The sequence below is a fragment of the Sceloporus occidentalis genome, unplaced genomic scaffold, assembly GCF_023333645.1.
Source record: "Sceloporus occidentalis isolate IW3139 unplaced genomic scaffold, rSceOcc1.0.p SCAF_45, whole genome shotgun sequence".
NCBI classification, from domain to species: Eukaryota; Metazoa; Chordata; class Lepidosauria; order Squamata; family Phrynosomatidae; genus Sceloporus; species Sceloporus occidentalis.
The window spans coordinates 918,331-990,419 of NW_028317025.1; positions in this window are offsets into that span (position 1 = coordinate 918,331).

Consider the following 72,089-nt stretch of genomic DNA (forward strand, 5'->3'; position numbering starts at 1 on the left):
AACTGAGGTAGTATATGAATACTGTCTTGTATGTGTTGGAGTTTCCATCTTATCAGGTAAGTTATAGACGCATTTATGAAAACACTGGGATTTATGCAATAAAGCTGGAAATCACTTTGCAGTATTAAGGGGCAAACTGCACTGCCCCCCTATAATGCATAGTTAAATCACTGGGATGCATTAAATGCTGCCTTATCGATTTAACCATATATAATGCAGGATCGGCTCAGCCATTTTTAATACATAAGTCAGTAACAGTAACTTTTGTCCAAACTGCCTCCTAGCTGAATAAACCCAACAGAACAGGACAACAGGGAAGTTTAAAATAAAAAAAAAATAAAAAAAGTTCAATTATTGTGTTTTATAACTTCCAAAATGCAAATACAACATTCACACCAACGAATTAGACATCACCTCCCATTCAAAAAACATGTAATTCCGAGGTGTGGCAAAAGTTATAAGTGTTACAAAATGAAAATTAAATTTGTGTCAAGTCTCCTCGCACAGTTGACTATTTGCCAGGTGGTTACACCGATGAATTCCAAAACTACAATAAATTATGGAACTTTAAAGGTGGTATACCTTGGGTGCTAAACGTTTCAATTATGGTGTAAATGCCTTTTCTCCAGATCCCTATTTCTGGAAGTTTGACATATTGTCCTGAGGAGTTTAAGTTAAAAAAATAAATAAAAAAGTTATGCGATAATATTAAACCACTTTTACATTATCTATTTTTTTTTCTGGGAAACCACAGATAATGTGTACTATCTGGGGTTTCCATTGGTTGAGTGGCTTCCTACATAGGGGAAGCCATTTTTTTTTGTTTTTTTTGCAGAAAACACTCCATGCCCCTCTAAGAGGTAGAACACAATAATAAAATAATTTGTTTATAGATGCGACAAGATAATGTAAAAAAAAAAAAAAGTTAACGTGTCATGGAGGCAGTACAAAGCATAGAAGGTGCTGATAGGTAGTCTGGAAGAGCCCTGTCTACCTTGGAGAAAGTGGTCAGTGGAAGATCTGGGCCCATTAATCCAGACAAGAGTGGCAGACCTTGTGTGGAGAAATCAAAGGTGTTGAGGTCACCAGTCAGTGAAGAGGTTTCCTGGTTGTTCTCAAAGGATGAACCAGAAAGAGTACCAACTTTGCAGGGGCATTGATCTTTCATGCAGGAACTGTCACAGTGGGGTTTGTTGTTCCGGCCATCAGCTGTAACCACCAAACACAGAGAGAAAAAAGGCTCAGTGGACACATGTGAACAATCAAATGTTCATGGAGGCAAACAGGTGAATGTGCTGCACAAAGAGTGCAGAAAGGAAATGTAACAATATAACAAAACATGCCAGGATGGAGGTATATGAAAAACTGTTTGAAAAAGCAAGTTAATAGTGAGTGAACATTCAATAAGTTAGTAAGTTGTGAAACATTTAGGCAGTCTGGTACAATAAAGATGAGCAAAAATTAACAGGGCACTAAAGTAGTCTGTATAAAACAATAGGAGAATGTTGACATATAACATAACATGGGTGAAATGCAATACTCTGCTATACAAAAGGAATGGCAAGGTTCAAGAAGGAAATGAAAGAGCAGTGATCAGATAAATGACCCCCAGGATGGCTAAGCAAAATTAAAAACCCCACAAACAGAAGAAAATGTGCATTATATGTCCCTACCTGAAGCCTCAATGTACTGGTTACTGCTAATAGCAGATTCCTGTAATCCGAACAGAGAGTTTGACTCTAGAGTATCAGATTCACACTCCCTAGGAAAGAATAGAACATGACATATGGTTTCACCACCCATTAAGATACACTACAGAAATTACATCCAGCTGGTGTGTGATAGGTAAGCATGTATCTTGTGTGATATATATATCTATCTCAAAAACTCACACAGACACTGTGTTCCCCAGTTTTCTCCTTCCCAGACGCGACTGTGTGAACAATTTGTAACGCTTAGACTTCTTCCACGAGTAATAGCACTGTACACATTCTCCTACAGATCGTGTTTGAACCTAAAAAATATTGAGAAAAGATTGAGGGTGGCAGCAGACCATGGTCATATGGATACTATTGGTTTTACCCTACATGTCGGATTGTTTCCCACTTTTTGTTGCACATGAATGCTGGACAACACACGAGTTTTGCAAAAGGAATCCTCTGTTACTGACTTCTTGAAGCAGAAAACCCCTAAACCGACCCTTCACAGGCCAAAATGTAATCAGTGACAAATTATTTCTAACTGTATCACACCTGACCTCATAGTTTTTTTTTTCCCCTTTTTTTATTTTTTTTTATTTTTTTCTCAGTAGTTAATTTAGGAGTCTGTTTATTAATTTTATTTAACTGAAATAAAGTTATGTAGAAATCAGACAATTTGGATTCTGCGTTTTTTTTCTGATGTGCCACTAGTTTAACAAAGTGTCCCCTTATTACTGCTTTATATGTGCACCATAAATTAGATGCGGGCATGTTCTCTACATCATTTTCTTTAAAGAAAAATTGAGTTATTTCTTTTATATATTCAATATCTATATTTTTCCTTATTTAGATCCCCTAAATTGTAGAAAAGTTTTGCCATCTCTCATATGGCAATTAGGGGCCCTGGGCTGAGAAGAAAGAGGAAAAAAATCCTTGATGATCCTCTTTTTTTTTTCCCCTCCTTTTCTCCCTTAATCTTATATCCACAATCTATACTCAACATAATAATAAGGTTACTTAATTTATATCTAGATCTATATTCAGTATAATAATTCCCTTGTGCAAACTCATTAATATTTAGCAGTATTACATAAAACCACTAAACTGTGTATTCTTATTCTAGTGAACTGTGGATTCCTTAATTTTATTATTACTTAATTTATATCTAGATCTATATTCAATATAATAATTCCCTGTTACATAACAGTGACCCTATTGTGTTAGTGAAAAACCAAAAAAAACCCCAAAAAAACCTCATACAATTAAATATTAAATATACCTATAGTAATTTAGTACTTTGTGCAGATATCTCAAAGATATCTTTAGATATCTAATTCAATGATTCTTAACTATCAGTGTATTATCTTTACTTATCTCTAAAATCTACAATAAGTATAATATTTTATTTATATAATTTATCCAAATATTAAAATATTAAGTGATGTCCATATCTTCTAGCAATAATATTTTAAGTGTTTATTGCCTAAATTTACTAAACTGTGTACTCCTGTTCCAGTGAACTTTAAATTCCTTATTTTTTATATATAACTTAATTTATCTCTAGATATATAAATAGTATAGTGGTACTAAAATTATATATATATTACGTGGTGATCATTATATTATCTCTAATAACGATATGTTAAGTGTTTATTACCTAATACTACCGAACTGTGTACTCCTATTCCAATGGAATTTAAATTCCTTATTTTTATATATTACTTAATTTGTCTCTCGATATATAATTAATATAGTAGTGCCACAATTATGTATATATTACGTGGTGATTATTATATTATCTCATTTTATTGACCAAAAAGAAAAAAATCCCCCTCCGACATTAAAGATTTACTGTTATTAATTTTTGCTCTAATAGCCACTTTTTCAAACTCTCAGACGAATCCAGCGTCCACGTTTTAAACTCATAAGTTAGAATAATTTTCACTGGAAACGCCCATCGATAGCGAATTTGTTTTTGCCTTGAGATTTCGGTTAAGTGTGCAAATTGCCGTCTCTTCATGCGCGTATGATAAGATAAGTCCGGAAAGATCTTAATGCTTCTAAATGGTTCTTGTGGAGTTACTTCTCTGTGTGCTCTCAGTATTTTTTCTTTTATGCGCAAATCGGTGCAGCAAATCAAGACATCTCACGGAGTCTCTAGTGGTAAGTTCGCTGGTTTCACTGTCCTATAACAACGTTCCCATAATAACGTCTGGTCTTCTTGGTGTACTCCAATTTTAGTTAGATATTCTTTAAGATGTTTTTCCAGATGCTCTTTTGAAATGGCTTCAGCTATCCCTCTAATCCTCAGATTTAATCGTCGTGATTGATCTTCTAGATCTGCCAATTTTTGTACCATAATATCAATTTTCATATTATACTGTTTAATGCTATCCTGATGTATTAAGTCCGTCATTATTAAATTTTCTATTTTCTCTTCATTTGCTTTAACTCTAGTAGCAAGCGCTAAAAAAATCACTTCTCAGATCTTGAATCTGTAAATGCATTTCTTGTTTTATCCTTTCAAACTGTTTATCAAGTGCAGTATTCGGGTACTCCTGAATTTGTAATGTTGGGTCTAGGAGGGGTAGGTTCAAACTGTGTTGTTCATCTTCACCCGAACTCGATCTATTCATTGCAACCTCTGCATCTGGTCTTTCTTTTTCGGGTTTAGATGTTTGGGGGGAGAAGAAGGACAGTCTTTTATCCGGTCTCTCTTTCCTATCCTCTCTTATCTCTTCTTGTAGGTTTTTCAGACACTTTTTTTGAGGCCATCATGACATAGTTTTTTTCTCCTTCCTTTCTTCTTTCCTTCTCCTTCCTTCTTTTCTTCTCTTTTCCTTTTCTTTTCCCCTTTTCTCCCCTTCACTCCTTTTCCCTCCCTCTTCTTTTAAGTGTATTCAAAGGGGTATCTTGATTCTTATAACTGTTTTTACTCGCTTAGTACTCTCTACCTAGACCACAAGCACTTCTTAAAGACTTTTGGAATTAAGTAATATAAGGTGTTCTTTCATTTGCCTGTATAGTATCTTAATAGGCTCTTCTCTTTTGTAGTGAGCAAGTCTTCTTGATATACTTCTATATAGAGTGTATAGAGTCTATGGTTTGTTCTTTCAAATTGATAGCAGTACGTTTTACAAAATTTATAACCATTTAGTTGGTCAAGCACACAACAGCAAAGAAGAAAAAATAGATTCATAAAGTTATCTGTAGTGATGTAAGACTTCCAGAATCTGTAGTTCATTTAGTTGATCAGGCACACAGATTATCAAAAAGTATAGGATAAATAGATGGATTTATCTGTAATGATATAAGACTTCCAAAATCTGCAGTTTGTAATATTCATAGAGATAATTCTCCAAGATATAATTTTCAATCGGGTCAGCAGAAAATTAAAAAGAAAGAAGCTTTCAAGAGTTGATAGCAGTACGTTTTACAAAGTTTATAACCATTTAGTTAGCTAAGCACACACAGCAAAGATGAAAAAATAGATTCATAAAGTTATCTGTAGTGATGTAAGACTTCCATAATCTGCAGTTCATTTAGTTGATCAAGCACATAAATTATCAAAAAAAATATAGCATTATCTATAATGATGTAAGACTTCCAAAAACTGCAGTTTGTAATATTTATAGAGATGATTCACCAAAGTATAGTTTTCAATTAGGTCAGCGAGAAATAAAAAAAAAAAAAGAGCTTTCAAGAGTTGATAGCAGTACATTTTACAAAATTTATAACCATTTAGTTGGTCGAGCACACACAGCAAAGATGAAAAAATTAGTTCATATAATTATCTGTAGTGATATAAGACTTCCAAAATCTGCAGTTCATTTAGTTGATCAGGCACATAGATTACCAAAAAAAAAAATATAGGATAAATAGATGGATTTATCTGTAATGATGTAAGACTTCCAAAATCTGCAATTTGTAAAATTGAGAAAGATGATTCTCCGAAATATATTTTTCCATCAGGTCAGCAAGAAATTGGAAAGAAAGAGGCTTTTGCACTTGGTAACATCAACCACATATATCTTTTCCCTCTATGTGCCGGCATCTGATTTAATTTGAATTGATCCTCCTCTCTGATCTCAAACAATATACACCACGTGCGCTGCCAGTTCGTGGTTCGTAGCCAGTTCGTAGCCGATACAAAGCCTTGAGTGAACCGGTATAAGGCAAATCTTGAACCGGTTGCAAGCCGGTAACAATCCGGTAACGAGCCGGTGCCGAGCCAATAACGAGCCGGTGCCGAACTGGTGACGAGCCGGTGCAGAACCGGTGACGAGCCGGTGCTGAACACGGTGCCGGAAAGAAGATGCGGCAATCCACGGCTGGCAGCAAGCCACTATCAATCAGGGAGCCGCGCGCGAGCTAAAGACTACTCACGCCGGTATGGTATCTGTATAAGGTCGATATATGACCAGCATCTTGCCAGGAGCAGCAAACCGACGGAGGGAGAATCCTGACCTCATAGTTTAGTAAACTAACACCTAAGTCTATTTTGCTACACAATTTTGAGAAGGACTCTGTATATACATTAAGTTAATTTTTATTACAATAAATATTTACACACATTACACATACACACACAATATATATTTGGCGTCCACTTTATCCTACCTTGTTGGCTTGGATTAGATGGAAGTTTTTTCCATATATACGAAAGCCTTGCTCAAATTTTCTGAGCTCATCCTCATCCCAGGCACAGAGACCACCTGTGAATTCAAGGTGAGAGAATTGTGAAAGACATAACTGAGAAATCAAAATTAGTTAAAATAATAAAGTTAAAATACTTGAGAAAGTATATGTCTTCACAATTGGTAGTTCTTCAAGATTTATACACATCAGCAATGTTATGTCAACAATCTCCTTACCTTTCACAACCTTGACATTAAAGTACAACCTCCGCAAAGCCTCTTCCGTGTGAAATCCACATCTTTGTAGCTCATATAAAGCCTGGAGGAAAGATGACAGCTTTTTAGGCGATTCTTTAGAATTGAAAACCTAAGCAAACGTTGGCTCGCAATACACAGTACTCACTCTTTCACCAACAGTAAAACCCAACTAGCACATTAATTTACCTGCTCGTCATCTTTCACAATCCCCCTGTCCCTGGTGAGTTCACGGGCATTCCTGTGTTGATACTTTGCAGCTCCTCTCAGAAAGTTCTCCACCTCTGCCTCTGGGAGTACATTTGGATCCCAAAGAAGCTGGTCTTGTTCTTTAAAGTCTAAAAAGAATAACTATAGATTAACAAACAACTTGCATAATATATATTATACACTGTTCAAAAGTTTTAGGCAGGTATGCTTTCAAAAAAGACAGACATATTTCTAGTTTAATTTTTTTCATTTAGCAAAATGAGTGGCACGCTTTGCCACCAAAACAGCATCAATTCTTCTAGGTACACTTGCACAGTTTTTAACCCCTTCAAGACCGGGACGTACCTGTTACTTCCTGGTCATATGTCACCGCCAGACTGGGACGTACCAGGTACGTCATCAATGACGCTGGGTGTCCCCAGCGATCCGTAGCAGCCACTCCCCCTCATATTTAAAAAAACTGCAGTCTTCGAGGGAAGACGCAGTACGCGAACGCCGGTCCTGAAGGGGTTAAAGGAACTTGGCGGGTAGGTTGTTCCAAACATCTTTAAGAACTAACCACAGCTGTTAAATGTAAAAATAAATTAACATGTCTATGAAACACATACATGTTTCTAGAGAACTATTAATAAATTAAGACTTTATTATGTATAATAGTGTGTACAAAAATACACGTACACATACTTATATCAGATACTGGTACTATACAGGGTTGTGATGCATACAGTATCAATACTGTATGCACATTTTTCTCATACTGGGTAAAATATCATCCAGTACATCATCTTACTTTGTCCGCTCGCTGGAGTGCACTGTAGATGTGGGATCTGTGCCTGAGATCCATGCATCACGTCCTGCAAAATTAAACAACATACTAGAGTGTGAAATGCAGTAAGAGCATAACAGGCCCATTGGAAATCAAAATTACTGAGAATAAGATAACAGGAGGTGGGTGAACAGACCGTGAGTGCTTCAGCGTTGATAAGGTAGGGTCAGGGCAAATGCGTCAAATTTATCAATTTGCAACAGTCCAATCCATTTTAATTATAGATAACCAAATACACCACACCACATTGTATACATGTTCCTAAAAAAAACTAAAAAAAACCAAAACACAACAGATAATGAAAACGATAACTAAACATGTTTCCAAGACTTCAACTAAGTAATTTCCAGCAGGAAAACTTTTCCCCTCCTAAAATCATACAAATGTTTTGGGAGAAAGTATCTTTAGACATTGTACAATATCATTCACCCGTGAACCTTTTCAGATTCTGTCTTAGTATGTTTCGTATGTAAGGGTACAAACCACCAACATGTTAATGTATTCCCACAAAAAGTTGTGAAATAAAGAAAAAAAAAACCTGCTAAATTGAAACAAGGTCAACATACGTTTCTAAATAATATTACTCAGACTAGAGTTTTTTGGCCCAAAATAAATTCTTTTCAGTAAACCAATTATCGTAAGTGCAGAATGACCGTGCTCTTTTTTGTTAGATACACTTCTTGCAAGTTAACTATACCTCTCAATTCATCTCTAGGTGCAATTCATTATAGTACAGTCTAATTATTTAAATGCAAACATCCCCTTTCCTCTCACAGCTCAATTAAAACTAGACAAACCGATGTCCTATATTGCTCCAAAATCAACATACAAAAAAAAATTGAATGGGGGCGCACATCCTTGTAGCATAACTCTTTGCGCTAAAGGAACACATAAAGGGATGAACTTTGAGGCCCTTTTACAAACAAATTCTGAAATTACCATGATGTTTCATAGTAGTACTACAATGGTAAAAGAAAATGTGAAATAATTCTACAAATTATCCGGTTCATGACCTGTTAACTTGGAATGGACAGTCAAGTTCAAGCCAGACAGCTATTACAAGAGGACCAGGAATTGACTCTGCTACAAAAATAACTGGAGTTATGGAAAAAATATAACTATAATTTTCTTTGATACATGGGACAATTGATAGAAAATATGTACACATTACAATTGTGGTGTGGTATCATGGCTCTATGTCAGGGGTGTACACTTCATCCGAAATGTATGTGTGCGTGGGCCGTACTCATTTTTCACAGAGAAAATATGACCTTTTAGCTTTATAATGCATATTAATACAGGGTTAACTTGGCGATAATGAAAAAAAAGCAGTGGAAAAGTTATTTTTGATCAACTTTTATATGTCATTCTATCAATAGTAAATTACTTAAAACTGTAAAACAAACCATGTAAAACAAGTTTAGCCAAATAAAACTGCACAAGGCTGGAGCACACTGTGGGTACAAGCTGGATTTAAGCTGGCGCAGACTGGAGGCAGGGCCGGTTTAAGACATCCAAACACACCAGGACAGCCTCTGCCACACCGACACCCAAACACACCAGGACAGGCTCTGCCACACCGACACCCAGACACAAACACACCAGGACAGGCTCTGCCACACTGACACCCAGACACCCACAACAGGACAGGCTCTGTCCCACCAACACCCAAACACACCAGGACAGGCTCTGCCACACCGACACCCAGACACAAACACACCAGGACACGCTCTGCCACACTGACACCCAGACACACACACCAGGACAGGCTCTGTCCCACCAACACCCAAACACATCAGCACAGGCTCTGCCACACTGACACACCAAAGACACACACACCAGGACAGGCTCTGCTGCACTGAAGCATAATTTTTGCCCCTTGTGTATTGATGCCCCAGCCCGGCCCCCTTTAGTTTTAATTAATGTGTCCCCCCCACAACCTTGTGTATTGCCCCCCTTTGTGCATTTATGACCCCAAACCCTTGTATATTGATTTATGTGGTGCCCCAGCCAATCCACTCCCTTGTGTATTGATGCCCCCACCCTTTTTGTATTGACACCCAACCAACGTCTTGTCTATTGATGCCCCCACTGCCATGTGTATTACCCCCAGCCACCCCCCTATTGATTTTGTAATGCCACAACCCAGCCACCCCCTTTTGTATTTCATTTTTGTCCCAAGGGAATTTCTCCCCCACCGCTTGAATACGGGTCCACTTTCCTATAACCCCTAACTATTTTTTGGTAATATTAACATTTTTGTGGGTTTTTGTGGCTCACGCGGGCCGCACCTCGAAGTCTGGCAGGCCGCATTTGGCCCACACGTTGGACGCCCCTGCTCTATGTCATTCATATAAATTGCTGGAATCGACACATTTGGATGTAAAGATCTTGTCTCAATGTTGTGCAATCCAATGTCCACAGCATTTATGAATATGGCTGACATTTTGACAGTCCAGTGGACAGAGATGAGCAGGAATCGCTTTTTTAATGGGTCTAATAGGATTGTCAGTGGATTACATTGAAAGTGAACAAAGTTGTTTTTCTAATTGGCCACCAGAATGTCTCTATTGTATGGCTTTGTAGCAAATCATACAGGTAATAACTATATGTTCTTCTGTGTGATCACACAGACCAGGTTGTCATGAATAGCCCACTTGCTTAAAGGGGAACTCCCACCACATTTTCACAATTTTATTTAGCGTTATGTATGGAATGCTTTCACTAGAAGTCCTATACATACCATCACCTACCTTTATGTTTCATGTGAGTACTTACCTATTCATAATCCTCTTCTACTAGTTCTCATGACCCGGGAGCCTCCAGGAGATTGGAACACTGCATTGTCCACATCACACGCAACGTAATTGTGGATGACGCAAATGACGTACAGTGAAAAATGCTTCAATATGTGGCTTCATGCATGAGGCATCTGATGTCAAGCTTGGATAGGTAAAGCTGAGGTGTAACTAACACTAGATTCACGGCAGATTATTCAGGCAATACCTACATTACTTGCACATGTTGGTATGGTGAAAATAAATATGTCAAACAGAAGAAAGAAAAAAAAAATGGTGGGAGTCCCCTTTAAGTCTGTCAATGCACTGACAGCCCTGTTCACATATACAATTGGGGGAAGGCCAGACAAGATATACATAGACATTAACCTCCGGGTTTTCCTTTATTCTGCTGAAGAGATGATGGAGGCACTAGAGTGGTAAATCTGTGAGCAAAGGCTGCACAAAATAGAATATTTAATCAAATCTATGCAATAAAACAACTACCCTTTGTTCACCCACATCCCCCTTCTCATTACACCATTAAGATTTTGCATTATCTCAGTTCTTGGTTTTACAGGACTTTACCAAATTCTAAAAACATTCAATTAGTTTGCAACTCTCAAACGCTTGAAAAACGTTATAGAAATATCTGTTCTGTAATGTCATTATTACCTTTCCAACCCATCTACAAAATAACTTTAATCGAGCAAAATAAAGCGGCCCCTTCGTTCACAAATTTATCACACCACGTTTACTAAAAAGGAAGAAACCAGAATAAGAGATACCATTATATGTAAAACACTGCTAATCCAACATCTTAACCGGAGTAGATGAACCTATAAAACACACTACAGCTTTATCCGTGGCTCCTGGAAGAAACAGATCATTTCTATGTGAACATTTTGGCCCAACTTGAAACTGACATCATTACAAGGGACTAATACTAGTCTTACCTCCTCTTCCACTGCAGGTTCTGATGTCCAGTCAGTGGAACCTAAAGCATATAGAAAAATAATAAGGGACCATCAGAACCAGGAGTCAGGTTGTAATACCACCCATATATACATCAAATTATATGTACAAAATTAAATATTTTATGTATACTGCTAATTAGCCCATATCAACACCCTTTGCAAACACAATTTTATGAAATAAAAATGCTAGACACAGGAAGTCTGCTATTAACCATCATTTAAAAAAAAGAAAGTAACAGGGTTTTATATTCAAGAGTTAGTTTCATGTTTATTTCATACGTTTACATCTGAGTGTCAGTAGCGTACCTAGCGGGGGGCGGTCCGCACCGGGTACCGCTCATCAGGGGGGTGCCAACTTGCCGGCACCCGGCACCCCTCCAGAGACGGACAGTAATGTCCGCCGCAGGAGGAGCAGGCTCGCAAGGGAGCGGTATCGGAGGTCTTTAGCAGACCTCCGGCTCCCTTGAGTGATTTTAAGCCGGGTTCAACCCTTGAACCCGGCTTAAAACCACTCAAGGGAGCCGGAGGTCTATTAAAGACCACCAATACCGCTCCCTTGCGATCCGCGCTGCAACAGCGTGTGGATTAGTATATGTGTGGATTGGTATGCGTGTGGATTGGTATGCGTGTGGATTGGTATGCGTGTGGATTGGTATGCGTGTGGATTGGTGTATGTGTGGATTGGTGTATGTCTGGATTGGTATATGTCTTGATTGGTGTATGTGTGGATTGGTATATGTGTGGATTGGTATATGTGTGGATTGGTATATGTGTGGATTGGTATATATGTGGATTGGTATATGTGTGGATTGGTGTGTGTGTGTGGATTGGTGTGTGTGTGTGGATTGGTAAGTGTGCGGATTGGTAAGTGTGCGGATTGGTAAGTGTGCGGATTGGTAACTGTGCGGATTGGTAAGTGTGCGGATTGGTGTGTGAGAGTGATGGGTGTTATGATGTACCATTTCCAATTTATTTTTCATTATATAATTATGCTCTAGTACATCATAACTCCCATCACTCTATACTGTTCCATACAGTGGCAGAGCTGGGAGACAGAGGCCTTGCACCCCCACCGCAGGACTCCTGAAAGGTAAGTGAACTTCAAAGTGGGAGAGGGTAGATAGTTAGGAGGGGGTAGATAGGGAGAAGGGAGTGAGACGGGGGGATAGGGGGGTAGATAGGGAGAAGGGAGTGAGAAGGGGTAAGTAGGACAAAAGGGAGTGAGAAGGGGTAGATAGGGCAATCATACTCCTATCATGCCAAGTCTGCGAGTACATCCTGGAATCTGGGTATGCCTGGGCATGATAGAAATGTGATTGCTGTTAACAATCATTATATATATATATATATATATATATATATATATATATATATATATATATATATAAATTGTTATTTAATTGTTTTGTCCTATTTTGGTGTGTTACTTACTTGAAATAAAAGTGTTAGATTTTTTTTTTATGGTGGGGGGGGGGGTCATATTCGGTTTCGGCCAGGTAAATGCTGCATTTTCGTTTTCAGTCCAGAATTCGTTTCGGTGCATCCCTACTACTAATGAAGTGGTAGGCCTACACCACATCAATGTTTGGCTTAGTATATAGTGATAGGAGTTATGCTGCACTATTGTCAATGTCTGACTCAATGTATAGTGATAGGGATTACGCTGTACCACCGTCAATGTGTGCCTCAGTATATAGTGATAGGTGTTATGTTGTACCACCGTCATTGTCTGCCTCAGTATATAGTGGTAGGTGTTATGCTGTACAACCGTCAATGTCTGCCTCAGTATATAGTGATAGGTGTTATGCTGTACCACCATCAATTTCTGCCTCAGTATATAGTGATAAGTGTTACGCTGTACCACCGTCAATGTCTGCCTCAGTATATAATGATAACAGTAAGTGTTATGCTGTACCACCTTCAGTGTCTGCGCCGGTATATAACGGTAGAAGCTATGCAGTTTTAAAGTGTGTGTGTGTGTGGGGGGGTGCCACATACAGGATCCGCCCCAGGTGCCAAATACTCAAGGTACGCCCCTGCTGAGTGTACAATTGTTTGTGGACAGCAGTTCATGTTAAGCATTAATTTCACAAATCAGCCTTAACAGGGCCTTTTCCCCACATGTATGAATAGTGGTGTATTTTGTTAAAACGTTATATCCCCTTTCCATGCACTTACAACCAGTAGAATGAGGTGAAAGATTTGGTCGACTGGAAGTCAAAGAATGAGGCATCTGCTCAGATTCAGAGGCTACTTCCTCTTCTTGTTCCTGAAAAATAAAGTTACATACAGGGTATGTGCATATGTATATATATATTTTTTAGAGACAACAATTTACGCAGTGGATATAGTTTGTCTTTAATACATCAGGTTTTTCTACTTCCATGAAGCTTTAGAATGTATCTTGTTTTTAGAAACCCTACCAAATCAATGATTTCACATGGATGTCCGGTGTCAGATGCTTGGCTCTCCCTCTCACAATCTGATATGGGGTCAGATGTTTGGTACCCATAAAATGATAGCAGCTCTTGGAATTCGAGCTCATCTTCCTAAAATTCACAAAGAGAGAGAGAGAGAAGGCTATCCATCAAACAGCTAATACCTCTTTACAACCACACACCAGGACTTTATGTATTACCTCAATCGTGCCCCCATTATCCCAGGACGGTTTTTCCAACTGCTTCTGCTCCAGGTTTCCAGCTGTGGTTGACTCCTCGTCAGCAGTAAACCTGTGCAGATATAGGTGTGTTACAATGGTGGACTGCTGGTTCTACTTCTACCAGTCAGTGGACCTCATCGCACAGAACCTATTTGGAGGTAGGCTATTCATTAGTGGTAGATCAATATTTGTCAGCATTCTCTGACAAAGTACCACTTAGTAACTAATTCTTCCAGCTACCCCTAAACCATTAAAGTTTCCATTCATCAAAAAAAGAAGAGAACAGAATGGTTGCTATAAAAACTCTGCTTATCTTCATACTATCAGATACCAGTACAGACATAACAGAGACAATACTATATTTGGCCACTAGACTTGCTAACTCTTCCAGTGTGATATATTCTTTTAAACATATACATCAGCTACATTAGTAGAAAGCAGCTATGTGTAACTATGTGGCCTGTGCAATTCCACACTGGTAAGGCTAATGTAGCAGGAATATGCAAACATCCTTTAAGTCCATGTAAGAGTGGGATAGGAATAACAATGCATACATTTGTCATGATCTGTATGTTTATGACTTAAGTCTGTAGATTGGAAACTAAACTTGTTGGTGTCATGGCATATTTCTTTAAAGATATTGATATAAGTTTTTTATTTGGCTAAAAAAGATGTGTATGTAATAGGTCATACTTTTCCGGTAATGGACACTGTCATATCACAGCTGTAGATGACATATCCAGCTATGAAATTGTGAAGTTACCCCCGTATTCAGTGGCGTACGTGTTAAGATACCAGTGCACTCTCGGCATATATTTAAAGCACACACAGAACACGTTTCTTGTTGTTAAGAAGCGAGATTATACATATATATATATATTGCAGTTATATATAGTTTTACACCAGACCAGAGTCCTACTTTAGTTGAGTATACCAGTGCAGCAGTGTTTACGATGCCTATACAAGCGCTGCACCGTTATGTTAAGTTACTCTGCGCACAACGCCCGCGAGCGCCCAATATGAGGGCGCTTCATTCATTTGGCATGAGAGAGTCGACTCGCGGCGCTCCCAAACTGCTACCGCTTACCTCCAACCGCCGAGCACCGGGGCAGCGCGGCCGGAACGCGAACGAGCAAAGCCGTTGGCTACGGAGCGGAAGAGAGGGCGTGGCCCAGGTAAGGAAGTCACGTGATGAGCGAGGGTGGTGGCGTCTAGTTGGGAAGGTGGTAGCGGCGTGATAATGGATGTAGGGAAGAGTCAGATTGTTCATTGTTATCCCGAGGGAGTATTCGTAGTCACCGAAGACTAATTTTATAGGGAGACGCCGTGTCCTATTTGTGTGCAACTCAGTGGGGATTAGTGACACTAATTCAGTGAAGCAGCCTCACATACTAGAAAACACCTTCTAATTATAGAAGGTTCGATAATAAAGCGTTGTTGATGTTGTGTTCATCAACGTATAGAGTCACGCTGTGAAATGGAACTGCAGCTACAACTAAGTAACTTTAAAGCCTGAGACGTGAGGCTTTGGGGTTTCCTGTATTGAAGAGCCTTCAAGCAAAGTGCCTGATTATAACATGTGCTATACCGCCTATAAAGGGCCACTTTTGTGTTGGGGGATGGGATAGGCATGTAAATATATGTAAGGTATTTAGAAGAAGAATACACTTTATTTAGATAATTTAATAACAAAAAAACAAATTTTCTGTAAACGATGTACTTATTTTTGTACTTACATTGTAACGTTCTGAGCCCCTAAAACATAGACACCTCAGGAAGGAAAAATAGTAAGTGGTCACATAAGGTACTGTCCTAATTAAAAGGACCCCGTGTGAGGTTTGGGTGCTCTAGGTTGCTCAATAAAATCCTGGGAAAATTCCTGAAAATTGTCGAGACCCCCAAAAACTTAATTTGGGCAGCTCTTTGTTACCCATTGGACATGATGCTGGAACTGGATGGTGACTTCTGTAATTATTTTGCCTCATCAATATACAAAATGTTTGTCAATATAGTACTTGGTTATTTTCTCTGATAGATAATATAGCTTCATATAACAAAAAGCCAAATTAATGCATGTATAGTTTATTATTAATGTCTTTGTTTAAGAACTAGAGCAAGGCATTAAGGTGCTAGTGAAGTCTGTCGCAACAGAGGAAAAGCATATTACAGGCTTCTGAAGGGGGAATAGACTCCACCAACCTCAGCCGTCATCCTAGCAAGATAAAGCTGGCTGTACCAAACAGTGGTAATGCATCTGTAACCAGACAGCAATATAAAAAGCTGGACTGGCACTATAAAGCCCGGGCCACCATATGGCATAAGTACGACCGACAGATGGTACGTTTTTAATCTCGCATACCATGCAGCTGATCTGCCGCTGAAGTCCGGGTCTGTTTCTGCATTGTTGTATATTTTGCCCCAGGTATAGCACATCTCTCAGCACTGAGAATAGCTGGGGGGCAAGTGAAGGGGCAAATGCATATGCAGCAATTCTGCAGAATCCCCCTTATGCATTTTCGAGGGGGACATCATGAAGATTTTAAGGGATTATGCAGCTATTTTATGTGTTAAAGTGCATATGAAGGCTGGATTGTGTCTTTTAAGAACAACTTAAAATACCATTACATAAGTTATGGTGGGTAAAGGTGATGGGGAAAACCCTGGGATCCATGTATAAAATGGATATAGAGGCCAAAGGTGATTATTGTTGACCTTATTTGCATGCGCCTACCCTTGCAGTTGTGGCAGCACCATGAGATTTCTGAGGGAAAAACAAGCCTGCTGGCTTGTCTGGTGTCTGTAGATGAGTGTTTAATAATGCTTATACTACCCCACTAAGAACAACTTAGAAAGCCACTGAGAAAGACCATATAACTGCCTTCGAAGAGGCTCTGTAAGCCTGCAATGAAAGTCTAAACACACCCATCCATGCTATAGATAACCTTATTTAGATATTGGACAAAAGGTCATAACTTTGCCAATGAATTTGGATGATTCATTAATATATGAATCCACAGCTGGGAATGAGTATAAGATAGGGTGTTAGGCTAGTGCAATTTGATTCGTCTGAATTTCAATTTTAACAAAATTTGCAGATTTCAGCAATTCGTATGAATCTGAAAATGAGGAGGGACCCGAAATGAAACAAAACTAAACAAAGCAAATAACAGATTTTGTTCTTTCACTCTCTCACTCCGCTTCTGTATTCCATAGCTCCACTTCTTCTTTCTTTGTTTGCTTCTCCTTGGACATGGCCTCCTGGGGAACTTCTGCAAAAGGGCGGTGCTTCCAGGCACACCCTCTCCCATATTGGCACAGCAGGGGAGAGGATACGAACCCCAACCAAAAGCATCTCTGTATATTCATTACTTTATTTAAAAGTTGGTTTTTTAAAAAGAATGTCTGGTATTGTATCTGATGTGGAGACTATTATGATCTGGGTATTTTAGACATGTGACATTAGCTTCCTGTACCTGATATAAACCAGTTTCCCAATTACTTAAAGTGTGCAAACTTAACAAGGCAATCAGGAAGAACAGCTCCCATGAAGGTGTAATACATATTGCTCTAAACAGGAGACTGGTCAGGAAACTACAAATTAGGCATTGGGAAACCCTATGCAGAATCTGAAATGTTGGAATTGCAATATATGGGCTGCTACACAATAGAACGCTATCTGAACACTGGCCTATGAAACCAGTCGGAAGGATTGCATGGTATTTCGCAAAGACGTTCTTAATTGCTTTTGTTTGAAATTAGGTTCTATTATCCTAGAGCGGGAACTCAACTAGAAAGGAGGAAGAAGACACCTTTACTGAAACTTACTCTTTTAGGCAGTTCCCAAAATTTATTTGAATATTGAAATATGACACAAAAGGAGTCCTAGGTTTTTTAGCTCTAATGTGGTCTGCCGGACAAATCCAAGGAAAGAGGTCGGTCCAAGGCCTGAGAAGACAAAGAGGGAAAAGGATGGGGGTTAATCATCCTCCTCAAGCCTGTTAATAATGGGGTGGTCTTTTGAGGAGGCTAAGAATCAGCCAGTGGCAGTGATATGTTCCCTCTTCAGGATCATGTAGTTGTATACTAATCACAAATTGTTCTTAACAAAAGACATTAGGTGCCAAGTCAGTGCAAAGTAGATTGTTGGAGAGGAACTATCTCTTCAAAGAGTCTTTGCGCTTGTTTTTTGTCACAATGCACTGTGGGAAATGAGTACAACTCCTAGAATGGATAAATGTAGTGGTGCCCCCTCCCCGATGGCCATCCAAGTCAAGTCCATACGCTGCTCCTCCGGTTCTCTGGGTCAAGACTCGAATCCTCCGGGTCGCGGGAGCAGGGTCTTGACACGCCCCCGCTCATTTCCCCTTTAAATGGGGGTGTTTCTCCGCTGCCGTCAGCAGGACCGCCCACCAACATCGGCGGGACCGCCTGTCAGTGTGCAGTCCTGGCCGCATCCCGCAAGGGAAGGCTCCGGGTAGCCGGAGCCCAGAAGTTCCCAGGTATGGTCATGTCCTGTGTCCATTGGTCAACCAGCTTCATCCTTCGTTAGTCCCAACAGTCTCTGTGTGGCATCAAAGAGTCCAGGAATATGTTCCATCATGTCTTTGACAAGCTTATCAATCAACCTTGGTGTCAGCGGCAAGGCTGAGAGAATAACCCAGAGGCTTAGGTCCACGAGTGCCGGGCAGGCAAAAAGCAGTAACAACAAGAGGATAGAGCACACTTGTAGTCAGACAGTCCAATGGTCAAAGCAGGCAGCAATAACAAGTCAAAGTTGTGGGACAGGACCATATGTGTGCATGGGAGAAGGAACTCAATAAGACCTTCCCCTTAGAATCTTGGCTCGATTCTGAAGAATCCATGAGAGGGGTCACACATTGTGCAAGTCACATTGAATTGCAGAAAAAGCTAACCTGTAGGTATTATTTCTAGACTTGGGCACCAGGGGGCTCTTCGTGTTCGTCTTCGTGCTCGTCTTCGGGGGGGGGGGGGAAACCTTCGTATTCCGCGAATATTCGCCCGTTCCTGTCTTCTCTTCGGGCGAATATTTGCGGACATTCTTCGTGCTCGTTTAATCTTCGTTTCCTTCCCGGTTGCCTAGCAGGGGTTAATACGGGGTTAACAACACATCGGAGCAGCAGCAGCTGCCGTGAAGGAACGTGTGTGCAACTCTATTGGTCGTTCCGGCAGGGGGCTGGTCTGGCATCAACGAGTGAATTGCAGAACGCACTTCATTCGTTGATGGCAGGCCAGCCCCCTGCCGAAACGACCAATAGAGTTGCACACACGTACTGAGGTGTACTGTACACAAAATGACCTAGAGACAAATGCTCCAAGGAACTTGGCCTCCGTTTATCATACACAATCACACATCCATAGATGTTTAATAAAATAATAGGGATTATTTTACATTTTTAAATTGATTTTGGACCACTTGTAATACATGCCTAACGTTTGCTACCTATTCACAATGGCATACTTTGCAACAACCCAACTTTTACTGGACAGGACTGGAAAAAAGCAGGACTGTCCACCAAAATCTTGGGTGTGTTGGCAGGTATGCGAATGGAAAAATGTTGGACAAGAACTAAAAAATAGCTTAGGGTTAATGTACGGTTATGTTTAAGATTAGTAGCAGTGCACTGGTTTGGTTAAAGATGTATTATGTCTACATAATAATTTAATTTTAATGGGTTTTAAAAAAAAAAATTAGGGGTTTATTTAAATGTATTTTAAAGTTAGATTTATTATTTAGTACTTTATTATATTTATTTAATGTTTATACTAGTGCTACCTACCGAGCTATAACTACCAACGTGTATTTGCATACCTAGATAGCTAAATTAGATGGGACAGGACTGGAAAAAAGCAGGACTGTCCCTGAAAAAGTTGGGTCTGTTGGCAGGTATGTGGATGGAAAAATGTTATAGTATGAAGTGTGAGTTATAGCGTTAATGCTAGTGAGTGTAGAAGTGAAGGCCAGGACAAATAAGAGGAAAGGTCCTTGTGATTTGTGCATTGTACGTGTATGTGTTATGTGTGTTGTCACTGTGTGTTATATGTGTTGTGTGTTATGTGTTATGTCACTGTGTTATTTGTGTTATTGTGTGTGTTATGTTTGGTTGGTTGGTTGTGCATCAGAAGGAAAATAATGAAATGGAAATGGAAAAGGAGAATGAGTGGGCAATTGGCGACCCAATCACCTGTTTCACCCCAGGGCAAAGCACCCAAACACTGTCAGTCTTAGACGTTTGGCAGCAGACTTCCAGAGCTCAGACACTAGGCCCTAGCGTAAGCTGGCCACTCCGGCGGAGGTAGCAGGCGTTGCCACACCGCAGACAGAGGCAGCCAGGGGGGAGAAACTGCCCTTACCATTAGGGACATTTTGGGCATGACTCTAGCCAGGAAGCGAACTGGCACAGAAGAGATGCTGGCACCACCACCACAACCACCACCACCAGCAGCAGCATTGAAAAATGGGAAAGGCGAATGAGTGGGCAATTGGCGACCCACTCACCTGTTTCACCCCAGGGCAAAGCACCCAAACACTGTCAGTCTTAGACGTTTGGCAACAGACTTCCAGAGCTCAGACACAAGGCCCTAGCGTAAGCTGGCTACATTGGCGGAGGTAGCAGGCGTTGCCACACTGCAGCAAGTGCAACCAGGGGGGAGAAACTGCCCTTACCATTAGGGACATTTGAGGCATGACACTAGCCAGGAAGCGAACTGGCATTGAAGAGACGCTGGCAGCAGCAGAATTGGGAAAGGCGAATGAGTGGGCAACTGGTGACCCACTCACCTGTTTCACCCCAGGGCAAAGCACCCAAACACTGTCAGTCTTAGACGTTTGGCAGCAGACTTCCAGAGCTCAGACACAAGGCCCTAGCGTAAGCTGGCTACACCGGCGGAGGTAGCAGGCGTTGCCACACCGCAGCAAGTGCAACCAGGGGGGAGAAACTGCCCTTACCATTAGGGACATTTGAGGCATGACACTAGCCAGGAAGCGAACTGGCAGAGAAGAGACGCTGGCACCACCACCACCAGCAGCAGCAGCAGCATTGGAAAAGGTGAATGAGTGGGCAATTGACGACCCGCTCACCTGTTTCACCCCAGGGCAAAGCATCCAAACACTGTCAGTCCTTGGCGTTTGGGAGCAGACTTCCAGAACTCAGACACTAGGCCCTAGCGTAAATTGGCTACACCGGCGGAGGTAGCAGGCATTGCCACACCGCAGCAAGTGCAACCAGGGGGAGAAACTACCCTCTCCATTAGGGACATTTGAGGCATGATTTCAGCCAGGAAGCAAACTGGCAAAAGATACTGGCACCACCACCAGCAGCAGCGTTAGAAACGGAAAAAGGTGAATGAGTGGGCAATTGACGACCCGCTCACCTGTTTCACCCCAGGGCAAAGCATGAAAGTCTGTCAGTCCATGGCGTTTGGGAGGGGACTTCCAGAACTCAGACACTAGGTCCTAGCGTAAATTGGCTACACCGGCGGAGGTAGCAGACGTTGCCACACCACAAACACGTGCAACCAGGGAGAGAAACTACCTTAAACATTACAGAGAAAAAAAATTAACTTTCCAAGCTAAGAGCTGGGTAACCCAACTTGGGCAGATTGAATTTAAGAAAGCCAATCTGCTCCATCAGATGAGGTGCCATGCGTGAGCGCTATGGACTCAGTATGTTTCCAGTCATAGAAAACACGCGCTCACTTTGAACAGTGGTTGGCGGACATGATAGTAGCTGCTGCGCAACCCATGAGAGTGCAGGCCACACACTCTTCTTTTCATCCCAGTAGCTAAGAGGATCAACATTAGGCGCAGAAGGAACTTCACAGAGATAAAGTTTGACCATTTCAGCAGCACTACTCTCCTTTCTGCTGCTAGCTCTGTCAGATGGTCCAACTATACTCCCAAGTGCCTTTTCCCAAAATGCAGCTGCTCCACTCAGCTGTGTTGTGCTGCTTGTGGCACTGCTGCTGATGCTGCTGCTAGGAGTAGCAGACCACATCATCTCTTCCTCCTCCTGCACCTCTCCCTCCTCGGACAGCATTCCCATTTTACGCTGCCAGTCACGCACCTTGTTGACCAATTGCTCCCGGTAGCTACTGAGAACATTGAATTTCATTGCTAGCTTTCCCTTAATTCTTGGATCGCAAAGGCACGCTAGCATCATTTCGGGACTCTCTTCCATTCGTTTGCGAAGGTGTACTTTTAGCAGATCCTTCAGCTTCCTGACTATGGCTGCTACGTCAGGATGTAGAGTGCCACCTTGAACAGCCTCACGGTTTCCAAGGAACACATCCATCTTGCTGCCTAGATGGGAGAACACTGGGATTACCTGGGCCAGACTGGCAGTGTTTGAGCTTAAATTTTCTGTGGCATCCCTGAACGGTTTAAGGACTGCCACTAGCTGGGCGATCACTGTCCAATCCTCCCTATTCAATGGAGAGGTAATCCCAATATTGTGCTCTGAGGCAAGATTATGGATTGCCCTCTGCTGCTCCAAAATCCTCTCCAGCATGTCTAACGTGGAGTTCCACCGTGTACTGACATCCTGACGTAGGCAGTGTATGGGACGACCTGACCTCTCTTGCTCTTCCCTCAAAAGTTGGCTAGCCTTAACACTATGGTGAAAGTGCCCAGCGATCTTTCTGCAGCGGGACAGAACTACTGCTGCCACATTAGTTCCTTCTGACATTGCTGCCTTCACTACAAGATGGATGATGTGGGCTGCACAGCGCACACCAACAATATGACCATCTCGCAGCGCTTTCACCATATTGGCACCTCCGTCAGTTACCACAAAACCAACTTCAACATTGGTGCCTGCCTCTGCTCCCACCCAAAGGCTAAACATTTTCCTCATTGCATGCAGAATATTTTGGGAAGTGTGCTTTTCATCCATCACTTCTGCATGGAGAAGGAAAGATCGGTAGCCTGCTGCAGCAGCTTCCTTAGACACACCGGGCTGCCACCAGTGTGCTGTCAAAGAAAGAAAGGCATGCTGGCCGCTAGGTGCACTCCACAAATCTGTAGTGAAATGAACAGACTGACCAGCAGCCTTGGAAAGCTCCTCTTTCACTGCTGCAACACAGGACCGGTACAATGAGGGGACAATGTTCCTGCTGAAAGTGGAACGTGACGGAACTGTATATTGTGGAGCCACAGCCGCCATCAATTGTTTGAAAGGCTCCCCTTCGATCATAGAGACGGATGCCCCTCCAACAGCAATGAACTGACCAATCAGTCGCGTTACTTTATTGGCCTGCTGTTTGGGCATTGACCTTTTGGATTGGAATGCCACAAATTGTTCCAGGGTGGGCTGGACATGCAGTGCTCCAACCTGCCTTGGTCTCTGGCTGCCAGCACTAGCTGCTGCTGCTGCTGCTGCTATTGGCTCAGAAGAAGAAGCTGTTGGGGTTTTTCCACCGCCACCAGCTATGCTGCCTGCACTAAGTTTTACTTCTGCATCTTTCCCCAATAGCACAGCGTTGTGTTGAGTGCTGAGGTGATGCTTCATGCTAGCACTGGTAAAATCGCCAGACACTTTCCCTCTGCTTATTAGCTTCCCACAATGTTTGCACTTTCCATAGCGCCCTTCTTCAACATTTTCAAAGTGCTCCCAAATTGGGGCGCGCATAGCCTTGGAGTGTGCCTTGGGTGCTGCTCCTACTGCTCGGGGTGGATGAACAGAGGCAGAACTAGTGGTGGTGGGACTGGTGGTAACAGTACTGGCCATAGTGGGACTGCTAATTGCTTTAGATTTGCTAGGTTTTGCTGCTGCTGCTGGTGGTGGTGGTGGTGATGGTGATGATCGTAGCGGAGAAGGTGGAGGCTCAGGGGAAAATTGTGCACTAGTCATTTGGACACTGCTCCCTGAGGAATCTGATTCCTGACCACTCATCTCCTCTACTTCCTCTGGCTCATAGTCTAGCTCTTCATTAGCCAGATCGAATGGAATTCCTGCTAGGCTGGAGCTAAGACTGATATCGTCGTGAGACTCGTGACTAGTGGTAGTGCGAGCAGGAAGAATAGACTCTGCACTTGGCCTCTCAGTCTCAGGCTCCTCTGCTACCTCGCTAGGTGGAATTCCACTATGTGTAGCCCTCTCTCTAACTGTCTTTACAAAAATTTTGTAAGGACTTGGTGGCTTGCTAGAGGTACTAGGAGGACATGGCGTGGCGGGTACCAGTGGGAACAGTAGGCGCAGCACTAGTGGTGGTAGAGGCGGTGGGGGTGGTGGTGGTGGTGGTTTTCCCTACAAAGGAATGAGATCGCTTTGGTTTGGGACCCCTCTGAGTCTTGCTGCTAATTTGGCTCTGCTTGGTACCTTGCATGCTGCTTGTGGATGGGGAAGATGCTGCTTGGGGCAAAAGGCACTTCTTTTTAGTCACTGGGCTGGTACTACTTGTGCTACCCTTTAACTTTGAACGTGCTTCTGGTGCTTTAGGCTTTCCGTAAAAAACCATAGAGCTTGTGGGTCTAGCAGCACTACTACTGCCTGCTTTTGGTGCCTTTCCTTTACTTGATGATCCTTCAAGCAATGCTTCCCCAAATGATAAGCGAGAGCTTGGCCTACTTGGCCGACTAGACTGACGCAAAGGCTGCATCTTAGAATTGGTGGTGGTGCTGGTGGTGGTAGATGGAGCTTGTCCCTCCTTAGTCCCAAAAGGAGGATCCATTTCAAATTTTGTGTTGTGTGTATAGTGTAGTGTAGTGTTTAAAAAAACTATAAAAAAAATAAAAATAAAAAAAAGGAAAAACGAATTAAAGACAAAAAAATTAGAGGAAGTTCTCTTCCTTGTTGGTCCGTTGCTACATGATCAGTCATTTTTCTAACGTTTTCACACGAGCGAGCCGCGTCCTTCCTTTATTGTATTACCTGATATATCCGTTACTATATATATTGATTTTTTGTACCGATACATTGCTACCAATAATTTGCTGTGCGAAAGCCCCCTCACCAGCTAAGTCTAATGCCTTGAAATTTATTCTTCTGCCAGGACTCGTTCTGGATTACATGGTTAATGTTTCGTTTTGATTTTATTTAATTTTCATACATTGTGTTCCTGGCAACACGCTCCGTGATTGTCTTTACCCTTACTTGTACTTCTCTGCGGGTGTGCAATGTTGTAAATATAAAAAATTTTGAATTTCAAAAAAAAGTTGTGGGACAGGAGATAGACAGGATAATCCGAAGTCAAGCTGAGGACAAAAGCTGGAATTTTACACAGGGTCAAGCGGGGTCTGGAAGCTGAAGCACAAGTGTATGGAGAAATGGTGCTCAAGACAGCTACCACACCTTGCAACACACACTGACAACACTGACTGTGCTGTGAACACTGGTTATATAGTGTCATAGGCTCAAGCTCCTCCCATTCCTGACCAGTTATCTGCTCTTATCCATAGCATCCATAACTGAACCACCAATCAGGAATCCTTTGCCCAGGTTGCCTTGGAGTCTAACCGCCCTGTGATCAGAGAAAATGCAGGGGACCACAAAACACCTCCTATGCTTCACTATGTAGGAAGTAAACACAACATCTATCCCAGAGTGCACCAAGCCATTAGGGTTCCCCAAAATCAGTCAATGGAGCTGGCCCTGATTACGTCCATAGCATCCCTCAGGTATATTCTGTCATTATCTTCCTTAGAAGTCTGGGTAGACTAACTTAACTATACTTTCACGGGAGCTGGAGGACTAAAGAGATGGTATCCTGTGTCTACAGAGGGAACTATGAGGCCAGGACACCCATAGAAAACTTCAGGTAAGTTTTCCAACGCAGTGAGTCGCCTAACAGTAGCTAGTTCCCTCCAATTACTAGTTATCAGGTGGATGTCAACTGGGCTCTTAGGGTTTGGAGCCTTACAGCTGTTACCTGTTACCAAAATGATAGGCCGTGCAAAAACTCCCTGCTAAGATGATGGTGCGAGAATGAGATGCAAGAACAGTAAGAGTACTCTGCCTTGGGACCAGGGGGCTTCAGTTGGGGTGGGAGGGGTTAGTGCCACTGCAGGGGTTTGGGTGGGTGGAGCTTAGAGAAAGGGGAAGGGGCCCTTGGTTTTCCAGCAAGCCAGTGTAGCCTTGGCAAGATGAGAGTTCTTGTCTTTAGGGGCAGCGACACTTCTAGTGCAGAGATGGGGTTCCTGTCAATCCTTGTTTGTTTACAGTCCCTGAAGGCTTGCTCCTTGCATTCCTTTCCTTGGTGTTCAAGCTTAGGGCACTTATGGCAGGTTTGTGGCTCGTCCTTGTAGAAAACAACAAAACAGAGTTACCTAGAGAGAATGTGTGATATGTGTTGTAGACCATCGAAAAAAGGATACAAGGAACCATTTGCCTGTTAAAAACATATTTTTTTAAGCTGTCTAGGCTCATTTATTATTTCAGAAAATGTTCCAAGGGAGGTGACAGCATCTTTACTGGGAGCATATGGGTTTCTCTTGAAGCCATTACTTGCTTTTCCTCTCTTGACCACAAAATGAGATTAAGATTTTGAATTGCTTTGAATGATTCAGTATCTTCTACAGAATGGAAAAGCAGTAGAGGTAATATAGAAGACCCCCCCCCCAAAAAAAAATAAAAATGCCCTGCATACTTGGTAGACTCAAGGCCCAAACTCATTTCGGATTAATTTATTGTTTAAGTTTTTTTGGGCTCATTCATTTTCAGACAACCAAGTTTCTTGCCTTTTTGGATCGGATTTGGAGGAGTTTTTTTTTTTTTTTTATTCTGAAATTAAATGTGTTGCTCAAAAGCAACTCTCGCTGTGCCCCCTGCACTCTCGCCCAATCCTGTCTGTGCCTACTCGTTCCCCAGGTCTCTCTGTGCCCTTTTATCCTCCTAGTTCTCTCTGTACCCGTTCCCCATCAGGCTTTTCCCTATGCATGCCCCCAACTGTCGATTTAGGCGGGACAGTCCCGATTTTGGGACCCTGACCTGCCTATTCCTATCTCTGTCCCCCTTTGAAGGGGTAGAGGGATAGTGAGACGAGAGCGGTACTGACCTCGGGTGCAGCTGCGAGGGGGCGCACAGCCGCATCTCCCTCTAGTCAGCTCAACATTAGGGAGCACGAGGTCTGTCACTTTACTGCTCCGTAATCACTATGCGGTGGCAAATAATGCCGAGCGCAGGGATATGATGTCTAACCCCCGCGCCCTGCATCAATAGTCGTCGCCTAGTGATGAGGGAGCAGTATAGCGAGGTCGCGAGGATGGAGGAAGGAGGATGGAGGATGGAGGAAGAGGTAAGAGATGGGATGAAAAGGGTGTAAGGGCAATGTATGTATGTGTGTGTAAGCTTGTGTGTGTGTGTATGGGCAGGTGTGTGTAAGAACAGTATAGGTATCTGTAAGTTAGTGTGTAAGGCCAGTGTGTGTGTGTATATGTGTGTGTAAAGGTAGGTTTGTGTAAGGCCAGTGTATGTGTAAGGGCAGTGTGTGTGTAAAGGTAGGTGTGTGTAAGGGCAGTGTACATGTATATGTGTATGTAAGGGCAGCGTACGTGTATATGTGTGTGTTTATGGGCAGGTGTGTGTAAAGACAGTGTGTAAGGGTCCTGGAAGGGAGGCTATCTGCTGTTGTGGATTACTCTTCCAATGATACTCAACCAGCATTAAGGTGGACACCTGGCTGGCTGAGAATCGTGGGAATTGTAGCTGCAGCTTTACTGTTGACTGCACTTCCCATGATGCTCAGCCAGCATCATGGAAGCAGTATGTCTGGCTGAGCCTCATGTGAAATGTAGTTAACGACAGATGATGTGACAGGTGTTAGTTGTGATTTACAACTCCCACAGAGTCATGGTGGACACCTGCCTGGTTGAGCATCATGGGACTTGTAATTTACAGTTAACATCTGCAGCATTATCTACTGTTAACTACACTTCCCAAGATCCTACTAGTATGGAATCAAGTTAGCTTCTTCCCTTACAATCTTGCAGGTCTGCAGTCATATTTACCTGGTTCTTAGTGCACCAGAAAAACATTAAGTCCTTCAGACCATTTAGTAAACTGTGGATGTCACTGGCTTCTGTGCATGAAGGAGAGCCTAAACGAGAGAACCTTGATCTCTTAATGTGAAGTTTGGCTTCAAGAGAGAGAGAGGTCTGAAGAACTGGATCAAATTTAGAGCCCTGATTTATTGGAATTTGAAGGGAAAAGGGTTATCAGGGGACTAGAACAGAGTACACAAGTTAACAAGTTTTGCAATTATCACAGCTTAACATGCTTCTAATTAACTGCTTCAGAGAATTTGCTGAAGCAGCAAAAAGGTGGAAACACATAGTGGGAAGTTCTACAGAAACTGCAAGATGCTGACGAGGTGGACCAATGGGTCCTGTCATTTCGCCCATGCACGTATATGAGGTACGTATGCATATTTTCTTTAGATAATTTGGGTTTGTTGGTTCCCTCGTGCAGATGAGATTTTGCCTCTCCTTTTCATTCTAAAATGCGTTTGTGGACTGGACAAATCAGATATGCTGATGGAGATTTTTTTCAGGCTCTACTGAGTGAGGATTTGCTATCGGCAAGCCAATTAAATGCTTTTCATTCTTGGGTAAATTTTATATATATATTGTGAGACAGGTTAGGGATCGCCCCTCGCTGAGGTCAAGGGACAAGTCCTGTCTTCATTCAAACCAAGCAAACAGCACTAAATTCGTGCAATCTGACACAGGGTCAGGTTTATTAGAAAGTTTGCAAAGACAAAATAAATAACACAGCAACAAAAGAAAAACCTTGCCTGTCCGGCACTTACTATACAAGGGATGTCCCTCACTACCAGCTGGAGAGCTTCTCTCTGCCAACTTAACACAATACGTCCAGCAACCTTTACTCGCATGTCTCTCCCACAGACAGGCTTTCTGTGTCCTCAGCCAGAGAGCTATCTGCCCTCCTGGCTTCCCTTTTATATCCGCCCTCTCATTCACCTAAATGAATCACCTAGCAGGTGGAAGACTCTGGTGTTACTTCACATAGGAAAGGAATCTAGGAGAAACATACCTCCCTTCCACCACCAATCCTACATGAATGTCACATACCCCCCCCCCTCAACTCAGGCCCCCGGGAATGAGCATCAGTAACCGTAAGACTGCATTTCCCTGCAGCCGACCAGACCTGTGCTCCACTGTAAAATTGTAGGCCTGCAGAGCTAGAAACCATCTAGTCACTCTCCTTATTTAGGTACATCCATTTCAGAGGGGCATGGTCAGTGACTAACCTAAACTTCCTTCCCAACAAATAATATCTGAGGGACTCAAGGGCCCATTTGATAGCCAAACATTCCCTCTCCACAATTGCATACTTTCTCTCATGCTTATTCCTTATTCAGCTGCCTGCTTAAATAAAGCACAGGATGTTCCTCTCCATTCCTGATTTGTGACAAGACAGCCCCTATTCCTGTCTCAGAGGCATCTGTCTGTACCACAAATTCTTTTTTAAAATCAGGTGTGATCAAGACCGGCTGGGAACAAAGGGCCAATTTCAGTGTTTGGAACGCTTTTTCGGCTTCAGGGTTCCACCTTATCATTATTGAGTCTTTTCCCTTGGTGAGATCAGTCAGGGGATCCGCCATGGCCGCAAAATGGGGTATGAACCGTCTATAATAACCGGTAATAACCAGGAATGCCCTCACCTGTTTTTTATTCACAGGTTGGGGCCACTTTTGGATTGGCTCAAGTTTGTCAACCTGAGGCTTGATTATACCTCTTCCTATTATGTAACCCAAATATTTCGCTTCTTCTAACCCAATGCAACATTTTTGGGGTTTGCTGTCAGACCTGCTTCTAGTAAACCGTCAATGACTGCCTGAACTTTCGATAGGTGTGTCTCCCAGTCAGAGCTATGTATCACTATATCATCAAGATAGGCAGAGGCATATTGCCTATGTGGTCTTAACACTCCATCCATCAATCTTTGGAAGGTGGCAGGAGCCCCATGTAGGCCAAAGGGCATATTAACATATTGAAACAAACCGTCAGGTGTGGAAAATGCTGTCTTTTCTTTGGCAATGTCAGTCAGGGGAATCTGCCAATAACCTTTTGTCAAATCTAATGTTGTGATGTAGCGAGCTGTTCCCAGTCAGTCTATGAGCTCATCCACCCGTGGCATAGGATATGCATCAAATTTAGACACCGAGTTTAACTTCCTAAAGTCGTTACAGAATCTTATAGTACCGTCCGGTTTCGGAATTAACACAATTGGGCTGGACCACTCACTATGGGACTCTTCGATTACCCCCAATTCCAGCATCTCCTTTACCTCCTTAGACACTGCCTCTCGTCTAGCCTCAGGGATTCTATAGGGCCTTACATGTACCTTTATTCCAGGATCCGTTATGATGTCATGCTTTATGAGTGGGGTCTGCCCTGGTTGTTCAGAAAATAAATCTTTATTATGAAACACCAATTGTCTAGCCTCTTTCTTCTGTCTGTCAGACAGAGACTCGGCTATATTAACATTTGGTATTATGGAGCCATCACACGCTGAAAAAACACCTGTCATAGCCAGAGCTTGCCTGTCTTTCCAAGCCTTGAGCAGATTCACATGGTATAGCTGCTCAGGTTTTCTTTTACCTGGTTGGTGTACTTTATAATTCACTTCACCTACTCTTTCTATGATAGTGAAGGGACCCTGCCATTTAGCTAGGAACTTGTAATGTACCCTGTAGATGACTGAGGCACTTCCCTTACCGCAAACATTAGATATGGAAGCAAAAAGTCCCAATTTTTCCCGTCTTTGTCCACTACTTTCTTTAACATCTGCTTAAGAGTCTTATTAAATCTCTCCACTAAGCCATCAGTCTGAGGGTGATAGACTGAGGTACGTAGTTGAGACACCTTAAACAATTTACAAAGTTCCTTCAACACGTTAGACATGAAGGGGGTTCCTTGTTCTGTAAGTATTTCTTTTGGAATGCCCACCCTACTGAAAACCTGAACCAACTCCTTTGCAATGGTCTTAGACGACGTATTGCGCTCTGGATAGCGTATTGCCTCTGGATAGCGTGTAGCATAGTCCATTATGACTGAAATATGTTGGTGACCACGGGCTGACCTTATCAGGGGACCAACCAAATCCATCCCAATCCGTTCAAATGGTACTTCAATTATCGGTAAGGGAACTAAGGGGCTACGGAAATGAGGCATAGGTGCATACATCTGACACTCTGGGCATGATTCACAATACTCTTTTATATCACGATGCATGCCAGGCCAGCAGAATTTTAGCAATATTCTCTCTGTAGTTTTCTGGATCCCCAAATGGCCCTCCACAATGTGCTCATGTGCCAGATCTAAAACTGTCCTCCTATAGGCCTTTGGAACCACTAGCTGCTGTACGGTATCCTCCCCTTTTTTATCAACTTGGTATAGTAAATCATTTTCCAGGACCATATATGGAAAAGCAAGCCTAGCTCCAGGCTCCACATGTACCCCATTCACTATTTCTACGTTTTCTCTGGCTTGAACCAGTGTAGGGTCCCTGCTCACTTTGAAAGTCGTCTTTTCTGACCTCTAAATCAGATATACATGGTTGTGAGACCCCTTGAGTTTCTGTCTCTGACAGTGGTTCTTCCAAGTCCCCTGTCATAACAGTAAAGGGAAAGGATAGGGGCCTTTCTGCCGACACCCCAACTACATCCTCCGTTGCAGAACTGGAAAGGACGGGAGCTGAGGCAGAGAGACGGGAGCAGAGGAAGGTACAGGCTCGGGAGCTGAGGCAGAGAGACGGGAGCTGAGGCAGGTACAGGCTCGGGTGCAGGTGCAGGTACAGGTACAGGCTCGGGTGCAGGTACAGGTACAGGCTCGGGTGCAGGTGCAGGTACAGGCTCGGGTGCAGGTGCAGGTACAGGCTCGGGTGCAGGTACAGGTACAGGCTCGGGTGCAGGTACAGGTACAGGCTCGGGGGTGGGCCCACTGGCAGGTAAGCCCACAGGCAGGTTCAGGCACAGGTACAGGCTCGGGTGCGGGCCCACTGGCAGGTAAGCCCACAGGCAGGTTTAAGTACAGGTCCAGGTACAGGTTCAGGCACAGGCGAGGCCCACTGGCAGGGCGGACGGGAACGGAGGCCCACTGGCAGGGCGGACGGGAACGGAGTACTACCGGGCCAGGCACATGTACAGGTTCATGCACGAGTACAGGCTTATGCTCGGGTACTGGATCGTGCACGAGTACCGGCTCGGGCACGGGTTCAGGCTCGGGCACGGGTTCAGGCTCGGGCACAGGCAGGGACGGGCAGGGACAAGCTCAGGTACAGGCAGCGGCTCAGAGCAAGGCAGTCCTACAACTTCAATGTCAAGGCCCTGTCTGAAGGGCAGGGCAGGTCTTTTAAAGGCAGGGCTTCACTAAGTTCATGAGGCGCAGCTGTACCTGATAATCAGGCTCTAGTCACTCCAGTGGTAACTGAAGTATTAGCCTGAAGTATAATTCAGCCATGGTTCAGGCAGCAGAGAGTGGATCCTGACAGGAGGCCTATCAGGGGCACCATGTTTAATCACAAGATTGTTCTCCCATAATTTCCAAAAATAAGGAAAGTCCCTTCCAAGAATAACCTCATGCATTAAGCCGGGGACTATCCCCACCTTGTGACACACGGAACCATAGGGAGTTGAAATAAAAGCTACAGCAGTTTGGTACTCACAAGTATCCCCGTGTACACAAGTTACTGTGAAAGTGTCTGGTTGCCTGTTAGAAGAACCTATGAGGTTGGCCTTTATCAGACTTACTACACTCCTGGAGTCTAACAAAGCCACCACCTTTTTATCATCCACTGTCAGCTCGTACAGGTGTCTGTTAGAACCTTCTGAGCTTGTAGCAGTACACACTACTTGAGCAAACATAGACATACGTTTCTTCAAAAAGGCTGCATCACACTGCATAGGTTCAACAGTCACAGGACAGTTCATAGCAATATGACCCAACTCATGGCAACGAAAACATCTTATGATATCTCTGCTTTGTCCATAATCCTGCATTTTAGGCTTTCCTGAGCCCACAGTCTCGTCCTTCTCACGGAAAGTCTTTACATTCTTCCCAGCTCCCATAAACCCCGGAACAGTCTTACCAGGAACTCTTGCCATCCGGACGGTTGAGCGCCGGTGCTGGGTGCTACTCAACAGCTCGCCAGCGGCAGAATACCGTTCCACAAGATCCACAAGCTGGTCTGCTGTTTTAGCATCTCCGTGGCTTACCCACTTTCTTAATGCTGGGGGTAGAGCCCTTAGGTATCGGTCCATGACGACACGTTGCACCACCTCAGGTGCTGATAAAAAATCTGGTTGTAGCCACTTCCTGGTCAGATGGACGAGGTCAAACATCTGGGAACGCGGTGGCTTATCCACATTGTATGCCCACTGGTGTACTCTCTGAGCTCTGACAGCTAAAGTGACACCAAAACGAGCAAGGATCTCTGCTTTGAGTTTATCAAAGTCTTTGGCTGCCTCCGGTTCAAGATCAAAATAAGCCTTTTGTGCTTCCCCTACAAGGAATGGGGCCACCAAGCCTGCCCAACGTGCCCTGGGCCACGCTTCTTGCATAGCTGTCCTTTCAAACGTTGCAAGGAACGCCTCCACATCATCCTCTGGGGTGATCTTTTGCAAATAGTGGCTCACATGGATAACCCTGTGCGGGGACTCTGGTGGCATGTTTGGCAGATTTACCACACCCTGTACCACCTCCTGCAGCGTCTGGCGGTCCTTATTTGTGGCCTCGGTTAATGCAACCAGCTGGGCTGCCAACAGGTGGTTTGCTTCTTGCAAGTGTATATTAGCCTCCTGCTGAGCTGCATTTGTGCGCTGTTGCTCTCTGGTAGCCTCCAGCTGAGCAGCAGCCGATCGCACCAGGCACTCACCACGTCATCCATTTTATGACGCTTAAACGTGTTGCTTCACCCCGGTCGGTTGCTCCTGGCAACGACTCCTCTTTATCGCTCCGCGATCTTTACAGACAACAGTTGCGCCTAGCGACCAATTGTGAGATAGGTCAGGGATCGCCCCTCGCTGAGGTCAAGGGACAAGTGCCCATCTTCATTCAAACCAGGCAAACAGCAGTAAGTTTGTGCAATCTGACACAGGGTCAGGTTTATTAGAAAGGTTGCAAAGACAAAAGAAATACCTTGCCTGTCCGGCACTTACTATACAAGGGATGTCCCTCACTACCAGCTGGAGAGCTTCTCTCTGCCAACTTAACACAATACGTCCAGCAAACTTTACTTGCATGTCTCTCCCACAGACAGGCTTTCTGTGTCCTCAGCCAGAGAGGCTGGCTCTCCTTTTATATCCACCCTCTCATTCACCTAAATTAATCACCGGTGTTACTTCACATAGGAAAGGAATCTAGGAGAAACATACCTCCCTTCCACCACCAATCCTACATGAATGTCACAATATATATATATATATATATATATATATTTGTTTGTTTTTGTTTTGTTTTTTTTTGCATGTTTTCCCCTTTTTAGAAGATCTAACACCTCAGGATGAAGTGCACATTGATCTGGATGTACCTACTGATAGCTTATCAAATCTACACTGGAATAAAATACAATACCAGGAAAATACATTCTAACCATGATATGTAATTTGCCAGAATCTGTAGGACCCTCACCTCTGCTTAATATTGGATACGTTGTCCCTTGTAATTAGACAATGGCAGTCAACCCTGAAATAAATCCTTCTTTTGGATCAACAGCAACAAATTAACAAATATAGGAAAGGCTGAACTTGATGGACGCATGTCTTTTTTCAGCCTATGTAACTATGTAACTATAGATCAAGAAGAAAGAGCTATGAATGTTTCATTTAGTTCAGCAGTTTGATGTATAGTTGACTTTGTAAAATGACCACATCCCCTGACAACTCTATGAGGGAAAGGTCCCTCAACCTGTCAGACTGGTGTCTACATTGAGAGGGCAAAGACGTATGTACTGTGAGCTGCAATATCTTACCACCAACAAGTCTTTGACTGAGGGAAATGGATTGGGACAAATCTCAAGGATTTTGCTTCCAGAAATTGGAGCCTGGGTGTCACAGAAGCCTCCGTGCCATGGTACACCAAAGATGGCGCAGCCGGCCAGTCTCCCCAGCGGCAGCTCACAAGTCCGGCAGCGGAGGAACCTGTCCTCCCTCCCCAGCGGCAGATCCCAATTGAGGGAGCTGAGGATATCGTCTTCCCTCGCCAGCGGCTGTCAGATGGCCTGGGAGACGGCGCAGCAGGAGCACCAGGGAGGGGATGCAGGCGGCATCACTCCCCATCGGCTGAGTGAGTGCATGGGAGATGGCGCAGCCGGCAAGTCTCCCCAGCGGCAGCTCACAAGTCCGGGAGCGGAGGAACCTTTCCACCCTCCCCAGTGGCAACAAGAGCACCAGGGAGGGGACGCAGGCACCGTCACTCTTCAGCAGCTGAGCAAGTGCCTGAGAATATGTGCAGCCGGCCCATCCCTCCAGCAGGATCACCAGGGAGGGGATGCAAGTGGCATCACTCCGCAGCGGTTGAGTACACTCCAGGGAGAAGGGGCAGTCGGCACTTCTCTCCAGCGGCTGGTATGTTTATCGGGAGAGGCAGAGTTTGGCCGGGTGAGCACTGCACTTGTAGGGGCAATTGGGCTAGGGGACCAGTTGGGACAGGATGGACTGACTAACTTCAGAGTCAACCTGTGTGGGGTCTCCTCCTGTGTTAGTCTCTTTGCGAAGGGGGAGAAATGTCACGGAAGCCTCCGTGCCATGGGCTCATGGAGGGGACTGAGTGCCAGCCTACAGACTATGGGCCCTGGTAAGGAGTGCCACATTATCCAAATCATAAGCGACTCTAAAGACTGTGGAGCTCGGAAACAGATTTGGGGTTCCTTCATTTTCGGACTGTGACGGTTTCTAGAGTCACCCTACCCCTCAGTTAATGTTATTATTTTGTGTGTTATTAATAAAAATGTATTTTATTATTGTCTTATTTTCCTAACCGTTTACACACAGCACAAGGTCTGGGAGATAATCTAATTTTAGTGGTGTCTGTGTCCTTTTGTATTGTTAATCCCTTTACTGCCCCTGTTGTTTCTGGGAAGCAGATTAAGGGGGCGGTTTGTATCCCAATATCTTGTTTTATGTTAATGTGTGTTTTGCTGGCTATATCCAGCCGTCTGTATGTAAAATAAATCAGTTCTCCTCTTGTTGTACCTAAAGACTAGTCTTGCCTTTTATTTGGGTACTGGATAGCGATATCCCTTTACTTTGCTTGGGGATATGGCCTACGGATTGTGGGGAATTATTGTCCTGAAGGGAGAAGTCTCTCTTGGCGGAGAGGGACAACCTGAGGTCCCTGGTCGGTCCGTCACACTGGGGTAGGGCACGTATAAAAGCTGGCACAAGGTTTGACCTCCAGAGTGAACACCATGTAACCCAAAAGACACAAAATCAATTCTGCTGAGCCAAATGTCCAGGGCCGGCCGAAGACTTAACGCCGCCTGGGGCGAAGTTTAAAACGCCGCCCCCCCCCCGCCGACGCCGGGGGGGGGGGGGGCGGCATTTTAAACTTCGCCGACGCCATAATCTACGATCCCCCCCCCGGTATTTACCGTTAAACAGTCCTGCGGCGAGTCTCCCTGCTCTGCCACGGTGCCGGCTTGTAATGCTGAGCGCCGGAAATTGACGTCACTTCCGGCGCTCTGCATTACAAGCCGGCACCGGGACCGAACAGGGAGACTCGCCGCAGAGGAGAGAGAGAGGGGCGCCGAGAGGGTAAGCGAAAACCACTCGGTGCCCCTCTCTCTCTCCTCCGCTTCAAAAAAAAAAAAAAAAAAGCGCTTGGGGCGGCAAAGTGCCGCCCCTTCTAAAGTGCCGCCTGGGGCAATTGCCCCAGTCTGCCCCATTATAGGGCCGGCCCTGCAAATGTCCCGCCGTCACCAGCTTAAGTGATACTTTGTTAGCCAATTAATAAATCAATGTACCGTATTTGCTCGATTATAAGACGACCCCCCAAAATCAAAATATTAATTTAGGAAAAAAACAAAAAGCCTGAATATAAGACTACCCTATAGGAAAAAAGTTTTACTAGTAAATATTAATTCATGTAAACTAATTTTCATATTTAATAAAAGCTATGATTGAGAAAAATATATATATTTTTTTATTTCCTTTTATTTGCCAACCTGCCCCCCCCCAGTTATGCACATCTGCCCCCAGGCTTGCCACTCTGCCCCCAGAAATGCCTTATACCCCCCTATTTGCCACTCTGCCCCATGATGTGCCTTTTAACCCTCTATATGCCACTCTGCCTCCAGAAATGTCTTATACCCTCCTATATGCCACTGTGCCCCATGATATGCCTCATACCCCTATATGCCACTCTGGCATATAGGGGGTTAAAAGGCATATCATGGGGCTGAGTGGCATATAGGGGGTTAAAATGCATTTCTGGAGGTATATATATATATATATATAACTGCTAACAGCAATCACACTCCTATCAAGCCAAGGCAGCCAGTACATGCTGGAACCTGGGGATGATAGTAGTGTGATTACAGCCTCCCTATGCCATGCTACCACCACCACCCCCCTTACACATCCATGCTATCACACACACACTCATTCACAAACATTTAAATAATCATTAATTCCATTAATCACACATACTTACCCAAAAACCCTCCCCCACCCCCTTACCTGAACTGCAGATCTCCCACTCGCAGACTTCTGCAGGGGCCCGGCTGTGCAAGCAACTTCTCTGGCCCGATAAGCCGCATGGCCCCAGCAGAATGAGGTCTGATTAGAAGACGACCTCGATTATAAGACGAGGGGTATTTTTCAGAGCATTTGCTCTGGAAAAAACCTTGTCTTATAATCGAGCAAATACGGTAATTCTATGAAATTCAATGCTCTGGACCTGATCTAGAGTACTTTTCTCCCTTGTTTATTAGCCAGCTGTGCTGTTAAAGCATGGTTAGGGTGCTCTGGGTATTTTGAAGACACTTCTTGAATGATAGCTGTCTGATCAGAAAATTCAGGCAACATGGATAAACCAGTATGTGGTGGACAAATAATTGGTGAGAAAGATAAATTAGGACATAAAAGCATAGTTGCCAACATTTGAAAACAATTTCCAGGGACACTTTAAAGCACATACTTACTTAAATAATTACCACACCCACTCCCCCAAAGCTTCAGCCAGTCTACCTAACCCACATAATTAGCATACTTTAGCACCAGCCAGTTATTATGGTGCAGATTATATTACCAAATTCATAAACGGGTCCTCTATATACGCACACATATACCTACATTAAAATGACAAAACACAAAAAATATTTTCCGATAAGCCAGAAAAGAAACATATATGTCCCATTATATACCTATTCAAGTAAAATTGGCAATAAATGAATCATATAAAATCAATGTGGGAGGGAGTTCAGTTGGCATTGAGGTCATATCCAAATCATAATTTAGAATAACCTGCAAATTAAACAGTGGCATTAAATCCCAGCTTACTAGACTATACATTAAGTAAATGGAATTAATTAATAGACATACATTAAATATTACAATAAGATTGGCTCTGTACTACAGAAGTTTAAAAAAGTAATTTAATTTAAATAAAACAACACAGTCATGCAGCAACCAGCAACATTAGTTGTGCCTTTTGTAAGTGGTTCTGTAGGGTGTGGAAGCCCTGTTGAGTTGGAGCCGATTGACAGCAAGAGGAACCGTAGAAGAACGAGGCAAGTCAATGTGGAACGAGGCAAGTCAATGTGGAAACCCAAAACAACAGGGAACATGGATGATTGCGCTAGATTGAAACAAAGTGTCTCTTGATGTCCAGTCCCAACAGTGAGGGAAATGGGTATGGTTTCCTTGGTGACCGGAGCCGACTGTATGGAGCTTCCGTCTACTAGACGGATGGTTAGTGGTTGTTTCTTGGTTTGGGTTGGAATGTCCAGTGCTCAGGCCAGTGTGAGATCCATGAAGCTTCCACTTGCTCTGGAATCAATGATAGCATTATGCTGTATGTTTTTTCCTTCCCACTGTAAGAAGACAGGGATAGACAAGTGAGTAGCCAGACCCCCAAAAAACGCAGGAGACGGTGGTGGAATACGCTTACCTCTGAAGGGTAGTACAGGGCAATTGTATGCTGTGTGACCCGGACCGCCGCAGTAGAGGCAGAGGTTAGCGTTCCTCCTTCTTTCCTTTTCAGCTGATGACAGTGGACCACGAGCCATTCCTGTTAACATAGGTTCTTTGGTTGTTTCCGGAGTGGATGTTGGAGTGGAGTGGCTAGCAGGAACAGAGCGGGGAGGATGACCTGAAGTACTGGAGCGTTCTAGGCGTCAGTCTCTAAATCATCTGTCCATCTGGGTTACCAGTTGGATTAGACCTTCAAGAGCCTCTGGTATGCCAACTCTAGCCAGTTCATCTTTAAGGATTTCAGAAAGACCCAGGCTCACCAGAGCAGGTTCGTTCCATTGGGTTTCAACCGTCACTCAATTCAGCTATGTATTCCTCCAAAGCCCTCCGTCCTTGTTTGAGAGTTCTTATGGTGGTCTCTGCTGTTGCAGTCCTGTGTGGGTCCTCATATAAGGCATCCAATGATTGACAGCTCACAAGTATTGATGAAAGCTCTGTATTTGGAGCGATCCCCAGAGAAACGGTCAGGTAGAGCTACTTGGGGTTCAGGTGCTTGAGCGGCCATAGTGTCTCCAATGGGTGGAGGTACAGCTGGTGCAGGAACGGGTAATTCAGCTGGAGGAGCCGCTTATAATGCTTGTACCTGTGCTTGTAACGCCTGTTGTTTTTTTTGCATCCCTTGCATAGTGTGGGCCAGGGCTGCTATCTGCTGCGTCAGTGCCATGATAGCGTCAGTGACTCCTGCAGGCTCCATAGTGACTTGATTGTTATGTAAGCTTTGTGGGGTTGGAGCACGCCGCAGAAAGACACCAGGTGGAGCAGTAGACACGAAACCAGTAGATAATGCAACAGCAATTAGTTTATTCACTGAAGCAAATGGAATAGACAAAAAACAGTACCGTAAAGCAATCCGTGGTCAGAGGTAGAGAGAATCAGCAAAGTCCGTATATAATCAAGCCGAGGTCAAAGTCCGTAGAATCCAAAAAACAAGTGTCCAGCAATAAGTTAAAAGGATATAGCAGGTAACCAGAACAATCAAGTAATGAATGTACAGGGCCCCGGGAGAGAAATATTCATTATCTCAGATTTCGACAAGTTCATTTTGCTCTCTATCTTAGCGTATATATCACTTAACTTAAGTGTGAGCCTTCTTCCTCTCCGATCCCAACTTGATCAGATGACCTCAAACTGCACATTTATGCACCTCCCAAACCATAGGGAGGGGCATCCCTGGTGTCAAGTTCACGGAAAAGTAGTCCCGGAGGACTGTACCCATGGACTCCATAACCTGAGGGTCGGAAATCAGCGACTCATTTAAGCACAACGTAGTCTGTGTAGGCCTAGTCATCAGGGATTGAAGGTAATATCAGGGGGGCATGATCAGACCAAGCGATGGAACCATAGTTGGCACTCGCCAAACATGACAAATGATAATGGGGAAGAAACAAATAATCAATACGAGAGTACCATCTATGAGGGACCGAGAAGAAGCTAAAACCCCTATATGTGGGGTGCATAGCCCTACAAGAATCAACTAACTGCGCCTCTGTCAACATGGCTTGGATCTTCCTCGACACAGGAGCAGGGATCTGGGACACTCCAGTAGAAGTCTAATTTGGAGTCTAATTTGGAATTCAGAGCAACGTTAAGGTCTCCCCCAAAAATAAGGATCCCCTCCTGAAAATCGCATAAGCGCCGCAGTGCCCTGGAGAGCCAAACATGTTGCTTAACGTTAGGGACATATACATTAGCAAATGTTTACATAGCACCCGCCACCTTCCCCTTAACAAAGAGAAATCTACCTTCAGTATCAGTCAAATGGGTAACTTCAGACAACGGAAAATGCTTAGAAATCAGTATGGCCACCCCCTACGGTAGGCGGCGAATAGCAGCCAAGAAAGACCAAACCGTTAACCCAATAACTTTCAAACTCTGAACTGAATGCGCCAGGCAACCTAGCAGGAATGAAATCCCAATAAGCCCATTATATGGAACATATATCGAGAGGAAAGAAGGAAAAAAAAAGGGGGGGGCGCCAAACCTAGCACAAATAATCTCTCAGACCCGCCATCACCTCCCTCACCACCGACCGAGCACCCGCACGACCCACCAAGGTACACCCTCCCCGAAGTGCAAGGAAAGAGATCCCGCCCCAGACATCAGTGCTATATGCGCATATCACCAAAGCATATGGAATAGAGCGCAGGACTGGCAATTGAAATACTCCCCCCCCCCGGGACCCACCCCCTCGCCTTTCCAAACCCAATTCCCCCCACACCCCAACCAAAAAAAAACGGGGCATAGAAAAGCAAAACTACCTTTAATCGAAATAATAGCAATTGAAGGGTAACCAGGATGGTCTTCCATAGAAGAAATAAACAAACAAACCACTTCCCTCCCATACCCAACACAACCCTCCCACCACCCAAAAAAGCAAAGAAAAATTAAAGATATATGTCCATATGGTAGTCACAAAGAATGTCCGCACGTGAGTACATGCATAGCTCCGTAGTCTCGACTGGCAGCTCAGAAAACACTGCAGACCCACATCACAGCCCAAGGAGTACGGGGTACGTAAGTATAGCACCCCAACAAATAGAGAGAATGGTAGTCTGCGGACAGGGAGCATAGGGCTGCACAAGGAACAAAAAGTGCAGAGATCCGGAGCAAAGCCAGGGGCTGCCACATCTCTGAACCATTAAGGTCCTCAATCACTCAACCCCCTGACAGGAAAGCCAAAGCATCCCCTAGTACCGCATGCAATCACTCCTCAGCTGCGACGACTGCGGCCACTCCAGAGGCATCACTGTTCCCCTCATGACACTGTAAGGGGCCGAAAAGATGACTTTCCATCACACCTCATGGTCCTCTGCACATGGGGAACAACTCCGCAATTCTGCTGCATGTCTGGTAAGCGCCAATCCTCAATGGGTACATCAGGAACACCTAGGTCCCGAAGGAAGGCAGTAAGATTGTAGTGATATTGAAGGTGTAGCCCCAAAAATATTGTAAACCTCTTTGTAGCAGCTCCAGGGTCAGTGGACGAAGTGCTCTGCGGGCCTGGAAGGTAAGGTCAGATAGATCCTGGAAGAAGGTGATGGCATGAGCCTCAAATATCCAGGATCCCACCTCTCTCGCCCTCTGCATGATAGTCACCTTGATCCTGTAGGCCGTCACGCAGCATATCACCTCTCGTGGGGGGGGGCCTATGGGTTCTATCTAGATGAAGCACGGTATCCAATGGTTGCCCCAGGAGATCATTAAATAGCCTCACAACAAGGCTCTCTACATCCTCCGCCGTCCCAGGGTCTGCCTCAAGAAGACCTTGGATCACAGTGGGGGGGCAGTGGCTGTAGTGGGGGGAATAGAGGCTAGTAGCGGGGGGAACAGGGCTAGTGGGCCCTCCACTACAAGCCCCCTGTCCCCCCCACTACAAGCCCCTGTCTGTCCCCCCCACTACAAGCCCTGTCCCCCTACCTACAGCCCCTGTCCCCCTACCTACAGGACAGGAGGGGGGCCCACACACACTAAATGATTACATCAGCTACCCCAGTGGACTTACAGTGGAGTGTGTGGTGTTTAAACCAAATATAAAAATACAATAAAAGAAATAAAAACACAATAAAAGAATCCAGAAGGAAAAGAACTGTGTGGATCCTTTTACTACCTGGAGTGGGTTCAGAAGGAAGGCATCCTTTCATTTACACCCCAAGTGGGCACCCGGAGCTGTTTATATAGAGCCTATTCACGGCTCTATCCCATGTGAGTCTATTCTATACCCCATTACAATCATTACTGCATTTATGGGTTACACTATGATCTCTCTGTGTCTCAATTTACAGGGCTAAAAGAGAGGTCTTTACCTCATTTTATGCAAGTATATATACAGATTTACTCTAAGGTTGTGTATTGGGGCATGTGCGCTTACACCTTTTATGTTTATTGTTATTTGTATTATTTTAGTGGAAATTTAAAGTGTTTTTTTCACAAGGTGTGTTATAAGTTGCACTTTACTTTACACTTATTGTTAATTATTTGATTTTGTTATAAGTACTGTTCGTCTACTTTAACAGATATTTAATAAGAGACAAAAACACAGTAACATACAATAAATGAGTGACAGCCCAACATACAATGCAACACTTTCCAAGACTAACCTGCAACCTAAAGGTCCAACATAACCCAGCACACTACCGATTACCCCATCCATGCAGGATGGTGGGCAGAGAGAGACTGAACTAAGATTTTGCATTCAACAGGCATATTAAATCACTGTAGGTGTGCCCTCATTAACATATCAAAAGACATGTGATACAGGAAGAGTTCAACTGGAAAAAACATTGACAACAATACATTGACACAAGCCCATGGGGCCTACTACCACAGTACAGACGTGTGAGGTGGAGCAGATTCAAGCTCTCTTTGTGTTAACAATTTTTTTGTGTCATTTTTCTGGCATCCACATGGACATTTCCTTGTTGCAGATGAGTCCACCCTGTGCTGCTTATGGCTGAACATTCCTGTGCTGCCCCACTGGCCACCCACTTCTTTTGTGTTTTAAGGAGAGGTGAATGTGTAGTTGACACAAGTGGGCAAGTTTATTACCTATACACTGTAGGGCAGTACTGTAAACATGCATTCTGTCTGGTTTCTTCTGGTGCTTTTCTACAGGAACAGTGTGGCTTCTAGAGCTATATAGTATATTTAGAGGTTTTAGCTGCTAAGCAGGTTATACACACTACCTAACATACTAGTTCATTTAAAATACTGTTTTGATGAAAAGTTAAATAGTGTCCACCACTAATATTGGTACCCTTGGTAAATATGAGCAAAGAATGCTGTAAAAATGTCTTTATTGTTTAACCCTTTGCGGTCCTATGTTGGAATATAACCGTCAAAATATTTTACCGCTTGTGGTCCAATGCTGGATTTACCCGCTGACCGCTAGATGCCGCTATTATAGAAAAAAATATTTTCAATGTTGGATTACCTAGTGACCACTAGATGTTGCTATTACAATGAAGAATTAGCCAGACTATTCTGAATGTGATTTTTTGGTAAATCAATGTTTATTGATTATGGATTTTATAAGGGGTACAGAAGAGAAAAAATGGGGAATCCAAACATAAAGAGAACACAGAGGCATTAAAAAGAGGCATATCCACATCATTACACATCAATTTGATAACGGTGACATTTGCAGCACTCAGTAAGTATGTTAAGATAAAACAAAATAATAAATAAATATTACCATAGAGATGTCAGCACAGCCCATGGCCAAAAAAGAAGGGGAAAAGGGTAGAAGCGGGGGGGGGGGGCGAGGGGAATAGTAGAAGAAAGAGGGGAAAGGATAAAAGAGAAAAAGGAGATGGGGGAAGGAAACTGTGGAAAGGAGGGGGAAAGAGAGAGACACAGCAATAGAGGGCCCTGGGGCAGCAATACCGAAAGTCACACGGGTAGGTCATCCAACATAGAGCTTGGAGATTGAGTTTAAGGAAATGTGCAGACATTTAGGTAGAGACAGGTGCAAGGCAGTTAGTTACATGATCTAAGACAAAGAGAGAGAGAGAGAGATCAGGAGAAGATAGATAGATCAGGGTGTCATCAGCACACAGGTGGCATTGTAAAACAAAGGATGAGATTAGTTTGCCAAGTGGGGTAGTGTAAAGAGAGAACAGAAGGGCTCCTAGAACTGAGCCTTGGGGTATCTTGACTGAACGGGAGAGGGGAGGAGAAGCGTTACTGGAGACACTGACACTGAATGTACGATCAGAGAGGTAGAAATGAACCAGGAGAGAGCAGTGTTACGAGACCAAGAGTGTGAAGAGTTTGAAGGAGAAGAGGGTGCTCCACATTGTTGAAAGCAGTAGAAAGGTTCAGTAGGAATAGCATGTAGTGGCTTTTGGATATAGCAGTGAGTAGGTCATGAGTATTTTTAGTAAGGTCGGTCGCAGTAGAGTCTTGAGGATGAAAACCAGATTGAAGAGGGTCAAGTAAGGAGTTGGAATCAGGAAACTTAGTTAATTGTATAAATAATTATTTCAAGAAGCTTTCAAGGAGGCGAGAGGAAGTAAAGAGATGGGAGGGTAATTGGGCAGATCAGTTGGGTCCAGGGAGGGCTCTGTAAAGATTGGAGTATTTGCTTAAAAGGGGATGGGACAGATCCAGTAGAGAGGGAGAGGTTGAATATGTGAGCTAGAGTAGGGTTAAGAGTAGATGAAAGAGAGTGGGTAAGATGGGACATGTGGTTGGGCAAGAGGAAAGAAGGAGACCATGTGTCTCCTCTTCAATGACAGCAGAGAATTGCTATAATGTAGGGAAGGTCGAAAAGGGGAATTGAAAGTACTAAAGAGTCGTTTAGGGTTATGAGACAGGGAGGAGATGAGGGAGGTGAAGTAGGTTTCCTTAGCAAGGTTGACAGCAGAGTAGTAGGAACATAGTATTAATTTATAGTGCAGAAAGTCAGTGGAATGAGACTTCCACCAACTACTTAGCAGTGCGGGAACAACGTGTTCCAGCTGTGTGCCAGGGTTGGAAACTTTAACGTCACAGAGGGATTAGTAACTGGGGCTACATCCTCAAGAGCAGATGTGAGGGTGGAGTTATAGAGAGAGGGGTAACATTGTTAGGGTACAATATGTTTGAGACAGAAGAGAGGGAATAAATTGGTTCAGAATTTCCTGAAGGTTAATAGAGCTAAGGTCCCTGGTTAGGTGAAATTGGGGTGCAAGGGAGGGAGTAGGAGGCAAGATTAGAGAGCAGGAAAGGAAGTGGTGGTCAGAGAGGGGGAAAGGGGAATTAGGTTAGTGAGAGAGCACACGCTAGAAAAAATAAAGTCCAGGGTGTCACCATCATCATTAATATATTGTGTGAGCTCAAAAGAGGAGGATAATAGAAATAAGTCATGAGACTCAAAGGGGTGCCTATTAGGATGTTGAAGTCCCCAAGGATGACAGAAGGAACAGCAGAGGAGAGAAAGAGGGGAAGGGGTCAAGAAAGAAATGTTGAGTGGGAATAGGACAACAAAGGAGGACCAAGCTTTGGGAAATATCCCCAGCTCCTAAAAGAAGAGAGAGTGAGAGAAGGTGGGAATAGGACGTGTGTGAGTAGAGAGATTACTGGTAGTGAGGGGAGGTGGAGCCAAAAAGTGCCTAGGATGAGAGAGAGGGAGAAGAAAGCAATGAGGAAACAATTCAGAAATAGCGTGAAGGTGCTGGTGGTTGGAACTGTTCTACTAATAATAGAGGAAAGTGAGAAGAGAAAAGAGAATTGTGAACATGGTAATTGGAGAAAGATGGTAATGGAAATGGAATGGCAATGGAGCACACAATAAATATTAGGCAGCACTTGATGATGGTTCAGTGGAGTATTGATTGCACGGAGCCTCCAAGTTCCTATTTGTCCTTCCTTGTTGCCCTCCCTTGGTAAACTCCTATACATCGGCTCTTAGATGGAAAGTGGCACATAGATGGAAAGTGGCCAGGGGGCTGTAATCCTTGGAGATTGTTGGCCACTCCAACATCCTCTTCACAGTACGTTGAGACGATATAGACACACAGGTTGATTCATAAAATTTCCAGTTAACTGGAACCTCCTAATTATTGCCATGATGATAGAAATGGGCAATGTTTTCTCTATTTTCTTATAGCCACTTCCCATTTTGTAAAGCTCAATAACCTTTTGCTACACATCACAACTATATTCCTTGGTCTTACACATTGTGATTAATGAGAGAATTAGGCCTATGTGTTACCTAATATTTATACCCTTGTGAAACAGGAAGTCATGGTTCAATAATTTCCTGCTCCTAGTAACCCAGGTGTACTAAAAACATTTTAACATTTTTTTGGGATAAACCTGTAATGTGTTTGGAATTGTTTGATATCCATGAGAGCAGAGTATTTTTTTGTATTTTTTTTAAGAAGAGATCATAAGGTTAAACAATAAAGACAATTTTTCATAGCATTCTTTACTTTACCAATATTAGTGGAGGACACTGTATGCTCTATTGCCAAAATTAATTAACGGTAGTAACATGATTATGCAACAAAATTCACCTTTATATTTTTACTTTTTATTTGATTTTACATAATTCTTTTGGCTGTCTGTCAAGATAAATGTTTACTATCTATTGATCTATTCTTAGAATTGGATCAAACATATTTTTCCAAATGACAGTAAGGATTAATAGTGCTGACTTATGTTTTATATTTTTAAACATTGCTGCTCTTATCTAAAAAAGAGGAAATCAATTTTAGATCTTCTTGGGGTGATGTCGACGAGATGGGGGTGTGCTTAACTCCAATACGCGAGGAGAGGCATCTGCCCTTTTCGCAGCAGGTGAAATCTTGTATGGATCGTACCCTTCAAAAATAGCTTTCCGAATCCTAGGTTTTGCAAGCTGACAGATACGATCTGAAGCCTGGGCATGAAGAGCAGATGCAGGAACCTTCCTCTCAATGGGTAAATCATGTTGGAACTGGTGATGTTCTGTCTTGGGCACTAGGGAATTAAAGAGACAGCAGACTTAGGGTTAAGGTATGCTAGGCATATCGCATCACAGGGTTACGCTTTCAGTAAACATGGTGTTATGACCATTACACCAACAGAGACTTTTATGACATTACATTCTACATACATAGACATTAACGTGTAGTTCACTCCCCCTTTGCAACTATAACAGCTTCCACTCTTGTGGGAAGGCTTTCCATAAGATTTTAGAGTGGTTCTGTGGGATTTTTTGCCCATTTGTCCAGTGGAGTATTTTTAAGGTCAGGCACTGCTGGGCGAGAAGGCCTGACTGTGTGTGGGGTTGAGGTCAGGGCTCTGTGCAGGCCAGTCAAGTTCTTCCACACCAAACATATCCAACCATGTTTTTATGGACTTTGCATAGTCATACTGGAATATAAAAGGGGCCTTCCCCAAAGTGTTCCTACAAAGTTGGGAGCATAGTGTTGTCGAAAAATGTCTTGGTATGCTGAAGGGGACTTTTTGGACAAATGTTGGACAATGCTATGCTTCCAACTTTGTCCAAATGTATAGTGTGGAATAACTTGAATAACTGTTAAACTGTATCACTATCCACAACTACAATGTGATGTCACCTGCATCACCACAAGTTGTTTTCAAGGGTTTCAAGAAAAAAACCTCTACTGTCATCCCAAAAAATCCTATGGTCAGATGAAACCAAAATAGAGTTTTTTGACAATAAGTTGGTTAAATGTGGTGATGGTTCTTTAATTTTTTGGGGCTGTTTTTTTTGCCAGAGGACCTGGAGATTTTGTTAGGATACATGACATCATGGGCTCTATGAAATATAAACAAATGAACACCTGATTGGCTCTGCCCGATAGCTTAAAATGGGCCATGGTTGGATCTTACAGCAGGACAATCCAAAACACACATGAAAATTAACACAAAAATTGTTTACTAATTATAAAATCATGGTCCTATCATGGCCATACCAGTCCTCTGACTTGAACCCCATAGAAAACCTGTGGGGAGAACTGAGGAGGGTCCACCAGCCTCAGTCTCGAAATCTGAAGGCTCTGGAGAGATTCTGTAAGAAGGAATGGTCTTGTATCACTTGCCATGTATTCTCTAACCTCATCGGGTATTATAGAAGGCTCAGAGCTGTTATAGTGGCAAAGGGAGGTAGCACAAAGTATTGACTGAAAGGGTGCCAATAATTGTGTCACACATATATTAAACAATATTTTGTTTTTGGATAAACCTGTGTTTTGTTTGCAATTGTTTGATATCCATGAGAGCAGAGTATTTTGTACGTATTTTTTTAAGAAAAATGTTAAACGATAAATAAAATTTTCACAGCCTTTTTTGCTCATATTTATCAAAATACTTAATAATAATAATAATAATAATAAGTTGTGCTTTTGCAAGGATTAATTTGCATTTTTGGATGTAGCCTAAGATTTATACATGATTTAATCAATAACTGCTGGTAAGGGTTTTACATGACACAAAACAAAAGATTTGTCAAAAATAAGTTGGATCCTATTAATTAAGAAGATTCATGGTTAGGATTTGTGCTAGAAAGCAATAAACCACAATAAAGATAAACTAAACATGTTTTAAATTACAGGAGTTACTCCAACTATGGTTTATTGTTGCTTCTACAACTGACTTGCCCTATGTTTCCCATGTAAGACATGACTCTAGCCAGATAAGTTTTGTGTTTGTAGCAGGTAATGCATACTTTTCTGATAAGGATATGCTATAGTCACATTGAGTTTAAGTTTTACTGACCTGGAATACACATGTACATAATGCCACAGTTTCAGATTAAAGGTGTGCTTAGAGGTCATTTGATCTTGACACCCTATACACTCTAATGTTACAAAACCGGTGGTGCTACCAGAACAGCCTTTGTGTGCAGCATATTGAATAGAAACATGTAGACATATCAGATTACTTTTGTTGTACTATATTCAATGATAAATCCCTATTGTCTGTTCTGTACACTACAGTTGGTTATATCTGTAAAATAGTAATTTGGAACATATTGACAAGTGAATAAAAAAGTTAAAGGGTAGCTTACATTGCTTTTTTGTCACTATGTTGTCAGGAAGGTGCCTTTATAGTATCTATGTCCATATTTCCGTATCTATCAAATCCATCTAGCCTTTCATTTTACTACCAACTTAACTACTAATTTGATATATCAGCGTGAAAGAAAATCATGTCCAGCTTTTCACAGCATAAATACTAACCAACATTTAATGGTAGTATGAAGTTATCATGTCTTTGCTAATACACTTCCTACCACTAAATTATTTGACTCCACAGGCAATTGTCTCTCTCTCTCCAACAGGACTGACATACAGTACCTCACAAAAGTGAGTACACCCCTCACATTTTTGTAAACATTTTATTATCATGTGACAACACTGAAGAAATGACACTCTGCTACAATGTAAAGTAGTTTTCATGTGACAACACTGAAGAAATGACACTCTGCTACAACGTAAAGTAGTTAGTGTACAGCCAGTTAGTGTGCTGTCCACCTAAAAATAACTCAACACACAGCCATTAATGTCTAAACCTTGGCAACAAAAGTGAGAACACCCCTAAGTGGAAATGTCCAAATTGGACACTACATTACACTACTTTACATTGTAGCAGAGTGTCATTTCTTCAGTGTTGAGGCCTGGACTTCGACTGGGCCATTGCAACACCTTGATTCTTTTCTTTTTCAGACATTCTGCTGTAGACCTGCTGGTGTGCTTGAGATCATTGTCCTGCTGCATGACCCAATTTCGACCAAGCTTTAGCTGTCAGACAGATGGCCTCACATTTGATTCTAGAATACTTTCGTATACAGAGGAGTTCATGGTCGACTCAATGACTACAAAGTTTCCAGGTCCTGTGGCTGAAAAACATGCCCAAACAATCACCCCTCCACCACAGTGCTTGACAGTTGGTATGAGGTGTTTGTGCTGATACGCTGTGTTTGGTTTTCACCAAATGTAGTACTGTGCATTATGGCCAAACATCTCCACTTTGGTCTTGTCTGTCCAAATAACATTGTTCCAGATGTCTAGTGGTTTGTTCAGATGCAACTTTGCTAACCTAAGCTGTGCTGTCATGTTCTTTTTAAAGAAAAGAGGTTTTCTTCTGGCAACCCTTTCAAGCAAACATCATATAGGTGATGTCACAAGTAGATGCACAGGACAGGTAGCCAGCCAATGCCAGGTTTGGTACACTAAGCAGGTAGCCACGTTCGGTATACAGAGTGGGTAGTCAGGAAAGCCAGTTATGGTGCACAGAGCAGGTCAGCACAGTACAAAATCGTAAGAGTATTCAAACAGGCAAGGAGTCAGACACAGCTTCAGGCTACAGATTGGCCAGGAAACAATCAAAGACTACACAAGGGCGCTTCTATACAGCAGTTCTAGGTTTTTAAGTCCGGCGCAGAGTCTGCTCACCCCTGGTTGCACATCACGGGCACGCCCCTTGCACGCATCATAAACGCTCTGGCAGTACAGCCAGAAGCCTGATGTGACGTTGCAGAAGACAGCCATCAGCTAGATGCCTGCTGCACAGAGACCTTGCTCCTGCTAGCTGCAGCTTGGCTGCTGGTAGCAGGTCTCTGTTGCATGACACCAACACCTAGAAAAACTACAATTTGCCTTCAAATAGACAAGGCAACTATACTGTCCTGTATAGAACAGTGGCAGCCATCTTGCATTGAATGTAAATGCTCATACCTGCTAATGCCTCTGTTCTAGCTGTGGGTGCCATACGTTTTTCAGATGTGCCAGACCCTTCTCTCTTCACCTGGTGAATATTAGGGGTTCTTGGAGAGGCTTCAGTACTACTCTGTCTTGGCATGGACAACTGGATGATGCGGTGGGTTGCAGAAGCTCTCTTTGCTCCCTCAGAAACCTGAGATTGGATTTTGTATTGTTAAAAGTCTGCTATAAAATAAATATACTGTAAGTAAAAAGAACATAATGTGCGGGACAAATGTGGCTTAAAGATCTCTCAATCTAATTAAGATCTGTTACTATGGGGTTTATTAACTAAAGAGTGGTTTGGAAGGATTGTTTCCAGGAGAGTTGCAGTTTTAACTCACTGACTTTACTTTACATTATGAAGGGCCAATCTTAGTGAAGTTCGCCTCCAAGGATAGCTTGGATGGCCCTGGTTATTTAAATAAGTTCAATTTCTTGAAAGTTACCTCATGGTTGAACTATACATTATACAGCACCAGCTCAGCATGTCCTGCAGAGAAATTTGTAGAAATGGCCTTTTATAATGCACAGTGAATGTAGGGAGTTGAAACAAATCTTGCCAATCACAGCTTTAGTGAATAAACCCATTGTGTACTTTTACAAAAGTACCAAAATCCTAACATGCAAAGTAGCTCTCTAAAAGGGGGGGGGGGACACGGTAAACTTACTATGCTGTATACAGACCGATCCTCCTGCCACTCCACACTAACACCTTTTGCTTGTGCCAACTGCTTGATACGAGGTGAAGGAACAGCAGTTAGTGAGCTGGCTTTGATCGGCCAAATAGGAGAAGGTCTGCAAGAAGAAGGTATTGTGACAAACTACCTTGCAATCTGTTTTTTATTTATTGTTTGTACAACATGACTAGGCATGATCTAGGCATCTGTACCCTGCTATACGGTTTGAAACTGAAGTGAAAAATTGAAAACATAGTTGCTACTCCGAAACCGTTGAAGTATGTAATATAGATCTGAACTAAAAAAAACAGCTATTATAATTTTACTCATCAACTGTTCATAATTTAGTTCTCCATTCCCTTCAATTTTTTTTTTCTTGCATTTTAATTCTACCACTATCCTGCCATGCACCTGTATTATATATATATATATATATATATATATATATATATATATATATATATATATAATATATATATATGTTTTATTACACCAAACATCAGTTACTCTATATCTGCATTGCCTCATGAACAATTTCTGTATCCTGCAATAACTCACATTTCTATCAGTATCCCTAGTCTTTCTTTACTGCACCTAAATTACAAAGACATACCATGCCCTTGCTCCATGTTGTTCAACTGATATAGCAAATTACTTCTGCCATTGAAGACACAGAACTTCTATGCATTCCTGGAAAACCACAAGGAAATGGGGCTAAATACTGCATTAGTGCAACTGTACCTTCCAGTATCATCACTGTTTTGTCACTGAATGGACAGTGAGCAAGAAACTAAAAAAGCTCTCAACTGTAAAAAGTACATTCAGGTATAATGCCAATGTATATACAGGCACAGGTGCACATTTTCACATGCTTCTTTTCCTAGCAGCAGGGTTCGGGATTTAACCCTGCTAATATTTGTCTGTATCATGGCATGATTGATTTGCTAACAGACCATCACGCTACTGTGGGTAGAGGCATGTGGCTTTGTGATGTTTCAAACGCTATACAGAAGAAGCAAAAATAAGAGTGAATGATAACCCTCACTGTGAGTTGCAGGCCACAGAGACACAGTTAATTCAAGTAGTAGACCTCTTACCTGTCCTGCTTATAGTTGTTGTGCACTGATTTAGGATGTGCAAGCTCCTCTTGCCTTTTACTTAATCCTGTTAAATAGAAGTCAAGATGTTTAAAGAACTTGGTGCAATCTATGGACTCGAGTTGGGGTCATTTAAAATTTGTTTTGTATATCTTTCTTGAACGTTCATGGATTTTGACAGATACTACCTATGAATTACAACACTAGTATGCCAACTTGCATATACATTTTAACTGTCTTGCAATAATAATTCATTGAATGTGTTAAATGTGCAGTTTGTTACTTACCGCACACTGTCATTAACTGTGGCTTCATTGGCCAGTACACAGAAGGCCTATTATTACAGAAACAGAGTTATTCTTCATGTGTTATAACAGTATTCCTAACCATATTTCAAACATACTACTATTAAAAGTCGATTTTTTAATCATGCTCAATATTATCTTTAGTTAATCTAGGTTTACAGAATTAAGAAAAAGCTTTACCAATTTGAAATTATTCAGGTTCTATCTGATATCAGACATTTCCTCAAACTCCCACAGAAAAAAATAATAGATTTTTAGCAATGCTACCTTTTGATCTACCGTATATATCTAGATTTGTAGAAACAGAAACCATAGCATTTTGCAAGAATAGTTTTCACCTAATTTGCTTAGTTTTTATTATTATGGGTACACTGAATAAATAAATCTTTTTTTTTTTATTATGATGAAGGTAAGAACACCATTCATTCATTTTAGATGACAAAAGCTGTTCCAGATAACCTTTAACAGAGTCTCTATAAAATCCCAAAATTGGAAATGTCAGCTTCAAATAGAGGAGATTGCATTTTGTTACCTAATGCTGTCTATGGCTGAGATCAATTTGATTTCTCCTTTTGTGCTCAGTAAAAGGTGGTGGAGGGGAGAAAATAAAGAGCGACATCATAATAATAGGTTTTAACAGCATTCTGGCATCTAGAATGCTAGTTATTGAGGGTCACCGCTAATTATAGTCCTGGTGTGCCCAGTTGGGGATTTGTGATTAATATGCTGTAATTAGATGACAAATATTACACAATAATAGGCACCCAGCACCAAATAATAATGGTGATATTCAGTCTGGTTACAGGAATTTATCTTTAACAACATAACATCTAAATGTGATTAGGCCTGCATATAGCTCAGAAACATTCTGAAAACAACTGGGTATAGAAGAAACACCTCAAAAGGCTGACCACATAGAAATAATGTGGGCCATTGGTCCTAGAATACTAGAAAATGTATTAAAAGAACTGCTTATCTCAGCAAGAGAAGTAGTTATAGGAAAACCTGCAATGAGTAATAAGAGGAGTTCTAGGGGGTTAATATAAATGGAGCAACAGGAGGAGTTATACAATAGATGGAATAGTATGGGCCCTGTATGAACTAATTTTTTATATTATAGGCTGGCTCTGACTAGCCATCAGTTGGCCAGTATCATTTCTGCCTCCCATTTACTGCTTATGCAATCATGTGTATGCGTCCGACTGCTGGATTAATGCGGCCACAAACTAAACTCTTATATCTGGCTACGAAATAGCTGCATGGTTACTTCTACTTATATTGGTGTCTCTTACCTGTTGTTGTATGGTACAGTAGGAGTGCGCCTAGGGTTAGTGATGCCTGGGTGAAGTATTTCTTTGGTGTCCCCATCCCCCATAATTAAAACACACATACTAACACCCACTCACTAAACACTTACACATAGATACATGGCTCTCCCTTGCACCATTAACTTTAGGCTCACACTCTAACACCATATACTGATGCACACACTTACACCAATACAAAATTCTAACATGCCATACCCTATCACACAAACACTCTACACCTTATGCTGAGACACTCACGCTAACACTCACATACAAACACATGTAAACACCACATGCTAATAGTATAAACGCATACATGCTAACACCATATACTAACGCACACTATACCACACACTCATTCTAACATGATACACTTACATATATATATACAGACACTCCCTCTCCTATTACCCATGTAGGTCATAGTTCTGTCCTACCCCCTCCCTTTAACCCCACTAAGAGCCCTGTCTTTACTGAAGATCACACTCTCTGTTCAATCTGCCACGCTGATGATGCCTATTACTGAGGGGTCACATAACGTGACACTGCTGGACCCTTCAGTTGCATGCACCCGTGTCACCCACCTTAGCATGCCCCTGTTATATTGATTGATTGGATATTGATTTTAGTAATAATGCTAGCTTGCCACATAACTCAGCGTCAATGAGGTAAAAATTTAAACTAAATAATTATACTGGCATCCAAACAAAAAACATAACTTAGTGACAATATTGATTAACAAATTTGTTCATGCTAAATTAGGGATGGCAACAATTCTTTAATTATTATTATTGGGAATATGGTATCGGTAGGAAGCACTGAGTTAATCATGTAAAAGGACAATGAGGAATGGGGAGGTGAAATATGAAACAGCAGGAGGATGGAATATAAAGGCGTTATTAGGTTACATTACATTTTATTTATAGAACACCAGTGGATTCCATAGAGGTATATCAATAGACAAGAGTGAAACTTAATTACATTAAACCGGAGAATATAATACATTGACAGTAAGATTAACCCATGTTATGACATACTGGTAGAGAAGAAGAATAGGGTCCTGCTCTTTTGAGCTCACAACCTATTAGGATGTGTAGGGGGTTCGATTATAAAGAGATACCGCTGATATTATACCAAACAGTGATAAGGGGTAATTGCAGGAGATGTTTTATGTTTTAAATGTATAAAGTACATTGGCTTATCGGCAGGGTGTCAACTTGCAACCTATGTAGTAAGTCCAGCCCAATAGTTTTAATGACATGGGAAACACAAGCTCATGAAAACTCATAACGGTAACATTAAAACAATCTAGCAGAAAGTAAATAAAAAATTATCAAGTAAACCATAGTGAAGCAATTGAAACATGTATGAGCTAGTCATATAGTGTAAAGAGGTACAATATCATTTGTAGTTATAAATTAAATATATTATGCAATACATTCTGAAATTATTGCTTTGCAGGACCCTCCAATGTTCTGTTCTGATCCAACTGTAAAGATTTAGATATGTACCAACCTATTCTGGTGTCTCAAAAAGTCTGTCTTGGGACGAGCTAGGTAATCCATTCGGTTACCATGTGGCAGAGAGGGCTGAGCCACAGACATCCTGAATGCAAGGGTGGCAACAGATCCAGTCTGGGATGGCAGAAAAAGATTGAAAAAGATAAGACTATATTGTCGGAGACATCTATCTTTAGTCACTGTATCTGAAGAACAGAGAGCTAACAAACACAATCCTTTATTTCTGACCATTTTGTTATATGTCATACAATCCATCATTAACTTTTGCTTTCTTCTTTCTATTCTTCTTTTACTTAAACTTTTTTATTTACATCAGGAAAGAAAACAAAAGGATATATAACTATATATCTACCATTCTTAATAACAAGAAATATTTGTGTGAGTTGTTATTGCCTGCTAGTCATAATTAAACAATTTATAAAACCTAGTTAAAAAAAATAAAATATATATATAATGTTGGGTTGATTATTCCTTAAAAAATGTCAGATCGACAGCATTTGTTTTCATAGACCATTCTTATAATTACAATTTTAAACACACATCCTCTATTATAAAAAGCCTGGGCATTCACCCCTTCTTTTTGTAGTCCGTCTATGGTTGCTCTTTTATTGTGCTAAATTCCACCTTAGCGATTATGTAAAATAAAATGAAAATAAAGAATGTATTAAAGAATTAAAACACAGATTTGGTATGCTTATTGAAAGCAAAAAGTGATACACTCTGGTACAGCCAAGCAAAACACAATACAGTTATGTTTAAAAATAATCATGCTCTGAATTCTTCACACAGTTGGGAATCAGATCAGAATTGCTTTAAGACCATGACTTGTGTTTATTTTTTTTTGACCAGTTGCAAATAAAACACGTATTTGCGTTATTGCTGTAAACATTGATACAGTCATTTCAAGCACACATTCTTAACTTCTAGAAAACAGGAACATCAAGAAAGCGGGACAGAAATTTAGGTCCAAAATGAGACATTTGAGAGGTCTCAAGTATATTATGTTCATGTAAAAACAGCACATAAAATGGTTTTATTTTTATTAAATTGTATTATCTATGCACCATCCTTATCATGCATGCTTACACCTGTATAATTAAACATATTATACGGTCACGCTTGACTGCATGTAGTGTATATTTATACAAGCAATATTTTTAGTCATTTTCTCTTTTTACATTTAAGTTTCCCACTCAATAAATATATTGTCTCTCACACGCCTCTATCCACTTTGTAAATGGTGTTTGCCTCATCTTTATTTGCTCAGCTGTCTAGGGACAGAAAGTCAGTAATAACAATGTTTGCACACTGTCAGTGCCTTATCTCTGCACATATCCTGCCCTCCATTTGTTTTATCAGCGTTACAGTTTATGAAATCACTTATGAGTCTATATTAAAAAATAAAATAGTATACCCTGCTAATCCTGCAAACTTACCCTAATGTAGCATCAGCTTCTCTTCTTTTTTTCTTTCCCAGAGTCTTGGTGTAACACAAACTCTCCATTTAATCTGTTGCTAGGAGACGCAAATATGCACTGGTTTCCAAGGAAACCGACGGTTGTCACATGACAACAAAGCATCACATGACAAGCCGGCGAACCCTGGCTGCAGAGAGGCTAGAGTGCACGCGACAGACAATAACGCCGGTGCCAACCAGACAGATCAAGGTGTTCAAAACGTATGGACATACAGGATCTCATTACTACTATATAGTCACAAAGCTGCATGCAGTCACACAGAAGTACACTTCTGGTCAGCGTTGTGCACAGACCTTACAGAGCACAGCATACAATCTAGAGCTTACAATTCTGTGTCTGTTTTACAAGTTACTTACTTACGCCAGACATTCCTTATTCTGGTAAATAAGTGGTTATTTATCAAAACAATAATTGTATCATAGTAGAAGAACTATTTCATTAGTACTTTGGTATTGGAAATATTCATTAGGTTTTTAACTATCTATTATTTGCAGGGCCGGAGTAATAGCAACATTTTATAAAAAAAAATATTTTTTTTTCCTATTTCTGATTAATTCTTTAACCTGTTTTTTCTGCAATTTTACTATCATCCCATGACGTGTGCTGGGATGTGTTTTGATCATTTCATGGTTATGTAGAAGCATTATTAACCCCTTAAGGACCGGGCTCATTTTTTCTTTTTGTACCCTGTGGGACCGAGGCTGTTTTAACACTTTTGCAGTGCTTGTGTTCAGCTGTAATTTTCTCCTCACCTATTTAGTGTACCCACACATGTTATATAATGTTTTTTTCAGGACAAGATGGGCTTTATTCAGATACCATATGTTTTGATCATATCATCTTATTTACTATAAAAATAAAAAAAAACCATGGTGAAAATTTGAAAAAAACCCCACCTTTTATGACTTTTCTTTGAAACATCTTTTACTCACCTACAAAAGGAAGTAAAAAAAACTAGCTAAATAGATTCTACTATTTGTCCTGAGTTTAGAAATACCCAATGTTTTTATGTTTTTTTGCTGTTTTTTGGAAGTTATTGGGCAATAAGTACAAGTAGCGTTTTATGATTTCCAAACCTTTTTTTCCAAATCTGGTCATTCTGCCGCCATCTCCTCTTTGGAACATCTTTGAAGCCGGTTAACTCAATTAATCCCCATCAAACCATATATTTTTGAAAAATAGACACCCCAGGGTATTTCAAATGCTGGTATTTTAACCCTTTCCATGCACTAATTATACAACCACACTTTGTCAAACTTTGTAATAGTAATTTTTTTTATTTTTTTTTTCACACAAATTGTAATTTAGTTATAAATATAAAGGTCCTGGTATATGTCACTGTCAAACAACACCCCAATATGTGTTCAGCAACATCTCCTGAGTATGGTGATACCCCACATGCATAGGTTTGTTAGATTGTTTGGCTGGTAAAAGGCTACTTTTGGGACGTGCGTAATTCAGGTGATCATTTGGTCATTCTGCCTCTATCTCCTCTTTGGAACATCTTTGAAGCCGGTTACTTTAATTTACCCCATCAAACCATATATTTTTGAAAACTAGACACCCCAAGGTATTTCAAATGCTGGTATTTTAACCCTTTTATGCATGAGATTCTACCACCTGCCTTTGCCAAAATTTAATCAAACAACACCCAATGTGTGTTCAGGAACATCTCGTGAGTGCAGTGATACCCGACATGCATGGGTTTGTCGTGTTGTTTGAGATTTAAAATGCCACATTTGGGAAAGGCGCTTTTTTTCTCCATTTTGGTCAGTCTGTACCTATGCCCTATCTTTGAGCCATATCAAGCCATTTTTTTTAAATTAGACACCCCTTGGGTATTTGAAATGCTTTTATTTTAACTCTTTCTATGTTGAGATTTTTGAGAAATTTTAGCACTTGCTCAAAATAATAAACTTTATTTTTTTTTAATTATTATTTTTTTTTTACACATTTTGCTGGTACTGGATGGTTCCTCTGGTGACATCACTGCATAATTATTTTTAAATGTTAGCACATTTTTTTAAATTTTTTTTTTACATTTTTCTTTTAATATCTTACTAATCACATTGTGATTAGAAAACTGGGCTCCATTGACTTGCATGGTTGAATGCAGTACCTGTATTCAACCTGCAAGTGGACCCAGAGTTCTCTAGAGGGTCTGGAGACCATCTAGCGAACTTTTTCAACTTGATTGTTTTTTTTACAGGGCGGCCGCCATCTTGCGGATGGCGAAGACCCCGTCCTGGGGTAAGTATTTGGTGTCACTGAATGCCTTCTGATCGAGGCATTCCAGCAACACCATTTAAGTTTAGGAGGTGATCGTTGATCGCCTCCTAAACGCTTTTAAAACGGGCGTCCGCCGCCATCGTTGATCACTTTCCAAGCTTATTTAAGTTAGTGACGGTTCAGGACCGTGAAAGGTCGTTACGTGACCGTTTTTGCATGACAGTCCTGAACCGGCAAAGGTCGTGAAGGGGTTAAACACTCATCTACACACACCAGACAAGCCAGAAGTCTTGTTGGTCCCTCAGAAATCTCATGGTGCTGCCACAACCACAAGGGATTCTGGGTAGGTGCATGCAAATAAGGTCAACAATTATGACCTTTTGCCTCTATATCCACTTTATACATAGATCCCTTGAAAGTAATTGTCCGCTGGACAGGACAGCCTTTAGACAAAACTCGGGAAGATGTGCAATAGCCATTGCATAAATTATGGTGGGTATAGGTGATGGAAAACCCTTCCACTAAAATTTAGGGGTATGTAGAAGCAGTGTTCCATCTACAGACACCAGACAAGCCAGCAAAAGCACCAACTGTTGTTTCCATCACCTTTACCCACCATAACTTATGTAATGGTATTTCTTGGTTACCCCAAGCCTCAAGTATTAAGCCAGTATCACAACCTCATGCTGACGAGTCCCATTAAGGACAAAAAAGCTGTCCATGAGTGGTGATCTGGCTATTAAACCTAGGAGTTCCAGGGTTTCTCCCTGAATCTCAGGGTTTTTACCCCAATCTCAGGGTTTCAGAATGAAGGGGCAGATTCTCAGGGTCACACAGTCTGGAGCCAAATGGTTACTATAATACATTGCTGTGATGATATATCAGACTCCCAGTTGGTGCTTTTGCTCCCAGTATGTTACGGTTGATATTGCTGCTTAAATACAGATAACTCAATTAAGTGTATCTTTAAATAATGACAAGTCAATTTTTTTCATATGGACAGCTATTAGAGCTAACTGGGTAACGGATTTGGTGAGTGATCACATAGAACATTCATGATGGTCTATTAAAGGGTTAATATTTCAAGTTTGTCAGGGTCAGCTCGTTTAGAACGTTGCTAGGTATGACAATAACTAAAGAATGCCTGCATCTCTTTGCATGCTGTAAAATGCACTAGAGTTCATAAAAACTGGACTCCAACTGAAGTTTCTTTTAATATACGGTAGGTTTATCAGTAACTGACTTCTAATTTTTTGTTTCACTTGCTGAGGCAATACGCATGCTGTATAATGATATAGGATGTATATTATATGTTTCAAAGTTTCAAAGGAATACAATTGAAAGGTGCTTATTTCAGAATGACATGAAAGTGTGTCCCTCATATTTAACTATAATGGATAACATTTATTTAAGCAAATTACAAGAAATATAAGAATATAAAAAAAAGATTTGTGGCTGTTAAGTATCAGTACAATATATACAGACAGAGAATAAAGCACATTTTGTGGCAAAAATCAGCTTTCCCTAATGATTGATCTAATCCTGTTTATCTTATTATATTTTTCTAACCCCTTTTCATGAAAAATCATAATCTTGGTGGCTTCTTGTGCACATGATGTCATGAAGTCACACAATAGTAACCATGGCAACACTTGCTACAACTTGAAATTAACTTAAAACTCAAAAATAACCTCAGGGGCTCGTCTATATTTGCATAACCGCTAATACACTTACCAATATCTATGGCTTAGTACATAATACACATACAACTTAAATTTAAGAATAAGTATCACATATTAATCCTAATATAATGGTCGTCTTCCTCCAGATCATCATACTACAAAGCTAAGAAATGTGCTCTGGAAAACTACGTATTTGCTCGATTATAAGACGAGGTTTTTTTCAGAGCAAATGCTTATAATCGGGGTCGTCTTATAATCAGACCTCAAATAGGTCTGACTATGAGACGACTAAGATCCAGATCCCCCGCAGCTGCAGGGGACCTGGATCCTCCTGTCTCTCCCCGCCCCACTTACCGGTACTTCCCCGGTGTGTAGCTGGGGTAGCGTGTATTTGTTAGACTTGTGCATTCGTCTTCGGGCCAACATGAAAACGAACACGAAGAGTGCGTTTTCGTGTTCGTTCCGAAGACACGCCGAAGAGAAGACGGCAGCGGTAAAACGTAGGCAAAGACGAAGACACACACCACGAAGATCTTCGTGATTGTCTTCGTCTTCGTCTACCATTCTTCCCCCCCGTTCTAACTTACCTTGTTTTAAAACCCCAATGCTGCAACTTACCCTGCAGATGCCACTGGTCTCCCTCCCTGTTCAATTAGTTAAAGACCAGTGGCATCTGCAGGGCAAGTTGCAGCATTGGGGTTTTAAAACCTCAATGCTGCAACTTACCCTGCCAATGCCACTGGTCTCCCTCCCTGTTCCATTAGTTACACGTCCATACGAGCGACTTTATTGTTCGCTCGTACGGACATTTAATTAATTGAACAGGGAGGGAGACCAGTGGGATGTGCCGGGTAAGTTGCAGCATTGGGGTTTTAAAAGTCTGCACGAGCGACTCTGTTGGTCGCTCGTGCAGACTTTTAAAACCCCAATGCTACAACTTACCCGGCACATCCCACTGGTCTCCCTGTTCTATCAGTTAAATGTCCGTACGAACGACTTTATTGGTCGCTCGTACCGACATTTAACTGATAGAACAGGGAGACCAGTGGGATGTGCCGGGTAAGTTACAGCACCAGGAGCCTAAAAGTCTGTACGAGCGACCAACAGAGTTGCTCGTACAGACTTTTAAAATCCCAATGCTGCAATTTACCCGGCAGATCCCACTGGTCTCCCTGTTCTATCAGTTAATAAATGCTAGAACAGGGAGACCAGTGGGATCTGCCGGACAAGTTACTGCACCAGGAGTTTAGCAGTCTGTATGAGCGACCCTATTGGTCGCCAGCAGGGGGCGCATCTGCCATCAACCAATGGCAGACGAGCCCCCTGCTGACGACCAATAGAGTTGCTCATACGGACATTTAAACTCCTGGCGCCAGAGCGGCTTTAACCCCTTAACCGGGGAAAACGAAGAAAAAATGAACACGAAGAATGTCCACGAATATTCGCCCGAAGAGAAGACCGGACCAGGCGAATATTCGCGGAATACGAAGTTTTTTCCCCCCCCGAAGACGAGCACGAAGACGAACACGAAGAACCCCCTGGTGCGGGGAACTCTGATCTCTGACAGTCGGGGAAGGTCTGCGCAATGGACGCAGACAACCCCCACTGCTAGCCACGCCTCCTTCCGGCTGCACCGGTAAGTTTGGGGGGGGCAGGGGAGTGTTAAATGGGGGGCATAAGGCATTTCTGGAGGCAGAGTGCTCTGTGAAATGCCTTTTAACCCCCTTAATGCCACTCTGCCTCCAGAAATGCCTTTTTAACCCTCTATATGCCACTCTGCCTCCTGAATGCCTTAAACCTCCCTATATGCCACTCTTCCCCATAATATGCCTTTTAACCTTCTAAATGCCAGAGTGGCATATAGGGGTATAAGACATTTCTGGAGGCAGAGTGGCACATAGGGGTCAAAAGGCACATCATGGGGCACAGTGGCATATAGGGTTAAAAGGCATATCATGGGGCACAGTGGCATTTAGAGGGTTAAAATGCATATCATGGGGCACAGTGGCATATAGGGGGTATAAGGCATTTCTAGGGCAGATGTGCATAACTGGGGGGCAGGTTGGAAAATAGAAGGAAATAAAACCAAAATATTTTTCTCAATCATAGCTTTTATTAAAAAAAAAATAGTTTAGATGAATTAACATTTACTGGTAAATCTTTTTTCCTATAGGGTCGTCTTATATTCAATCTTTTTCTTTTTTTCCTAAATTAATATTCAGATTTGGGGGGTCGTCTTATAATCAGGGTCGTTTTATAATCTAGCAAATACGGTAATAAAGATTAATTTTATGGTTTTGTGGTTTCCTAGGTGGAACTATAACAAATGTTAATAAGGTTGTTAAAGGGACACACCATCCATCATACACAGTTTAATGCATATGATAGGCAAATGATCCGTTTTAAATGTACTTGGTTCCCCCCTTTGAATCTACCATATGTATCTGTCCATTTCCCCACCACATACTATACTTGTATATATGCATGTAATAGTACATATTATTTAATTTATTAATTTATTTACATGTAAAAAGCTAAAATAAAGGCAGACTAATATTCACTAAGCCCTAGTGAAATCATGCCAACACCATATAATTATGTGCATACACCTTCGCTCTCTTTAGCACAGATCACACTCTCTGTGTGAACTGGTATACTACTACTCCTGGGTCCCATAGTGCCTGGGTGCCATGTACCCACTTTAGAACTTCCCTGGATGGGAAGCTGTTAGCAGGACAGGTGGTAGCACATTGCCCTCCTGAGCAAGGTGCCCTGATTTGCACTATATAATATAAGGCTCTGTCGACAATCTCCCTCTTATCCAGCATTGTAATTTGGCTTTTACTTTAATAGCCCACTGGGTTAATACTGACAAGTGGGTTACATAAAAGCTGGAGTGTAATAAAATTGCAAGGACTCTACAATGGTCTACAGTTTAAGAGAAGGAAAACAGACCAACGATTTTTTCACAATAAAATAATACTAGCTAATAATATAATAGACTTAGGCAGATATTCTTAATTGACTAGATTTCATGTTCTAATATTGCCTCTAGACCCATGTTTTAAAAAATATTTGCTGGGTATGCTGATTAGTTATATTCCCATCCATCTCCAGAGCTCCAAAGTGCCTGTAAATCAATACAAATTACACAAAACAAACTATGTATCTGCAGACCTAATAGCCAGGCAACAGAATCTATAATATTAAGAGAGCTGTGCATTTGCCATAGTATTAGTTTTGTCTCGCCCTAATCTATTTAAACACGCTGTATTTTCTGTCTGTAAAATAAAGTGCTGTACCTAGTGTGGCCCAGTAGGCGGCGCTGCATAACAAGTCATGTTATTTGAGACTTTTCTGTGGTCCGCAGTAGTAGAGGTACGTTAGACAGTGAATGAGGCTTTTAAAACCCCATGTTTAATTAAAATCAATATTCTGTATACGATCTTATGACTAGTTATACGTCTGACATCACAGCACCATGAGTTCCACACGACTTAAACCAAAACAATCCAAAAAAAAGGCCTATGGTGGGAGTAGGCTGACCAGTGCAATAGGGTACAGGATCCTTGTGGTGTGTTCTATTAACAATGTCACATATGGACAGCAGTAAGGCTAGCCTTTGAGACCTGTGCAGGGTCTCACCAGGGCACAACACCCCAAGAGGGTACCTCCTCTGCCAGAGACGTTGGCTGGGGAGATCTGTGGCGGCAGGCAGGATCTTGCGCTCCCTGCACTAATGCGGAAGTCAGAACATCGGGAGTCCAGAGAGGCATTGGGGTCCCTCAACTTTAAAAGCTCCAGGGGGATGTTCAGGAGCTGTTTTGCTGGGGTGTGCTTTGTGAAAAGCACACATTTTGACGGGTGCATGGAAATTTGTTGCAGGTTCCCAAGTTGTCTCTTTGGGACCCATCTCAGTGTGACCAGTGGTGATTATGAAACCGATGTATTCTATTTTGGTGGTCTCAAAGGTACATTTTTCAAGTTTTGCATACAGATGGTTCTCCTGCAAGCGTGAGAGAACTTGGGCCATATGTTTCATATGTTCTATTCACCATCGCTGTCAGACAAGGATATCATCGAGATAAATGATAACACAAGATTCTAATAAGTCTCGGAAGATGTCATGAAGAAAGTGTCGGAATGTGGCTTGGGCATTACAGAGACCGAATGGCTTGGGCGTAGGAACCCCTAAAAATCTGTGGGGGATAGCATTTTTACTGGTAGGGTAGACCTGACCATTTCACCAACAGGGATTTTTATGACATTGCATTCAGAGCCGGCCTTAAGCATTGGGGCGCCCTGTGCGGACTACTCCTCTGGCGCCCCCCCTCACTACCCCCCCTCAAACTACCTCTGCCCCTTCAAACTACCCCCCCTGCCCCTTCAAACTTACCCCCCCGCCCCTTCAAACTACACCCCCCCTCTGCCCCTTCAAACTACACCTCCCCTCTGCCCCTTCAAACTACACCCCCCCCTCTACCCCTTCAAACTACACCCCCCCACTTACCTTGTTGCCGGAGTCCTGCGGTGAGAGAGGGAGGCATCCGTCTTCTCGCTCTGCCGCGGTGCCGGCATTTCATATTGAGCGCCGGAATAGTCCGGCGCTCAACATGAGATGATGGCACCGCGACGGAGTCACGGAGAGAGTAAGGGGCGCCGAGCGGTTGCTGAGAACTTCACGAGCAACCGCTCGGCGCCCCTGCCCGGGACTTAGATTAAAGCATCAGGTTTTTTTGGTTTTTTTTTTAAACTTTATTTAACATGAATGATGTTAAATAAAGTTAAAACAAAAACAAAAAAACCCCGATGTTTTAAGTTAAGTCCCGGGCAGGCGCCCCTGCTACCATGGCGCCCTGTGCGGTCGCACAGGTCGCACACCCCTAAGGCCGGCCCTGATTGCATTATAAATACATAGACATTAATATGTAGTTGGCCCCCCTTTGCAGCTATAACGGCTTCCACTCTTCTGGGAACGATTTCCACAAGATTTTGGAGAGTTTCTGTGGGGAATTTTTGCAACCATGCCTTTATGGACCTTGTTTTGTACACTGGGGCACAGTCATGATGGAATAGAAAAGGACCTTCCCCCAAAACTGTTCCCACAAAGTTAGAAGCATAGTGTTGTCCAAAATGTCTTGGTATATCACCTTCAGCTCATAAAACGTTCTACTGGATGAATGGGAGAAAATTCCCACAGAAACAGAAAAATCTTACAACCACAGATGGACCGCACTGGACACGGCCACCGAGACTACTATGATGTATTGAAGGAACCATCTAAGACTCCTAACACGTCATGCACACAGGAACATATCCACACACTTAAACACTTGAATAACATACTGTTGTGGACATGGATTGCATCGTCCATTATTAGTGATTCACGTCACAGACGCAATATCTGTATCTCCCTTTGGATAAACCACTCTAACTGTGGCATACATTACAATACCAATTAGTTCTATTGTTTAAGAAGTGCCTTACCTCTACCACCAGGTAGCACTAGAGAGTGAGTGATGTGTACATCTATTGTTTATCTAAGACCATAGATAATGGCTACCTACATGAAAAGCCATGTGGGCTATGCCAGGAACAATGGGATATCAGGAACTCCAGGAAGAAGGGGGAGGAGCAGAGGAGACTGGAAGGACAAGAAGGAAGCAGCATGGCAGAAGCTAAGGGAGCTGTGAAAGTTTGCCAGAGAAAAGTATGAAATAGAAAGCTGCTCTTCCATCTTGGGCTAGTTAAGTGCCAAGAAGCTAGGACTAGTTAAGTGCCTAGTATTGTAACTAAGAATTAGAAAACAACTACTGAAAGAATCCTTTAAAGTCTTCTATATGATCCTGGTATCTAGAGCCATTTTGGAAACTGAACACCAAAGGAGTGATTTGATATGCTGATACTCTCTGAAGTTAAGTACATATGTTATTACAATGTTATTAGAATATAATTGTTGACTGTCTGTAACTTTGTTATGGTAACCTTTTTCGATATATTGTTTTTACCGCTAGAGGTATTAATAAAGTATATCATTATACATCATAACATCTGTTGGTATTCGTCTTTACATAATTTAACTGTATTCCTGAATCAAATTTATTGTTGTATTGTTAGATGTGTTTTGTCTAAATTGTGTATTTAAATATTAGCATAATTTTGCATAAAACAGGCCATGACCACAACAATTGGCGTAGTCGGCAGGATACAGTAAAGATTATTAATGAGAATACCGTGTATTTACTGTGCATTTATCGCATAAAGTTACAGATTTGTATGTTTACGCTCTAGTGCTCTAAAGCCATGTGTTTGTGTGTTTAAACTCTAGTGCATAACCCCTATATTACAGTAGAGAGTCTAGTGCATAGAACTCGCTTGTAATAGTGTGTAAAGATGTTCAGAACACTCAAACAGAAAGCAGCTGTAGCAGGGCAAGAAAGATCAAAATATGGAACAATTCCTGTATGGGCAGAATTTGGTAGTTGGAAAGCCATTGCTGAGGAACTGATAAAATATGCAGCTCCAGTCTATCCTGATGCTGGTACTGAACTTGGTGTGCAGGCATTACATTTAGACCTAGGAGTTTACTCCAAGAAAGAGCGGAAAGCCGCTGCCACCACAGGCTGGATAGTTGTGCAGGCCCTTAGCCGCGAGGTGCAGAGAAATGAAGCATTGAAGACAGAGTTGCAGGAAGTCAAAGATTCTTTAGTTATGACCAAAGAATGTATGCGTAGTAATGCGTGCCATTTGGCTGCTCTAGAAGAGAAATGTACTAACTTAATGGTAAGCAAGATCAAGCACAGGAGGTTGCAGAGATGTAGAAAACTAGAACCTGTAAGTAAGGTGCGAGCAATGGTGGCAGATCCCACATGGGATCCTGCAGAGACTCTCCGGTCATCCGATGATGCGTATGTGTCCTTTTCTGAAGATGATAATGAACTGGACCGGCGACAGGCCTGTCCTATCATTATACAACAGCAGAAAAGGAGAAATGGTGCACGTGATGAGATGAAGGAAGTGGTAAAGAGTTACACACATATGGAGCTCATTGAGCTGGCTAAGACACATGAACAGCAAGTGGGTGAAAATGTGGGCGAGTGGTTACTACGCATGTGGGATGGAGGAGCTGACAGTGTGCTGTTGAGTGCAAGGGAAGCCATAAGTATGGGGCAGCTGACACTGAATCTGCAGCTCATGCAGGCATTACGGAGGGTGAGAGAGATTAGGGGGAACTTTTCATTGCTAGACATGGTTCGCCATGCTTTATTACAAGTTTATCCATCACACTCAGATATTGAGCCATCGACCCCATGGGTAACAATTAAAGATGCCATAAATCATGTAAGGATTATGGGTTGTGTTGCAGGATTGAACAAGGGTAATTGGGAAGGCCCTGATATGGAGGATTTTACAGCTAGCATGCGGTCAAAGCTTCTAAAGACTGCACCGCCATATCTAAAAGTTCCCCTGCTATCTCTGCTCCATGGAATGGGAAACAATAGAAAAATACACCATGTAACCACCCTATTGGCTGAGATAGAAGAGTTAAACATGGAAACCAAGGACACTAAGAGGGTTTATAAATCAGAAAAGGCTAGAGTGCAATTTTCAGCACAAAAGTTGGATGGGAATCCGAGTAGGATGACTAGAAGGCAAATGTGGCATGACTTGTTACAGAATGGTGTACCCAGAGAAGAGATAAATGGTATTTCTACTGCAGAGATGTTTAAAAAGTGGAAATCGGTAGTGAGAAGGCTTAGGCAGGTACACAAAGTTGCTTACAACCCTTGTAGTATTAGTGGGTCACTGACAAAGACTTCTCCACATTTAAACATACATACCAATGTACATTTAGAAGAGCCACCCCTACCTAATGATAAAGATGGCAGGACGATTAACAGGGCCATGACCTCCCCATTATTACAAGATGGTGTGCTCCCAGTGGTAAATGTGGCAACAGTATCAACTAGAGATCGGTGCCAACAGGTTGCTGGGGGGAGGGATAAGGCAAGGAAACAGAATGGGGTATGGATAAGGGGGGCAGAAACTAAAGAGGTGTTGCAGGACAGCCCTTTGACAATTGAAGTGCCTGCAGGTGTTTTAACTCTTTCCAAATTTGCAAGTCAGAAGTCAGGGTTTAATCATATGAAGCGGGACAGTACGGAAACTATTAGTGAGGGGTGTTTGTTTTCGTGCGTCCCTAGTAAAAACCACTTAAGGGAACATGTAAAACCTGTAAATGTTTCTTCCTCGGCCATGCCGGTTTGCCATGTGCAGAACCGACAGCCTGGAGGACAGAAAAGAGGTAGATATTCGACCAGCTGACAGCTCTATTAACACGTTTGTCTTGCCTGTTTTAAAAGTCGGATGACTCTGAGTTGACTGCTGACGATCTGGATGTGGATGCAGCAGCACCATTAGTGAGTGCTGCGGTTCAGAGTAAGTCAATGCAGATGAATGTATATGTAAACAGGCAGACACGTGGCAGGCTGGGATTGAATAAGCGAATCCTCTCTTTAATTCTCATTGCACCAGTGGTGAACAAACAAGTTGGCTCTGCCTGGAAGAAGAAATTGTATACATACAGGTAGTGCATCAAGACACAGTGGACTGAGTATATTTGAGCATAATGCAAGAACAATTAACAGTGGCAGATTATAAAGATACAAAGAAGAAACATCGAGCAAGGTTGCCAGTCACAGAGTACATTGTAATTCCGTACTCCTGCAGCAGCAAACCTGTTAAAAAATGGCTCACAGAACATGTGAATTTACTCAGAGAAAGAGAATGAGTAGTTGATTCCTCATGAAGAGGGTGGCCGCACAAAGTAGCCCTAAAGAAAAAAAGATGGGCAGATTAGGCAGTTCAGCTGTGGAGACTGAAGACCTAGAGGTGGATTGAATTGCCAGAAGAGTTGTGGCTTGTTGTGGATCCAGCAAGAAGAGACTGTTAAAAGAATTCAAGGAAGAACCAAAAGAGATGAACGTTTGCATATATGGACTTTTGTATTATCCAATTACCACTAAGCATATAGTGGTCCCTTGCCTACCACCTAAAGCTACTAGGATGGTAGAGTGGTGCAAAGAGTTTTTAGGAGAGCTCATTCGAGTACTGTCCCCAGTAGTGATAGAGATAGAGTAGTGATAGAGAGTGGGAAAAGGTTTGCAACCATTATTCTTTAGTAAAGTACTGACTACAAAATATTATAGTGTGGGAATTTGGGTTGAAGAGGATGTCAGAGTATGAAACATGAGGGGTTGATGTAAAGAAATGAAACATTGATGTTTGCTTTGTGGAAGAGGGTTGTATTGTTTTCAGAACCCCGGGAACTGAATTGGATTAGATATCCAAATCAGCCCTGGTAGTATAAGGATGACCGAGGGATAATGCTGTTCTAGGAAGATGGAGGACTAGGCTTTAGTCAGGAAGGCAGCAAATGTACTGTTGTGCATGATTTGTAGTGCAATGATAAGTGTGATGCTTCACCGTGTCCTCTTTTCTCTTTAGCAGATTGGTGTCCTTTTTAAGAGATCCTGGCTTTCTATTGAGGATAAGACATTTCACGCAGATGGGAGCATGGAGTTCCACTCGCAGGGATTTTATTGGAATTGCTGTCTTGACAGGATCAAGATCGATCAAGAGCAAGAGGAGTGTCACACGAGGGAAAGATTCAGTTGGACAATCTTTTGGGAATAACATTTAGGGTTATTATAACTGTTATGTTTTTTATATGTTTGTATGTACAAGATATCTGTGAAATGAGTGCCATGGTGGGGGGATTATTTTCTGGAGAGATACATTTATGTATTATTACTATATGATGTGAATCAAGAGGTGGAATGTTGTGGACATGGATTGCATCGTCCATTATTAGTGATTCACGTCACAGACGCAATATCTGTATCTCCCTTTGGATAAACCACTCTAACTGTGGCATACATTACAATACCAATTAGTTCTATTGTTTAAGAAGTGCCTTACCTCTACCACCAGGTAGCACTAGAGAGTGAGTGATGTGTACATCTATTGTTTATCTAAGACCATAGATAATGGCTACCTACATGAAAAGCCATGTGGGCTATGCCAGGAACAATGGGATATCAGGAACTCCAGGAAGAAGGGGGAGGAGCAGAGGAGACTGGAAGGACAAGAAGGAAGCAGCATGGCAGAAGCTAAGGGAGCTGTGAAAGTTTGCCAGAGAAAAGTATGAAATAGAAAGCTGCTCTTCCATCTTGGGCTAGTTAAGTGCCAAGAAGCTAGGACTAGTTAAGTGCCTAGTATTGTAACTAAGAATTAGAAAACAACTACTGAAAGAATCCTTTAAAGTCTTCTATATGATCCTGGTATCTAGAGCCATTTTGGAAACTGAACACCAAAGGAGTGATTTGA